Source organism: Halichoeres trimaculatus, unplaced genomic scaffold, assembly GCF_033239565.1.
Source record: "Halichoeres trimaculatus isolate MK-OKI-2021-1 unplaced genomic scaffold, fHalTri1.1 fHalTri1_scaffold_28, whole genome shotgun sequence".
NCBI classification, from domain to species: Eukaryota; Metazoa; Chordata; class Actinopteri; order Labriformes; family Labridae; genus Halichoeres; species Halichoeres trimaculatus.
This window is the reverse complement of record NW_027437206.1, coordinates 10839-82927: the sequence shown is the minus strand read 5'-3', so window position 1 is coordinate 82927 and position 72089 is coordinate 10839. Positions and strand designations below refer to the sequence as shown.

At 41.2% G+C, this 72089-nt stretch overlaps 1 protein-coding gene and 1 pseudogene across 2 annotated transcripts; one reads left to right on the top strand and one right to left on the bottom strand.

Moving 5' to 3' along the window:
- Positions 1–47156: 47156 nt before the first annotated feature.
- On the bottom strand, positions 47157–66248 carry LOC141786434 (uromodulin-like). 2 transcript variants are annotated; one of them, XM_074665078.1, is made up of 10 exons: positions 66097–66248; positions 65872–65926; positions 65693–65800; positions 64760–64968; positions 64513–64670; positions 61246–61360; positions 61012–61139; positions 60386–60569; positions 59813–59918; positions 47157–47322 (listed from the first exon to the last, which is right to left on the bottom strand). In XM_074665078.1, the coding sequence occupies exons 1-10, from the start codon at positions 66109–66111 to the stop codon at positions 47186–47188; spliced, it is 1215 nt and encodes a 404-aa protein (XP_074521179.1). In that variant the 5' UTR covers positions 66112–66248; the 3' UTR covers positions 47157–47185. The 2 variants fall into 2 exon arrangements, with proteins under 2 accessions (XP_074521179.1, XP_074521181.1); XM_074665080.1 differs by having other exon boundaries at positions 65872–65923.
- Positions 66249–67460: 1212 nt separating this feature from the next.
- Positions 67461–69266, top strand: LOC141786430 (uncharacterized; annotated as a pseudogene).
- The last annotated feature ends 2823 nt before the right edge of the window (positions 69267–72089 follow it).

Below are 72089 nucleotides of genomic sequence, written 5' to 3'. Positions count from 1 at the left end.
TTGAATAATTGCCTTGTGATAATGTGCATTCTGGGTAATGTTTGAATTTCGTTGATTTCAATTCTGCTCATTGGATTAGAAGATAATTTATTTCCCAAATTTGATTCTTACATGGTAAAAAGTATTTAGTTTTTTCTTTTAAATGTTGAAGTTGATCTTTGTTATTTCATCAAAATAAGTCACTGTCTTTTTAATTATGCATTCTAATTTTGTGTGGTCTTGCTTAAAATAGTATGTCCCTCTCCCTTGATGACTTTTTTTTGACCTGTACAGTTTTGTTACACTGACACATTTGAAATGTAATGGGTCTGGGCAGTATATCAAGAGTATTTTATATAAGACTTGACATCAACGTTTGAAAGCTCAAATAGTGCCAGTTTAGTGCACATTTGATAAGCAATTAATCGCAGACAGATCGATACTTGATTGATCCCACTGGGAAAATTACATTTCCCCTTGCAAAAATTTACAGTGACGATGCACTGAAATTTAAATGCAAAGTACTTCCTAAAAGTTAAGTTTTGGGATGCTGGTGCTATACTTTGATATGGGGACTAAATCTTTATTTCCCCACTCCAAGCTTTGTTTTTATTGTATGATACCCCCTACATATTAAGGTTTAACCCTCAGTAGTTGTCAAGGACTTTTTTTTGTCCTTTCAGAAAATTTTCTGCTCATCTTTTGGCCATAATTCTTGTTGTGTTACTCCATATGGATTGTTTTTTTTTTTTGTAGAAAGGGTTATTTCATTAAAACTCTTAAAGTTCAAATGTTGATTTTTTTTTTTCAAAGGTCTACTGGGGACATATTTGAGGTCATCGGAGGTCATTAAAGTCCTCGTCCAAAAATGGCTATAAAAACATAACAGATTAATATTTTTGGTTCTTCTTTTGCTCAGAACTTATAGTTGACTTCAGTCCTAATCAAAAATACCAAATATTTAGTCATTTATTTTAATTGCCAATTTTATTGCCATTTTTATTATATGATTTCACTGTTTTTATTAAAAATAAAACATTAAAACATGATTTTTTATAATATATAAATTTTTTTAACCACTTAAATGTCAATTCAATTGCATGCTGTCAATGTATTGATAAAAATCTTGTAAAATGAGATATTTTCCACATAATAAATGTTAGAGGGCTTAGGATTTTTTTTTAGTTCCTGTCTTAAATGTGCACAAGATCAGTGTAAAAATTAATTTTATTTATTGTTATTTTCTTAGCAATTTCACATTCTTCCTTTTTGCAGATGCATGTAAGGTATAGGGCTACGTGCATGCATAGACCCACAATGCTAAAATCATTTACTTTGGTATTGGGCTCTCCATCCCTTCTTTGTATTTTCTGTGTCTTCTAATGTTCAGTTTTATTCTGAGTGATGATTGTGGTTTACAAAACAGTTGTAAATGGAGGATAAATGTCCATATTGATAAATCAAACGCTGATTTAAAAATTATTTAAAGGAAAGTGGAAATCTCATAAACAGTACAAATGACAAATTTTATTATTTTTCTCCAAAATTAAACCCTGAATGAGTGATCGCATGAGTATATAGTGTAAAAACTGTGCCATTACAATGTTGTTTTAATGGGACTCAATGTGCATTTTTGTCCCATTACCTAAAATTGCAGTAAACATGAAATTGCAAAGAAATAACAATGCATAAACTTAATTTGACACTCATCTTGTAAATATTTAAGCCTGAACTAAAAAAATCAGGCTTCCAACATTTATTATACGCAAAATATCTTATTTCCTGTATGGTTTTTTGTACTTAAGTGACAACATGTAATCAAATTTGCTTTAAAAGGTTCAAAATAAAATAAAATATTAAATAATTGGTATTTTTGATCAGGACTGAAGTTGATTGTGAATTTGAACAAGATTAATAAATATTAATCTGTAATGTTTTTTTTTTTTTAGCAGTTTTTAGGCACGGACTTTTTTGTCATCTGATGACCTCAAAGGGTCATAAATCATGAATATGACGGTGAAATAAAATAATGATTCATTTCAATTAATTTTGTGTCTAATCTTATGTTTATTTAAGCCACATCTTTTTTTTAAATCCCAGCCCTCCAACATTAATTATGTAGAAAAGAACTCATTTTCATGTTTTATTTTAATAAAAACAATGACATGTAATAACACTGGCATTTAAAGGGTTAATATGAATTATTGAATATTAGAGGTCGACCGATATGGGTTTTTTGGGGGCTGATGCCGATGCCGATGCTTTCCAAATTTGGGCAGCCGATGCTGATATGCATAGCCGATTTTTCCAATTTGATATTCAGGCCGATTGTTAAATAAATATATATTTATCACATTTTTGTGAAACGCAGCAATTTCTGAGCAACCAAAAGAAATTCATTACAACAAGTCGTGTCCAGTCCTCTAAACATTTATTCAGCTTTCAAAACAATGAAATATTTTGTCTGAGTAAACACACAATGTAAGAAGCAGTAGTAAACATTCACACTCTTCTTAAAATGTCAACAAAGAAATTTAAACTTATTAATATAATTTGAACAAACGTATGTAATGTATCCAAGTGGTTCCACAAGTTTGAGGTGCTCATCTTTTTTGTGCCTGATCAAAAATTGCGTCATTTTATACAACGGATCAAAAATCGGCTTTTTAAAAGAAAATACGGCCGATGGCCGATAGAGACAAATGTCCAAATATCGGCCCGATATATCGGTCTACCTCTATTGAATATATAGTTTTTGGGCAAGAACTTTAATGCCCTCTGACAATCTCAATGGGTTGTAAATAAAAGCAACCAACAAGGGTTAATCATCTTCCTGAAAAATGTTTAACCGACCCATTCTTTTCTAGCTTTTTTGATCATTGTCCTGATTGTTCCTAGCTGCATTAAGGTACTATTTGGATAAAATGATACAACATATCCTCCTAAACCCAAGTTTGTCTTGCAGAGGCTCTTATGAAGAATGCAATGACATCAAAGGTCAACCTACAAGAAGCTGAGAGGGCTCTGTCGAAATGGTTTACCAGGGCAAGGGACAGAGGTGGACAGAGGGCATCTAGAAGGTCTGGCATGTCTGACTCTACAGAGTAAGGTAGAGAGCAGCAGGGGTCTGGCTTTACCTTTTTCTTTTTCCCATTTCTATTTGTTTTCATTTTTGTTATTTCATGGACACAAAAAATGTTTTGATTGTTGGACTTGTGACTTGGAGTCCTGTTATTTCTGTAAAAATGTTTTCCATTTACAATTACGAAACATAATACTAAGTCAGTACTTTTTACTTTTTTTGTTTACTGAATAGAAGATGATGCCCATTCTGGTTCTTGAGAAAATTCTACCAGCAGACTTTGTTACAATAATTTCTTAAAGTGTTTGTGTGTTTAATCTGGTTATATATAATAATTAAAATAAAAAGAAGTATCCAGTTAATGTTTTTCATTGTGAGATTTGTATGGACTAATGAAGTTGTATGCATGTGTTACTTGCATATGTGACTCAGTTGTGCTCGAGCTAACAAGAAGTGTTACCCCACTTAAAACCACTATGGGACTCGGGTACAGTCGCATCTATAACCCATCTTTTAACCCATGTAGCCCCCATGTTGTATCCACGTAGAACTTTAAGCTGGTACTGAAGTGGGTCTTATATATGTTGCCTAGATGGGCAACATAAATGCTGTACTACACAAGCAAAACCATGTGTAGTACGGCATGAAACCCATATTGGCAATTGGCATGGGGCCAATATTCAACGTTCTGTTGCTAGGCGCTACCCAAGTAGCTGCCTGTCTGCCAGCTCTCTCGTCTTTGTCCGTTTCTTGTAATTCTTTCGTCTCTTTTTCGTAATCTTTGTATTTGGAGTGGATCATCACTTTGTGTGGTTCATTGTCGGTCACGGACACCAAACTTTTTGTGGCTTCGGCGATATTTTGTACTACTTTTCTCCTGTGTTTGTCTGGAGATCCTACATGTAACCATGGCTGCATTGTTTACATGCGAAATTAGCTGTTAGCAGCCTGTAGCATGTCAATGCTAACTAGTGTAGGGCTTGATGATTTCCCTCGAGCTGAGGAGGAGGTGGTGAGGACGACGTGCTGGTTCTCGGATGTGAGCTGGGAGGTGACGACGTGGACCTGTCCTTCCATCCATCGTTGTTGGGAACGTGGGATCTCGCTCCATGGGGGATGGATGAGCTAGCTGTGCTAATCCAGCGGCATCGCGCTGTTCACGGACGTGGCTGACGGAGCAGACATCGGACGCCGCGACACATCGGAGGAGCTTCGCCTGCTGTGAGCAGACAGGATCCAGGAGACAGAGACTGAACAGACTGCTGAGGAGGCTCAGTCCTGGACCCTGTGGAGGTGGAGACTGGCTGGGCTGGAGAGTGGTGGACGAGTGGTGGACGGGATGTCGTCATCTAATTTCTTATGGACATTTTTTCACTTTCTATACCCTTTCTTACTTTTGTTTTCTTAAATGCTGCGGTGACTCCTGAATTTCCCCTCGGGGATAAATAAAGTATTTTCTATTCTATTCTATTCTATATGGGACCCAGGTTTAACCAATCTTCTAATCCATGTAGCTCCCATGTTGTAACCATGTAGAACTTTAGGCTGGGACTGAGATGGGTCTTGTAGAAGTTGCCCAGCTAGGCCCTGCCCAACACCCAGTGCAATCCTGTATGAAACCCATGAGGGTAGTTGGCATGGGGCCAATATGGGACCCACTTTTTTTTCGAATGATGCGCTTCTAGCGGTAGCAGCAAAGTTTGGCAGTTCTCTGTTATTACTCTGCTTTTTTAGCTATTTTTTTTTTATCTTTAATTGTTTCTTTTGCTTATTTTTGCTCAATACTGGACTTTTTTGACAACAACTCATGGATATGTCTGCTGGAAGGAGAGTTTATTCAAGAGAGGAGCTTCTTGCATTACGATGGAGCAAATCTGGAGGATATCACCCTTTTCCTGCTGAGATAAAGATGCTTTTCCAAGGATGTCATGCTGGTGCAAAGTTAAAGGCCAGGAGATGGAGATACAAGCCCTTTCTTCCATCAGTCATCATGGGGAATGTCAACTCTCTGCCCAACAAAAAGGATGAACTAGAGATACTGGTGAAGACACTGAATGTATACCGTGAGTGCAGCCTCATGTGCTTTACTGAGACCTGGTTGAATCAAAACATCTCTGATTCCTGTGTGGATATCTCTGGCTTCACGCTGATACGTCTGGACAGAGACACCAAAGCTAGTGGCAAGTCAAAAGGAGGAGGACTGGTTTTATACATCAATCAGAGATGGTGTAATCCTGATCATACTACAGTCAAAGTGAAGATGTGTTGTCCGGACATGAGGCCATATTACCTTCCCAGAGAATTCAGTCATATAATAACAATCCTCGTGTACATTCCACCCAAAGCAAATGCTGAAGTTCCATGTGATGTTATCCAAGAAACTGATGCCAGGCTACAGACTCAACATCCTGAGGCTCTCATAATAATATCTGGAGACTTTAACCATGTTAGCCTCTCCTCTTATCTCACTGGATTTAAACAGTTTGTTAATTGCCCAACCAGAGTGAATAGAACACTTGATCATCTATAAGCCAACGTCAAAGATGCATACAGTGCCACTGCATTACCACCACTGGGCAGGTCGGGTCACAATCTGGTTTTACTTCAGTCTTGTTACAGACCCTGCGTATTGAGGCAGCATGCAACTACTGTAACAGTTAGAAAATGGACACCTGAGGCCAGTGAGGCTCTGAGAGACTGCTTTGAGTGCACAGACTGGAATGTATTGTTAGAAACAGATGAGAACAGTATGGATATTGATAAACAGGTTGACTGTTTTACTGAATACATCAACTTCTGTAAAGACAATATCATACCATCAAAGACTGTACTCCGTTTCCCCAATAACAAACCCTGGATCACAAGTGACATCAAGGATATCCTCAATCAGAAAAAGGAAGCCTTTAGAGATGGCGACAAAGAACGGCTCAAACTGGTGCAAAAAGTGCTGAAGAGGAGATTAAGGGAGGCTAAGGTGAAATATAAAAAGAACATTGAGAGAAAACTACAAAATAATAACATGCGGGAGGTGTGGAGAGGAATCAACAACATCTCTGGTTATAACACAAAGACAAGGCAGCCAATTGTGGGTGATGTTGAACGTGCTAATGAATTCAACCAGTTCTTCAACAAGTTTGACACAGCGACCACTTCCTCTTCTACTGCTGCTCCTTCTACACATCTATGTCTCTCCACCACTCCTGCTACATCCCCTCTTACACCTGTGCCTCTTCCACCGTCACCGTCTGTCACAGCTTTAGGAGTGAGGTTAGAGTTAGGAAGACTGTGCTCAGGGAAGGCTGCTGGTCCAGATGGTGAGTGTCCAAGACTGCTTAAGGACTGTGCTGCCCAATTGTGTGAACCCCTTCAGAGGATCTTCAACCTGAGTCTACAGTTGGGTCAGGTCCCGGCTCTGTGGAAAACATCTTGTATTGTGCCGGTACCAAAACTCAAATGCCCAGCAGAACTTAACGACTACAGACCAGTTGCCCTCACCTCACATGTTATGAAAACCTTTGAGAGGCTGCTTTTACGTCTGTTGAGACTTGAGGTCAAAGACACACTAGAACCTCTGCAGTTTGCATATAGAAATCATATTGGAGTGGATGATGCAGTTACATACATGCTCCACCGTGCCCTGTGCTATCTAGAAGAACCTGGCACCTATGTAAGAATTATGTTCTTTGATTTTTCAAGTGCATTTAACACCATCCAGCCCATAATACTGAGAGATAAGCTCAAAGACATAGGAGTGAACCTATCCTTTGTCTCCTGGATCACAAACTATCTCACAGATAGGCCACAGTTTGTCAGGTTGGGAAACTGCGTCTCTGGGACGGTCATGAGCAGCACGGGGGCTCTGCAAGGAACTGTTCTGGCTCCATTCCTATTCACACTTTATACTGCAGACTTCAAATACAACTCTGAGTCCTGTCACATCCAAAAATACTCCGATGACACTGCTATTGTGGCGTGTATCCAAAATGGACAGGAATCTGAATACAGGGATCTGATAAAAGCTTTCTGTGACTGGAGTCATAGAAATTGTCTCCTACTGAACACCTCAAAAACAAAGGAAATGATTGTGGATTTCCGAAAGTCTGGGCTCTGCCATCAGCCAGTTAACATCCATGGGGTGGACGTGGAGGTGGTGCCATCCTACAGATATCTTGGTGTACATCTGGACAACAAGTTGGACTGGTCCCTTAATACAGATGCACTCTTTAAGAAGGGGCAGAGCCGTCTCTTTTTCTTAAGGAAGCTCAGATCAATTGACGCCTGTGGAAAGCTGCTGCAGATGTTTTATCAGTCTGTGGTAGCCAGTGCTTTGTTTTATGGTGCAGTCTGCTGGGGAAATAGTTTAAAGCAGAAGGACAAGAGGCGACTGGAAAAACTGGTGAAGAGAGCTAGCTCCGTGGTTGGATCCAGTTTGGACTCACTGGAGGCTGTGGTGGAAAGTTATACACAGAAGACAGTGGAGGCCATCATCCGTCACTCTGATCACCCACTTCACACCATCATAGTCCGGAGAAAAAGCAGCAGGGGACGTCTTACCTCTGTGCGCTGCAGGACCGAGAGATACCGAAGATCGTTCCTCCCTGCAGCCATCAGAGTGTACAATTCTTTGCTTGGAAGAGAGCCCAACAACATGAATTTCCCTTCGGGGATCAATAAAGTATATTTTATCTTATCTTATCTTTATGTATAACCCATCTTTTAACCCATGAGGCCCCCATGTTGTATCCACGTAGAAAGTTAAGCTGGGACTGAGATGGGTCTTCTAGATGTTGCCCAGCTAGGCCCCGCCCAACACCCAGTGAAATCCTGTATGAAACCCATGAGGGCAGTTGGCATGGGGCCAACATGGAACCCGCGGCCAATCCCACAGAAGACCCATTTTGGATTCCCATGTGGGACCCACTTTTTAGCCCATTTGTGCCCCACATGGGCCCCAGATACAAATGTTGTCTGGGAATGTCCATTACCAATCTTATATTGTTGTGAATTGATCTTCCCTTTAGAAATCCAGATTGCGATTCTGCAACAATATTTGAGATCCAGACTGAAGACGCGTTTTGAAAATGTAAGCTTGTAATTTATGATCTTCATTTCTTAGAGTGATTGGTCTTCTATTTTCAATGACTCTATGGTCTTTGTTTGCCTTTGGGATAGAAATAATGACTCCTTGGCGCATTGTGGGAGGAAGACTGTATGATTCAAAAATATCTAAAAAAAAAAACATTATAAAGTAGTTCCTTTATTTCATCCCAGAAATGATATAATAAAAATTCACTGTAAGTCCGTCTGGACCAGGAGCCTTGTTCAAAGATAAACACTTTAGAGCTTTATCTAACTCTGCTCTTGTTATATTGTCCTCACAAGTTTTTTTAAATGTATCATCAATTTTAGGAATATGTGTTTTACTACTGTTGCTTTTCTGAGAAGTTTGAAGAATACAAGTTACTGTAAAATTCAAAAATTTCCGTTGAAATTGATTTTTCATCTGTGGTTTCAATATTGTTTGTAAGTAGGGATTGTATAGCATTTCGTCGCTGTCTTCTTTTCTCCAAATTACAAAAATATGCACTATTTTTTTCTCTCCTTCCACAATCCATTTAGCCCTTGACCTCACAAAGGCTCCTTTTTTGTTCATCTTCATCAGTAGGATTAGGTTTGTTGCAGTAAAAAATCAGCTGTTGTGCAAGATCAAGTTCCTTCTCTTGAAGTGCTTTGAGGGATTTTTTGATGAAGAAAATAGAAAATAGTCAAACTTTATATTTAAAAAATTCCCATTTCCTGACTGGTGTATCTAGTTCTACGAGACCTCAGAAAGAATTGCTCTTATATTTTCACAGTAACTGTCATTATTTAAAAGATTGGAATTAAATTTCCAATATTTACTTGTTCCCTGTTTTTGGTTATGTGGTTTTAAATGTAAAAGAATAAGGCTATGATCAGTTAGAGGCGCAACAGAAATATCAGAACTGATGTCATAGGTTAATAAATCATTTGCTACAAGCCAATGATCAATTCTAGATTTATAATTTGAGCTGAACCAAGTGAATTGTATTGTTTCTGGGTTAGGTTGATGCCATACATCCACTAAATTTTGTTCATTACAGAAGTTATTAAAAACAGTATTTGGATGATTTGATGAATATTTGGAGGGCCATTCATCCAAAAATTCATCTTGAACCATGTTAATGTCGCCTCCAATTATAACATTGTTGGTAGAGTATTTTAATTTTAGACTGTCAAGCCAAAGGGCTTTTTCTTCAAGCAGTAATTTGTTTTGGTTTGTAATATCATATCCGTATATATTTGTCAAAATAAGCGTAAAATTGTCTATGTCAAGAATCAAAATTAACCAGTGACCATGTTCATCTTTATGTTGAGAGACGACCTTCCCCTTAAAGTTTTTAAGTAAAACAGCAACCCCTGCTGACCTTGGGGTATTGCACAAAACCAGGATAATGGAATAAGCTGGCAAACATTGGTTATCCTGGATGAAGTTGGCCTCAAGTCGGTTGAACAAAAACTGGTCTAGTTTATCCCAGACTAGTTACCATGGTGATTTATTCTCTGCAGCTAGCCTGCTCCAGACCAGGCTAACTACCAGGATAAGATTAATCCTGCACTGGCTCTGCTCTGTGTAATGTAAGAAATGAGCGTGGTTTACATGCTTTTTCTCCACATTACATCATTTAATCGCCCTGCACCCAAATCTTACAACTGTAGTCATTGCATTTGCTGGTCTTTAGTATTGTTTATTTGCACAGATTATATGAAGACAAAAATAACCTTAAACACAGACAGTTGAGAATCCTTTCTTTATTAATACAAGTCCTACAATAAAAGAATTAAAATTATTGTAAATAAAATGGAAAAAAAAACAGGCCTTACTGAAATTGGTACTTAACCAAACTGATGTAGGGGCCTAAAAAATGAATAAGATTTATTTCTTATTCATTTTTTAGGCCACAACCATAAACCTACAGAATGAGAAAGAGGAGAAACAAAAGAAAAATAAATATATCACACCACTGAAATGGACTACAATATAACAGACAGAATATAAATTTGTCATAACTGTCTCCTGAAAATAGGAAAATCGTCCTATTTTAGGACTCCAGCTTCAGAAGTGAAAGGGTCCCACATCATTCTGACTCCACTTTTTAACTTAAACAATCTTTCTATTCATTCATTTAGTCTCGTTGTCAGCCCTGCTGTTGTATTCCCCTCGGACACTGGCCTCCCTTTATTTAAGTTGGGTGCCAGCTCCTCTACTGGGGTCAGGTCCTGGCTTGGTGGGCCACCCCCTGGGCCACCTCCTGTGCTGGTTTGACGTGTCTTTTTTTTTTTCTAAAATCGTACAGAAATTCATTCTCAGCAGACAATAAATTTATCACTTCATTTGATAATTGCTCTTTGGGCTACGCATAAGTAACGTACCAGACAGAATATTTTTATATTTAGTTTTCACCTGCTGCCAGTTTCTTTTCTGGCCAGACAGGTTTGTTCCTCATGACAGATGAGGGATGAAACAGAACACAACATAAGAACATTGGATTCAATAGATTTTTCTTTGAACTTAATTACGCTATACTTCAAATAACCTGAGTAACATGCACTTCCATGGGCCACATTAAAGAAAAAAAAAAGTATTGATAAGCGGACTTGAGAAGACATCAGCTCCACATCCTTAAACTGGAATTATGACAGTGTGTGGAGTACAGTTTCTTAATTGTACATGTTCGCGCTACTTACGCATTAAGCCGGTCCATTATTAACTGCCAGGCTTTTTCCCTCTCCTTTTTTACCACACTCGTGTTGCCTTTCTTGTGGATTATACGTTTTACTTTTTCATACAGTTGAAGAGGCATTGCGTGTTTGTCCCGCGTGAAGAAAGATGCACGTCCTTGTTTCATTTTCAGTCTGTGATTCTGTGATCGATCTCGTGGTCTTCTTAAAAAGGTTGTGAACGCCCCTTATCCAAATGATCCACACCTGGCTTGACTAAGCCGTGTCTTTTCATCCTGGCTCGGCAAACGTGCAACCAATTAATCCGAGAAAGCGCCGACTAGGCTTATTCAAGCTGCGCCTGGTCATTTATCCTGGTTGTATTTATCCTACTTTTGTGCAATACCCCTCTTGAAGTGCCATGACATGAATACATCTCATCTCCCCATTGTTTGCACCAAAAATCACAATCTTCTGGCTTTGAATGAGTTTCTTGTAACAGTATTATATTTGCATTTTTTCCTTTATAAAATAAGAAAAAACTTTTCCTCTTAGTTATGTCTCTTAAACCCCTTGCATTGATAGATATTAAAGATAAATAGTTTTTTAAACAGAACATATAAGAATAGTGAACAATAAAAAAAATAAAACAAGTAGAAGTGTTTCCTTAAAGAAGAATGCAGGGAGAGTATCTCGGGGTCTTGTTCACAAGTGAGGCAAGGATGGAACAAGAGGTCGACAGGCGGATCGGTGCGGCGTCTGCAGTAATGCGGACTCTGCACGGGTCTGTCGTGGTGAAGAGGGAGCTGAGCCGGAAGGCAAAGCTCTCTGTTTACCAGTCGATCTTTGTTCCCACCCTCACCTATGGTCATGAGCTTGGGTAGTGACCGAAAGAACAAGCTTGCGGGTACAAGCGGCCGAAATGAGCTTCCTCTTTAGGGTGGCCGGGCTCTCCCTTAGAGATAGAGTGAGAAGCTCGGCTATCCGGGAAGAGCTGGGAGTAGAGCCGCTGCTCCTCCGCGTTGAGAGAAGCCAGATGAGGTGGCTCGGGCATCTGATGAGGATGCCTCCTGGACGCCTCCCTGGTGAGGTGTTCAAGGCACATCCCACCGGGAGGAGACCCCGGGGCAGACCCAGGACACGCTGGGGAGATTACATCTCTCGGCTGGCCTGGGAACGTCTCGGGGATCCCCCCGGGAAGAGCTGGACGAAGTGGCGAGGGAGGGGGAAGTCTGGGCTTCCCTGCTTAGGCTGCTGCCCCCGCAACCCGACCCCGGATAAGAAAATGGATAGATGGAGAACATAGGGAGTAGCAGAACCCTGAGTGCAACATTAACTTTTAACTCACATTTTCAAAACCGACAACAAGTGCTAAGGAAGTAGCTAAGGAATTACTTTCTGTCCAAAACTGCATTATGATCTGTCTGGGACGGCTGTTGACGGTGGTACCAAGGCGATGCACGGTGTCCAAGATTAAATCCATCTTCTCATACCAGTATGGCAAAATCTTGATGATGTCGGCAATCTTTTTCTGTGTGTCTTCATTTTTATCTTCTTTTAGCCCGTTAAGGCGCAGGTTCCATCTTCGTTTATACGCCTCCAAATCTTCTGCTTTTTTTCCCAGAAAGTTTTTCCCTGAAATCAGTGTTATCAGCTTTCAGAAGTTTAATTTCCTCGGCCATGTCTTTGTTCTTCCCTTTCAGATCTTTGATTTCACCACTGTTACAGTCAACTGTTTTAACAAGGTTGGCGATGGCAAGTGTTTTTTGCTTTAGCTCACCCCTGAAATCTTCAAACGACAAAGCAGCCAAAATGACATTTGTCTCTGCACTGATGGCGGGCTCCTCTCCTTTTGACTTTTTGAGTGGCACGGGAACGTTACAAGCCGATGTTAAAATTTTTTTAGTTCCTTTGATATTGGTCTTCATGGCTTCTTGACCGGTGTAGTCGTGGGTTAGCAAAGCTTTAGCAGCTTTGCCGTTAGCTTTTACGTTAGCCATTGGAAAGTTATCCGATGGTTTAGCTGACCCATACATTTTGTTTGTTTCACAGCAGTCACAGAGTTTTTTGATTGTTGTTGGATGTCGGGTATACAAAAAATGTGAGTCATTTAATTTTAATCTTTTCTTTTCTGGGTCCGCTACTCAGAACTCTTCACAGTATGACCGCCTGCTCCGCCATCTTGCCCTTAAGCCCACATCCGGTTGCTAAGTGAGGTCCCCTTGCAGCAGCGATGTGATGTTCAAGATCCGAGACCGAATCTTTTGAACAACTTATTTACATGAACGGTGGGATCTGAAATGCGATTTGTTGGGAGCCGTTTGCTTTTTCTTTCCCCCTGAGTTCACCCTTATGGTTCACAGTACACAGACACTCACACAAGCTCATCCACACTGAGTTAGATGAAGGACAGTTCATTAATCCATTGTAGAGTTTGTACCAGTAGTATTAGTTGGCTGTATTCACATTTTTTTGCTAATTTATTAAGATAAGATAAGATAAGATAAGATATACTTTATTGATCCCCAGAGGGAAATTCATGTCGTTTGGGCTCTCTTCCAAGCAAAGAATTGTACACTCTGATGGCTGCAGGGAGGAACGATCTTCGGTACCTCTCGGTCCTGCAGCGCACAGAGGTAAGACGTCCCCTGCTGCTGATTCTCTGGACTATGATGGTGTGAAGTGGGTGATCAGAGTGACGGATGATGGCCTTCACTTTCTTCTGTGTATACCTTTCCACCACAGCCTCCAGTGAGTCCAAACTGGATCCAACCACGGAGCTAGCTCTCTTCACCAGTTTTTCCAGTCGCCTCTTGTCCTTCTGCTTTAAACTATTTCCCCAGCAGACTGCACCATAAAACAAAACACTCGCTACCACAGACTGATAAAACATCTGCAGCAGCTTTCCACAGGCGTCAATTGATCTGAGCTTCCTTAAGAAGAAGAGACGGCTCTGCCCCTTCTTAAAGAGTGCATCTGTATTAAGGGACCAGTCCAACTTGTTGTCCAGATGTACACCAAGATATTTGTAGGATGGCACCACCTCCACGTCCACCCCATGGATGTTAACTGGCTGATGGCAGAGCCCAGACTTTCGGAAATCCACAATCATTTCCTTTGTTTTTGAGGTGTTCAGTAGGAGACAATTTCTATGACTCCAGTCACAGAAAGCTTTTTTCAGATCCCTGTATTCAGATTCCTGTCCATTTTGGATACACGCCACAATAGCAGTGTCATCGGAGTATTTTTGGATGTGGCAGGACTCAGAGTTGTATTTGAGGTCTGCAGTATAAAGTGTGAATAGGAATGGAGCCAGAACAGTTCCTTGCGGAGCCCCCGTGCTGCTCATGACCGTCCCAGAGACGCAGTTTCCCAACCTGACAAACTGTGGCCTATCTGTGAGATAGTCTGTGATCCAGGAGACAAAGGATGGGTTCACTCCTATGTCTTTGAGCTTATCTCTCAGTATCATGGGCTGGATGGTATTAAATGCACTTGAAAAATCAAAGAACATAATTCTTACAAAGGTGCCAGGTTCTTCTAGATAGCACAGGGCACGGTGGAGCATGTATGTAACTGCATCATCCACTCCAATATGATTTCTATATGCAAACTGCAGAGGTTCTAGTGTGTCTTTGACCTCAAGTCTCAACAGATGTAAAAGCAGCCTCTCAAAGGTTTTCATAACATGTGAGGTGAGGGCAACTGGTCTGTAGTCGTTAAGTTCAGCTGGGCATTTGAGTTTTGGTACCGGCACAATACAAGATGTTTTCCACAGAGCCGGGACCTGACCCAACTGTAGACTCAGGTTCAAGATCCTCTGAAGGGGTTCACACAATTGGGCAGCACAGTCCTTAAGCAGTCTTGGACACACACCATCTGGACCAGCAGCCTTCCCTGAGCACAGTCTTCCTAACTCTAACCTCACTCCTAAAGCTGTGACAGACGGACGGTGGAAGAGGCACAGGTGTAAGAGGGGATGTAGCAGGAGTGGTGGAGAGACACAGATGTGTAGAAGGAGCAGCAGTAGAAGAGGGAGTGGTCGCTGTGTCAATCTTGTTGAAGAACTGGTTGAATTCATTAGCACGTTCAACATCACCCACAATTGGCTGCCTTGTCTTTGTGTTATAACCAGAGATGTTGTTGATTCCTCTCCACACCTCCCGCATGTTATTATTTTGTAATTTTCTCTCAATGTTCTTTTTATATTTCACCTTAGCCTCCCTTAATCTCCTCTTCAGCACTTTTTGCACCAGTTTGAGCCGTTCTTTGTCGCCATCTCTAAAGGCTTCCTTTTTCTGATTGAGGATATCCTTGATGTCACTTGTGATCCTGGGTTTGTTATTGGGGAAGCGGAGTACAGTCTTTGATGGTATGATATTGTCTTTACAGAAGTAGATGTATGCAGTAAAACAGTCAACCTGTTTATCAATATCTATACTATTTTCATCTGTTTCTAACAATACATTCCAGTCTGTGCACTCAAAGCAGTCTCTCAGAGCCTCACTGGCCTCAGGTGTCCATTTTCTAACTGTTACAGTAGTTGCATGCTGCCTCAATACGCAGGGTCTGTAACAAGACTGAAGTAAAACCAGGTTGTGATCCGACCTGCCCAGTGGTGGTAATGCAGTGGCACTGTATGCATCTTTGACGTTGGCATATAGAAGATCAAGTGTTCTGTTCACTCTGGTTGGGCAATTAACAAACTGTTTAAAACCAGTGAGATAAGAGGAGAGGCTAACATGGTTAAAGTCTCCAGATATTATTATGAGAGCCTCAGGATGTTGAGTCTGTAGCCTGGCAACAGTTTCTTGGATAACATCACATGGAACTTCAGCAGTTGCTTTGGGTGGAATGTACACGAGGATTGTTATTATAAGACTGAATTCTCTGGGAAGGTAATATGGCCTCATCCCAACTGCCAACAGTTCAATGTCCGGACAACACATCTTCACTTTGACTGTAGTATGATCAGGATTACACCATCTCTGATTGATGTATAAAACCAGTCCTCCTCCTTTTGACTTGCCACTAACTTTGGTGTCTCTGTCCAGACGTATCAGCGTGAAGCCAGAGATATCCACACAGGAATCAGAGATGTTTTGATTCAACCAGGTCTCAGTAAAGCACATGAGGCTGCACTCACGGTATACATTCTGTGTCTTCACCAGTATCTCTAGTTCATCCTTTTTGTTGGGCAGAGAGTTGACATTCCCCATGATGACTGAAGGAAGAAAGGGCTTGTATCTCCATCTCCTGGCCTTTAACTTTGCACCAGCACGACATCCTCGGAAAGGCTTCTTTATCTCAGCATGAATAGAATAGAATAGAATAGAAAATACTTTATTTATCCCCGAAATTCAGGAGTCACCGCAGCATTTAAGAAAACAAAAGTAAGAAAGAGTATAGAAAGTGCAAAAAAAGTCCATAAGAAATTAGATGACGACACCCCGTCCACCACTCGTCCACCACTCTCCAGCCCAGCCAGTCTCCACCTCCACAGGGTCCAGGACCGAGCCTCCCCAGAAGTCTGTTCAGTCTCTGTCTCCTGGATCCTGTCTGCTCACAGCAGGTGAAGCTCCTCCAATGTGGGGTCGGCGTCCGATGTCAGCTCCGTCAGCCACGTCGCTGGGTTAGCACAGCTGGCTCGTCCATCCCCCCGGGGCTAGATCCCACGTTCCCAACAACGATGGATGGAAGGACAGGTCCACCTCGTCACCTCCCAGCTCACATCCGAGAACCAGCACGTCGTCCTCACCTCCTCCTTCTCAGCTCGAGGGAAATCATCAAGCCCTACACTAGTTAGCATTGACATGCTACAGGCTGCTAACAGCTAATTTTGCATGTAAACAATGCAGCCATGGTTACATGTAGGATCTCCAGACAAACACAGGAGAAAAGTAGTTAAAAATATCGCCGAAGCCACAAAAAGTTTGGTGTCCGTGACCAACAATGAACCATACAAAGTGATGATCCACTCCAAATACAAAGATTACGAAAAAGAGAAAAAAAAAATTACAAGAAACGGACAAAGACGAGAGAGCTGCTGCAACAGGCAGCTACTTGGGTAGCGCCTAGCAACGGAATAAAGGAATGAATGAATGGAATGAATAGGGTGATAACCTCCAGATTTGCTCCATCGTAATGCAAGAAGCTCCTCTCTTGAATAAACTCTCCTTCCAGCAGACATATCCATGAGTTGTTGTCAAAAAAGTCCAGTATTGAGCAAAAATAAGCAAAAGAAACAATTAAAGATAAAAATATAGCTAAAAAAGCAGAGTAATAACAGAGAGCTGCCAAACTTTGCTGCTACCGCTAGAAGCGCATCATTCGAAAAAATTATTTAATTATTAATTAATTAATTAATTATTAATTATTGTAGTTTTATCTATTTTTCTGATACTTTAAGTTTTGATTTTGAGTATTCTATCAAAATATTCTTGTGTGAAACGTTTTTCTCTAAAAAGTGCACCAAAACATGACATGGTGGTACTTAACAATAACTTTGTCGGAAAGTATTTCAGGTTTCTTTAATTTTATTGTGAGAGGTGTCGTCAGGTGACGTCACTTCCCTTTCTGTTTGTGTATCGAGAGCACTTGTCATCGGGGGTTTCATAGGGTGCGTCTCAAAGCTCCAAAGTTCCATCCTTCCTTCCTCCACTTGCGTCGTTCTCTTGCGTCTTAGTCCCTCCCACCAGAGATGCATGGGAGAGACGCGAGGAAATAAAGAGAGGAGAGAGGAACGGAGGTGATTGGGTTTTTGAGCAATGGGACATCCTTTTCTTCGGGGCGTCACATGAAGCGACATGTTCCAGTGATGACGGCATCAGCTGATCACCTCTGGATCATCTGTCAGTCAGCTCTAACAGCTGTTTGTGCGTCTGGGCACGTGCGCTGTAATAACTCTGATCAAACAGAAACAGTAACAGAGCTTTGTCTGTTCCTTTAAAGTGGACATGAAACACTGACACAAGTTGATATTATTTTAAAGAAAGCTTCTAAACGTAACAAATTATATCATTCATGACTTTTAAAATGTTATACAATTGTAAAAAACTGTGACTAAAGTTCTACTTTAGCACCACTGCGGGGAGCCGTAAAGCAGTTCCACCTCGTATGACGTCACTGGTTGTGTAGACGGCGTTATTACCATTTGTCAATTAGAATACTCGATCTTATTAAGTTATAAAAATGGAAAACCAAGAGAAAAAATCAAGCTCACGTGTCAGAGGAGGTGTTTTTTGTTTCGCCCCAGGATGCGCGAATCAATATTATAATATAAAAGACAAAAAAAAGGTACATTTTCACCATTTGCCGCTCAAAAGGCCGCCGATTCTCCGACGTTGGCTTGCTGCTATGAAGCGTCGGGATCCACCGGTTAGCATGTACGCTAGGGTGTGCAGCGAGCACTTTACCCCGGGAGATTACCTGGTGGAGAGGTATTTTGATGTCACAGGAACACTGGCAACTCGCCTCACGAACAGACTGGACCCCGAAGCTGTCCCCTCTCTATTTGACTTTTCTCACTATAGTGCCGGGTCGACGGATCGGCCCTCCCGGTCCACACGTCCCGAGCCAATTGTGCGCCGTAGGGAAAGAGCACACCGGCGTGCCCAGCAGAGAGAGGTAACTACTCTGAGGAAAGATGGTCATCAGTTCAACTATGACAGGATACAAACTCATTATTATCCCCTGTATGTCCCTGCAATAGTCATCCGATCGCCTCCCCCCTGACATAAGGGTGCAGCAGCAGTTCAGTGTTGCAATGGTTGGCAGTTACACAAGCATGAACATACACCTCACAACTTCCCAGTCGTTCCCATATGTATTCAGCCCATCTCCAGTCGTCAAATCAGTTAATTGAATTAATTGTTTTTTTTTTTTTTTTAATCTCTCACCTTACATTATTGGACAAACTGATGGATTCAGCTGTTTGGTGCTGTAGCACAATCTAGATTCATTATGCCAATTATGACATTTTTTCCTTTTATCACTTGTCAAACTGAGTATACAATACTGTTTACTGTAATACAATACTGAAGCCTATACAAAGATAGAAACAGTGTACTTGCAGAAATCCTTAAGTTCATTTCATGTACATTTTTCATGCTTAATTTATGACCCCATTACCACTTCAAACTGTCACCAGTAACACATGTGGCATCTTAAATAGCCTCTATATGAATAACAAATAACTCTTTACATTGTTATTGGATTCAACTTTATTTCACAAACAAATATACATAAATAAATAAGACAAATGTATAACTCCAAAATTGATTAACGCCAAATCAGGCTGGAGATGGTGATCCAGTCTATTAATTTGCTTTGTGATAGCTGATCTTCAGGTCCACTCAGCATGTTGCATTACATCTACATGAGGGAGAGGAGAGGGGAGTGACACAGTAAAGGCAATGCTCAGAAATTGTATCTTCATTTTAATAGGCCAGGGAAATGGTCGCACAGCTTCGAAGCAGCAGCATGACAGAAAGGGAGAGCGAGGTGATCAGTGCCGAGGAGGAAGAGCAGCAACCAGATGCTGTGAATGGAAGGGTCAGTGTGAGCACTCAGACAGATGAAATGGTACCTACCACTAAGTACTGCAACACAGGTACAGTGACTGATGACATCTTCTATAAAAAGATCATCACACATGATCATCAATACAGCAGACCAGTGTCAGTCAGACTGCCATCATCAACTGAGGTTCTGTTGGGTGATGAAGAGCAGGAGGGATCTGAGTGGGACAACATGGAGGAGACATTAGAAGACTGTTTAGAAGATGAAGACTTCAGACTGAGTGATGGAGAAAGCACAAGTGATGAGAGTGTGAGTGATGTGGAAGACCAAGTCTCACCTGAGGAAATGAGCATTATGTCTCACAGAGAGGTTTTAAAGCTCTTCCATGTGTGTCACTTTGAGGGTTGTGGCAAGTGTCTTGTTCAGTCACCAAGTTTAAAAAAACATGGATTTGGCTTGCAGATCAAAACTGAGTGCATTGATGGCCACAGCTACACCTTCAACTCTCAGGGTCTGGTCAGAGGAGTGATGGAGTGTAACCTCTCCATACCAGCAGCTACCTTTGCCACTGGAAATGAGGGCACCTCATTTCTGGATATATGCAAAGCTTTCCATCTTCAAACAGTGACAAAAAGGGAATGGTTCAACATTCAAAGGGCTTATGTCATTCCTGCAATCAATGACATGTGGACCACTCACAATGAGGCTGTGCTGGCTGCAGCATGTGACGAGCCACTTGTGGTGTCTGGAGACTGCCGGTACGACAGCCCTGGCCACAGCGCAACATTTGGCACCTACTCCCTTCTGGACACAAAATCTGACCTAGTGGTGGCACAGGAGACAGTCAAGGTGACAGAGGTCAAAAACAGTTACTGGCTGGAGGTCGAAGGTCTGCAGAGGTGTCTCAAGAAGATGGAAGAGTATGGCGTACAGATCTCTGCCATCGTTACAGACTGCCACCCATCTGTCCAGAAAGTCCTGCGAGAAGAATACAAGCAAACCCATCATGAGTTTGACCTGTGGCACATTGTCAAAAATCTGAAAAAAAGAATACTTTTAACACACAAAGAGGAGCTACATGAGTGGAGCAAGATGATAACCAACCATCTGTGGTATTGCTCAAGTACCTGTGGAGGGGATGCAGCCAGGTTGAAGGAGAAGTGGACATCCATCCTCAACCACATCACTAATGTCCACAGTTGGACGTGTGGAGAGACAATGACCCGATGTGAGCATCGTCCTTACACTCCTGAAGAGGAGAGTCTGCGACCCTGGCTCCAGCCCAGCTCTGCTGCCTTTGAGGAGCTGCAGAAAATAGTTTTAGATAAGGGACTTTTGAAAAAGCTGGAGAAAACTACAAAAGGCATTCATACAGGTAGGAATAAAACATGACCAGTTCTTAGGGAATATTTTTAAATCATGCAAAATGACAATTTTGTGAACAATTATCCTGAAATATCATTTTCATACCATTTCATCTGTCTGAGCAGGGCAGCTTGAGAGTGTACACTCCCTGTACACAAAATATGCCACCAAGCGGAAGAAGTTCCACAGGGAGAGTTTTGAGGCCAGGCTGAGGGTAGCTGCACTGGATCATAACCTCAATGTAAAAAGAGCTGGAGCTAAAACAAAAGAGGGCAAACATCAGTTCAAACACCAGTTCTCCAAAAGTGCAGGAGGCTACGTGGTGACACCAAGAAGGGTGGAAAAGGACTTCACCTTTCGACAGGACATTGTGCAGAGTGTTTTGAGTAGGGCTGAGGCTGTGTCCATCCGTGCAGCACTCCTCCAGCACAACACTGAGAAATCGCCCACTCTGGCCGAGCACAAAGGTGTAGCGAGACCTGAAAAGGCTCAGTCTGTGGCCAAACAGCTGAGTCGCTTTTAGGCCATGGGCCAGATATCCTAGACACAACAGAAACACAAGAGCGACAAGTTGAACATAATTACTGTAAATAGTTTTTCACTTTTTTCCTTAATTTCATTTGTTGAAGAAAAATATGTTTGCAGCATTACTGGCCACAGTTACATGTTTGTCTTCCAGTCGTAGTGCTGCCTCCGTTTGCTGTTCCAGTGAAATAAATAAGAAACACCTACCATCTAATGCCATGAGAATGTACAAATGTATTCAAATTTCCAAACAACCCATAAAAGTACTTTTTGAACATTTTGAGCACACCGCAACAATACCGTGATAATAATGATAACTGTGATAATTCTGGTCACAATAACCGTGATACAAAATTTTCATATCGTTACATCCCTAGTGAAGACTTACTTAGTAATGGTCGTCTTCCCAGTATTCAAAGCCGTGGTACTCTGGGGAGGGGAACTCAGCCCTGATGGAGGTGACCACACAGGCAGGAATGGGGACTCTGTTCCTCCGCCCAAGGTAGCCTCTGGCCCAAAGGCTAAACTGCCTGTAAGCAGTTAACCTGAACAGTCTGAGAAAAAAAATAAAAAAACAATTGTTCACCATATTGATATCTTAGACAAGTTACCTTATAAGTTATGAAATGTCACAAACACACGTGTCTTAACTTTACAGCATAGCCCTTATTAGAAAATGCACTCAGGTAAGAATATCAAGTCAATATGCAGCACTTTAGTTTGACTTGAAACTACAAAAAATATGTTTCACTTACAACACATGACATAGCCCTCCAGTCAAAGCCTTGCACATGTTCAAATTAAATACTTTTCCTTCAAACAGTCTTAAACTGGATGTTGCATATACATACAGTCAATACATTTCTCAACTACGAAAATCTGCAGACAGGGAGGAGGAAGGCCGCAGTAACACAAGCAGAAAGCTTACCTGCTGTCAATAGGTCGTACCAGTGTCTCCGCCCGGACTTCACGGAGGGAGAGCATTGCTACCTCCAACACGTCCCTCTCACGGCAAACCATGCGGTAAGTCTGGGACAGAGTCACGCACTCAAAACCGCCGACCACGTTGTCGATGTTAGCCTCACGGCAACAAACTGACTCCATGGCGGACGGCATTGGAGAGCAGCGACCGCAGAGGCACCAGGCCGTATTTCCTGCCCTGTCCTCGCCGGTCGCATGCTCTCCGGGTGCTGCCTCTTCCGCTGGAAAAGCTTTTAAAGGCTTCTTTCTCACCGGCTCAAAGGCATAAGCCATTGGGTTGGTAGGATAAACCTCCACCACGTCGATATCAAACTCGTCCTCCGACATCTTCGCTCTCAAGTGGTCTGGATCGCAAGCGTCGCGAACTATTCCTGCACAACCGGTGACGTCATAACTGTCGTAAAATCAAGATGGCGCTGTGCGTGTGTCGTAAATACATTATTAAACTCGAGTTTTCTATTAAACGGCTGATTTTTTTCAGCGTTTTTTTATTTTAGACTCTCTACTAATTAATTTTCAGCTATGTGTGCATGCAAGTATGGTGTGTTTCATGTCCACTTTAACCAGTTAAACACACACGTAACCATGAAGAAAACCTGCTCTCTGTTTATTCTGTGTGCTGTTTAGAAGCTCACGGATCACTTTTCCGATAAAATGCGTAATTGTGAGATTAGGCTATTTATGAATTATTTAGCCTTTATCTAGAGCCCATCTGATCGTGAACTCTGAAACTTCAGAGTTCACGATCAAATAAGGTGGGTTGTATTAATATAGTAATAAAACCCACCTTGTGTCTCAGGAAGATATTATTGATCAGTCAGTTTTCTGTATTAATCCTCTGTTATATTGATTTGATGATGGTTTTGTTCAGTTTTTTGTGCTTTAAACTCACAGCAAACACTTTATTACCAGATTTATGATCAGTTTCTGAACGATCCTCTGTGCCTGTTTTCAGCTCGTCTTTTCTCTCATTAAACTCTGTTGCGTTTGTTAAGTTTCATGTGAAGTCTGAGCCGCTGCAGCGTCCAATCAGAGAGTGATATTCCATATGGGGGGCATGTCTGTCAGTGAAAACACTTCCGCAAAGCCGGCTCACATGTCTCCTCGATCATAGCTCCTCCGATCAGTCTCCTCTCTCCTCTCTCCTCTCTCCTCTGAGCGCAATTATCGCTTTGGGACAGTCTTCAAAATGGCGACTGGGAAAGTACTTCCGGTGTCTTGGAGGAGAGAGGACGGAGGAAGCACGAAGTTAACGCATTGAGACGCACCCATAGTGTGCGTGCATGACTAAAAGTAAGTGATGATTGCTGTAAATGCCGTGATGATTGCTGTGAATGCCTAGATATTTTTTATGAATGCTTAGACATCGTTTTGGTTCAAACCCCTTTTTCTTATCCTGTTTTACATGCTCGTTCGGGTAGTTCGGAGCGTTGTTTATAAGTTAATTAGACACACGTGACAGTGTCATAAACTATTGTGTGAATGTAAACCTGGATGCTGTATTTACACTTTGTTTCTGGATGCTAGGTGGTGTGGGGTTATCTGTTTTACATCGTTTTATGTAGCTTGGTCTTCTCTGCGTGCCGTGTATGCTTGCGATTGTTGTTCACCCATGCGTGCTTCACGTGATCAGCCAGATTACCTGTAGTTGCAGTCTGCGCCCGCTAGATGGAGACACCACCAAATGTATCTCAAATCCTTTATATTCACACATTTGCTGTGGTTGTTACTTTCTAGGTTATTTGACCACATTCTCACATATTTCAGCGATAAATGACAATGTTGAGTATTGTATAATATAATTTATTTGTTTTACAATGTTTAATATTTCTCTGTATTTCTGTTTTCTTTTGTAGACCACACACCCACACATGTACACACAGGCATCATCTTGTGCACCTGCTGTGTTTCTCCTGTATCCCATCCATCCAAACTTCAACATTAAAGTTCCTGTAAATTCTCTCCGTGCCCTTCTCTCTGACCGGAGCTCTGTCGGAAGAGGCTATTAGACCAGGCAATCCTTCAGAGTGTCCACTATCACAAACTTCTTATTTTTACAGCACCTTTTATCTTTATTATAAGCCTTTATCATATAATTTTAAAATCCACAAATCTGCCACGTCAGACTGTGGCTTGATGCAGATTGGTTTGTGATGAATGTGACTGGCAGACTGATCGTCCAATCACCAGCTCCTGGATTTTTATTTTTTAATGTCCCACCTCTGAAATCAAACTTTAGCGGTCCTCATTTCATGTCACATTCCACATTTTTCCCGGTCTTGCAGCATATTTACCATACTTTGCAGTGACTGCTTCCTGATTTGTATCCTGCAATGTTGCACATTATATTATTAATTTAGAATGAGCCTAGTGGAAATGTGAGACACATTTTCTTGTTGCCATTGCTCATTGCACCATTACTTTTTAAATAATAAAGTGTATGTTTAATCAAAATGAATCTGATCATTAATTCTTTTCTTTTCTTTTCATGTCTTTACCAGCCGAGGTTATGAAGCTGTTCAGCCCATACACTCCTGCACAAGGCGTGTGAAGACATTCTGCTCCCTCAGTCAACCAGACCAAAAAAATAAAAAAACATGTACACACACACACACACACACACACACACACACACACACACACACACACACACACACACACACACACACACACACACACACCTTTTTCTGCTTTGCTAAAAGAAAGTCATGTGAGGTTCCATGTGCAGCAGAAAAAAAAGAACTAGAAAGGGTTGGTAAAGGGGTAAAGAGAATTACATTTCCAGGTAGGTGTGATTGTTTTAGGTAATAAGACTCATACCTCAGCACAGAGCCACCCTCTCAAATCCAATTAAAATGAACACTGCTCCCTAGAGTGATTGACACTGTACTATAGATGGTCCAAATTATTTTTAAAATCTTTGTACTATATGTACATGTTGGTCTTGTGATGGTAGATTAGTTGCAGAATATGAGAGCACATCTTAACAACTTTGAACTCTTCACATTTTTCAATCTATGGCATTAACATGATTTTACTTTCATTTGGATTTTTTATACAGGTAAACATTTTTTAAGATAAGTTTACTTTTTTCCTTCAAATTCTCACATCACAGTTTACATCTCACGTAAAAGGTAAATGGACCAGTACTTATACAGCACTTTTCTGGTCTTACCAGATGTCATGATGTATGAGCTCTCCTACTTTTCAACAACACCTATCTTCATAGTAGCACTATTTCTGTTTTTTATAAGTAGCTACACAACTAAAAGAGTGGAAGAATAAAGTTTGGCTAAGAGATCAATGTTTTTTCATGGGCAAACAAAGGCAAGCAAAGCTCATTGTTCATATGGTATATATGGTTTTAACTTCAAGTCGGTCTTGACTGCCTTGTTTTTATTTTCCCTCAGACAAATTCTGCACAGCATCAGATTTTGTGGATCAAATCCATTTAGACTTTCCGCTGCTCCAGCAGTGCGGAGATTTTCAACTTTTGAGAAGCACAGGTTCCACACGATCAAAGGTCTTGGACCTTATCCTCTGCCCACAAAATGGCTATACTCCAGAGTACCTGTCAAGTAAATAACTTGGAGTGGGGCAAGCTATGGTTTATATAAATCCACTGCAAAAAGACATTTCTCTGGAGGTAAAATTAAGTTTAAAGTCCAGTATTATGTCTGATTACTCCATCAGACATACAGGAGTTTTGACTGTTAAACATATCTCCACAACTTCTAGTATGTCTAAACAGATTTCACTAAGCTGATTTGTGCATTTAAGCTAAGTGCTTCGTTACTGTGTGTAATTGTTATTTGATTTCGCAAAGGGTCTTCCCAGTGAGAATGTCATTTCTCAACCAAGTGGACCCTAGATTGAATGCGTTTACTGTAAGGACACATATTGGTTTTCTGACATTGAGGAGCACATTGACAGCTGTGAGAAGTAAGTTATTCATCAACAGTTATATAAGCATGGAACTGATCTATAAACACCAAGTGGGTACAATTTCACTCATTGTTTAATTTTGCAGTATTAATGACACTTATGACAACAGATCTATTTTAAGATGCTATAGCTTATGTTGGTATATTTGCTATTTTCTAATGATACTATTCTTCTTCTTTTTTTAATTTCCAAAGAAAACAGCAAACGCTGAGGGATCAGCAGGATCTCAGACAAGTACCTTAGAGGAACAGCCACCAAAAACTTCAGAGGAAGCCCCACCAGCAACCTCAGTGGCTGCCAGTTCATCAAGCAGCCAAACGTTACTTGAAGAAAACAGCAGCAGCAGCTTTGAAGGTGTCGCTATCCTCTTGTTTAAAACTATCAACACTTTCTGAAAAATATTTATCATAAAAATTAGAAGATAAATTAAGTTATTGCTTCTGATCTGGGAATAATAAAATTAATGTACTTGAAAGAAATTCTGGTCACTAATTTTAATCCTAAAATGACAAGTCATTCAAATTTCCTATCCTCAATTCTGATCCAATCAGAGGGGTACTCTTCTCCTTGTGCACCTGAAGTTTTCTCAAACCTATTAAACGCCACAGAAGAGGGTACTCTTCAAAATCACTCATCACACTAAACAATAATTATTTACCTTATTACCAGTCCCTCTGTACTCGTTTATCTGAGAAGAGATGACCAAAATGCATCCAAGTTCTCAATTAACTCAGATTTATTAATTACAATGAATTAAGAATGTGCGCTAGAGCTCTGGGTTCAAACTATGCATCCCTGGCAAACAACATATGCTGGGTCATTCCACAAAGTCTGAACCCCGTCTATCTCTCCCTGAACCCATTTTAAAGGCTGGCACAGGAATTCTAAGGATAGGATGGGCCTCTTCAGGATCCTGTCTTCTTCATTGGTTGTCCAGATCACTCGGTCCTCCTTCTTTGTCTCCAGACAAGTTCCTTGTTGGGTCACCTACAGGTTTCACTATCTGTAATGAAACTGCTAAGAACACACAGTCTGCCTCCGCAATACACCCATAAAACTCACCATAGAAACCTTTTTTTTTTTCCCTTCTTTTCTTTCCCCTTGTCTGCATTATCTTTTCTGCTGAGCACTGTGTCATATGACAGTGTTGAAAAGACCAATGCATTTTTTTTCTAGCAGTCCGAGATGTGAATATGATTAACTGCTATAACTGTGTGTCATTCCTTAACTACAACATGCAAGAGTAGTTAAACTAGAACAGGCATGCAGACATATAATGAAAAGTTGTTCTTTACTTAGGAATTAAGCTTTACATTTAAACCAATCACTCCTCATTCAACCAACTGAAAACTCACAAACACGCCACATCCTGACCAGACTCCCATAAACAGAGGATAAAGTGAGGTCAGTGAAAAGTTAGTAATTTCAGTGTTGAACATAAACCTTCATGTCAATGATGGCATTACTCAAGTGGGGGTCTGCTGTCTCCCAAGAGCTTAAAACCTTAAAAAGTACACACATTTACACATGACCACAATAAGCACATATAATCTTAGCATCTGTTTCATTCATTCACTATCATACATTACCTTGTTTTTTTATTTTTTTTGATGACTTGATTTTCACAGGGTGGATGTTGGAGCCTGACATAACCATTGCAGCAGACATGCATCGACAAAAACTGCTTAATGAGAACACAAGCCAATACTAGTTGCAAGGCTTGACTTCAGGAGCAGTTAAGAAGATGAGGAAAGGGAAATCTTAACATTTTACAAGAGGCTAGGAATTGACTGGGCAAGCCCGATTTCTGTGGTACTGACAGGTACGTATCTCTCAGCAACTGATAGTCTTTTTAAAATCCAGCCTTTCTTATCACACTATAAGGAGTAAAATGTATTGAGCCCAGAGATACTGAATACATATTGTCATGAGGCTAGAATATTTGGGAAGTGAATCCCCAAATATATACTTACAACTTCTTTTGTTTCAGGGGATAAAGCTGTGGGGGAGGAAGTGAAGCAGCATTTCTTTGCAATGACGATGGATAAAATCCAGTTTGGATTTGAGCTTAACCTTGATAAGACTTTAAATTGTATTTTGTGAAATGGCAGGTTACTCTGTAGCCCTGGTGAGAGCTCTGCAGATCAATCAATCAATCAATCAATCAATCTTTATTTATATAGTGCCAAATCATAACAAATGTTATTTCAAGACACTTTACAAAAACATTTACAGGTCTAGACCCGTAAATGTTAATAAAATTTTATTAGCAGAAACCCAACATCAAGACAAGATAAGGAGTCTTATCTTATCTTAATCCACCATGAGTACAGGACTTTGCAGCATTTAGCAAGTTACAATGGCAAGGAAAAACTTCCCTTTAATGGGCAGAAACCTCGGACAGAACCAGACTCATGTTAGACAGACATCTGTCTTGACTGTGTTGGGGTTAGAGAGAGGCAGATAGAGGAGAGAGAGTGGGAGAGAGAATGGGGGGGGGGATACACACACACGCACACAGACACAGACACAGACACACACACAGACACACACACACACACACACAGAAAGGGAGAGAGAGAGAAACAGACGCAGTCTGAAGTTTGGCGCTGTGGCGACAGTTAAGGTGAAACCAGCAGGCCAAATCCAAAGCTGTAGTAGCTGGTGTCGGACAGGAGCACAGCAGCAGGCCGTCTTCTTCACCGATCCCCAGGAACCTACAAGACAAACTCAGACCCTCCCAGAGAGGTGTATGGTCAGTAACTATAACAGGACAGTAAGACTAGAAGTTAGACTGACAGAAAAAGAGGGAAACAGGAGCCCTGTGTGTCAGTTCCCCCCAGCAGTCTAAACCTATAGCAGCATGACTAAGAGCTGGTTCAGACCTGATCCAGCTCTAACTGTACGCTTTATCAAAAAGGAAAGTTTTAAGTCTACTCTTAAAGGTTGAGACCGTGTCTGCTCCCCGGACCTCAACCGGTAAGTTATTCCAAAGAAGAGGAGCCTGATAACTAAAGGCTCGACCTCCCATACTACTTTTAGAGACCCTAGGTACAACGAGCAGACCTGCATGTTGAGAACGCAAAGACCTAGACGGATTATACGGAACAATTAAGTCTTTAAGATACAATGGCCCGATGCCATTAAGCGCTTTGTAAGTCAAAAGAAGAATTTTAAACTCTATCCTAGATTTTATAGGTAACCAGTGTAGAGACGCAAACACTGGAGAGATGTGCTCTCTCCTCCCAGTCCAAGTCAGTACCCGAGCGGCAGCATTCTGAACCAGCTGAAGAGTCCTAATAGACTTATTAGGACAGCCGGATAAAAGAGAGTTACAGTAGTCCAGCCTAGAAGAAACGAAAGCATGGACCAGTTTCTCAGCGTCGCTCCGAGACAAGATGTGTCTAATTCTCTTGATATTGCGAAGATGAAAAAATGCCGTCCTTGAGACCTGTTGGATGTGAGAGTTAAAGGACAGGTCCTGATCCAAAAGAAGTCCCAGGTTCCCGACAGTGGTGCTGGAAGCCAAGCTGATGTCGTCAGAGGCGGCAATGTTGTTCAAGAAAGCTTCTCTGAGATGCTTAGGTCCAAGAACAATGACTTCAGTCTTCTCTGAGTTCAGCAGTAAGAAGTTTCTGCTCATCCAGGACCTTACGTCTTTGAGGCATGCTTCAAGTTTAGATAAGCGGTTGGTTTCTTCAGGCTTCATTGACAAGTAAAGCTGAGTGTCATCTGCATAGCAGTGAAAGTTTATGGAGTGTTTCCTCAATATAGTGCCGAGAGGAAGCATATACAAGATGAAAAGAATCGGTCCGAGCACTGAACCTTGAGGAACTCCATATTGCACCCTGGTGTGCGAAGAAGAGACGTTGTTCACATGAACAAACTGATGTCGATCCGAAAGATACGATCGAAGCCAGGCTAAAGCGGTTCCTGAGATACCAAGAAGACTCTCTAATCTCCGCAGAAGAATGCAATGATCAATAGTGTCGAAAGCGGCACTAAGATCAAGCAAGACAAGCACAGAAAGAAGACCACTGTCTGAAGCAAAAAGGAGATCGTTGGTTACTTTCAGCAGCGCAGTCTCAGTGCTGTGGTGAGCTCTGAACCCAGACTGAAAGACCTCAAAGAGACTGTTGCTATGAAGAAAATCACAGAGCTGACTCGCAACAACTTTCTCCAAGATCTTAGAAACGAAAGAGAGGTTAGATATCGGTCTGTAGTTGACAAAAGAGCCTGAATCAAGTGTAGGCTTTTTAAGAAGAAGCTTAATTACAGCAACTTTAAAAAGTTGGGGCACGTAGCCCGACAGTAAGGACGCATTAATCATCCTTAGTAAAGAAGATCCGACCAAGGGAAAGACTTCCTTTAACAGCCAAGCTGGGATGGGATCCAGAAGACAAGTTGATGGTTTGGCTGAAGAGACAGTTGAATCCAGCTCTGACAGGTCCACAGGCGAGAAGCAGTCCAGGAGTATATTAGCTCTAAGCGACGTTTCCGCAAATTCGCCATCGATCGAAGGTTCTATCACGGTTGCATGTAACACAACATGATGATACTGTCAAAATTCTCTTTTTCTTCCTCACACTTTTTCCAGCTTTGTTTCACTGCTTTTAGCATTTTCATTTCACATTGTCACTTCTTGAGCTTCAGCATTTGCTGCGAGGACATGTGACTTTCCTAGTTTTAAATGTTTTATTCTTATAAATTTTTTTTTTTTTTTTCATGCAAACTATTTTTTACGAGACTGATATAAGTGACCCTGAACCTAAGTTGAAATAAAACTAAGTTAACTAAGTACAACTGTCATCAAATAATTACTACAACTATAATTTTACATTTTTTTCCCCATCATCTTAGAGAACACAGGCAGAACTCTTCTGTTTAATGGAGCAGAAGACCACAAAGTCCCGTCCACCTGGAGGTGGACGGGACCCTGGTCCTGGTTGAAGGTGACCTCTTCAGGGTAGCAGGGCGTGCTATGGGACATTCATTTACTGATGGAGGTCCCAAATTTAACGGACTAAGTCCAGTGATGCAGCAGCTTGTCATTGGTAACAAAGAGGAGTGTCCTGCTCTGGGGCTCCTTGACTGCCCTGATCTGGATGTAGTCGACATGGTGTCTGTTGTAAGTTTTACCAGGAGTATTAGATTAAATTAGAAAATACTTTATACATCCCCGAAGGGAAATTCATGAAATTCATTCTTTACTTATATTTGCTCAAGCATGCCACTACTGCGATTTGTGATTTATAAGTCATTTATAGTTTATTTTAATGTTAACTATGTACAGTGGTACATAGTGTAAAACAACAAAACATACAACAGAATTATGCTTTGCTCTCCTGTACATTGCAGCTCGAAAGTCAGTGGGACCTGACACAGCAGGAGAAAGCAGAAGTCAACAATTTGGCAATAAGTTGGGATCTGCCACAAGTCACTGCTGACAACAGAAGGTGGTTGGCAGAGAGGCTTCTCCACCATACGGTAATTTAAAAGGGAAAAAAATAGAGACTGTTTACTTTTTTATTTTAATGTACAGAGCAAAATGTAAAATAAAGTAACTGTTATGAACTAGACCTCTTTAAATATGCTTAGCCTGCAAACCACTAAAATTATGTAACCCCTTTCCTTCAAATTTTTATTTGTTAAAAATGTTATTGTAATTGTAAACTCTTCATTGTACTCATTGTAGGTTGTTGAACGACGCAAAACACAAATAAAACAGCTGCGCAAGGGACTGAAGGACACTGGTGTTCTTGATATGATTAAGGGACGTCCAGCCTTGGGTGATGTCTTTTTTCCTAGAGCTGCAGCACAGGCGATAGATTCACATGTAATTAACATTCAGCTTGAGGCTTATGTCTGCTTACTAGATAACACTGTATTACAATATTTTTAGGGTCCTCACCCTAAGGCTGCTCCGTTTCTTTCTTTACAGTATTCCTTGCCTCTTTGATCCCTAATTTGATCCCCTAAAGGTGCTCCAAAACTCACCAAAATCTGCACACACCTCACAGCCGGCAAAAAATTCGAAAAAGTAAAATAATATATTTTTTTAACTTTTCCTCATCTAATTTCTTATGGACCTTTTTGCACTTTCTATACTCTTTCTTACTTTTGTTTTCTTAAATGCTGCGGTGACTCCTGAATTTCCCCTCGGGGATAAATAAAGTATTTTCTATTTCTATTTCTATAATTAACAGCTGACATCCCATAATAAGCTCTCTTGCACCACCTTGGCACACTTAAATGACTCTCACGGCCTGTAGGAATGGCATTGAGAGATGGTATAGGCTTGAAAGTTGCTTTAGATGACAGGAGACTGTGCTGATCAAAAGTTGCCAAAACCTTTTATTTCTTAAACGGTTTTCGAATGGCCAGCCCTCAAAGTCGGGGAGCCCCTCAGCTCTTATCAATAAAAGTCTATGGAGAGAGCACTTTTCCAAAGACATGCTGCATTTCTATAACCTGACACGCCAGACGGACAGTTTCATATATCCCCCACGGAATTATTTCACAAGTCCATCTAGGTAGCAGCTCTTCCAATTTGTTTTCAGAGGCGGGACTTTAAAAAAAAAAATCTGCAGCTGGTGATTGGACGACCGTTCTGATTAACACACTCACCACGGACCAATCCACATCAAGCCACAGTATGACGTAGCTTATGTGAGCCGATGCTTCTAATAAACAATGGATGAACAACTACTGAATCACGAGAAACAGCTGTGAAAAAGGCGTCAGACGACAGCTTCCGTTTTTATAAATTTAACTTAAGAATCAATGGAACGCTGACAAGTACGAAAGTCTGCTGAAGTCACGTCTGCTCCCACAGCTCCTGCCTCTCTTCCCTGATTGGGCCGGTCAGAATTTAGCCGAGTGAAATCGTTGGTCATTGGAGCCTGGCAAGATGGACCTGCAGGAGGTCAGGAAACTGAATCAAAAAAGTAAAAGTCTGAAAGCTTTGTAGATATCATGGATGGATTCCTGACACATTTTACTTCAAAAATATTTATTTGCACAAAGGTTTGGACAAAATTGTTTTAACTTTTGAGAGCGGTTTCAGAAAAAAAGTTATTTCAAAATCAGGAGCAGTAGGTGATGATGTCATCCACTGATTGAGGGTTCCGTATGGCTGGTCATGTGACTCTCCAGTACTAGTAGCATAATCTCAGCTGTGAGAGCTCAGAGAGGGTCAGAAAGGAATGCAAGCTTTGCAGTGGGGGAAAAATGAGGCATGAGGGGCAGGCGAGAGTGTGAGGACCTGACCAACGCTGCTTGCAGCTTTAATTAGATTTGATGTAGTACTTTTTTTTTCCTAATTTGGGATGCCACTTTCAAAATAGGCTTAAATCATTAGTCTATTTTTACTCATTTCACTTATGTATTGTGTCACAACCTTTTGTTTTCTAGATGATCCTGAAAAGGGTCATTTGGCCAACACCTGACAGTGAAGATGAGGATGACCAGAGCATTGTGGAGGGGACCTGCTTGGTCACAGGGTTTTTATGAGAGTACATTGAAAATGGTCAGATCAGTGTATATGTATATATCAGAAATATAGTTACCATTTTGATCCTCAAGGGGCACATGATGAGTTCTCACTTGATAATAGTTTAAATTGATATCGAGGCTATCGTGAGTCAGTTACTGCTTATGAGTTCTCACTTGAGAATGGCTGTAACGGACTCACAATAGCCTCTATATCAATTTAAAGTCTATAAAAATTTTTAGAAAAATCTATATTTCAAGCCATGTTTATAATTTGTTACTTTAGAAAGTCTAGATTTTTAAGGTCCATTCCTAAAATTCCCTTTAAGACATCTCAATGTAATTAACAAATGTAAAACTTTAAAATTTATTTTAATTATAACCATGTCTCTTTAGGTTCATCTGAGGAACTACTCATGCTCCTTTGCTTTTGGACAGGTTGGGGTGTCCCCCCTGAGAACTTGCTTGTTAAGTTTCCCCAGATGTGACCATGCCTGTAGCATCAACCTGTCTCACAACCCTGTCTCTAAATTGCAAGACGTACAAGACCTTCAGGGACAACTTGAGTGCTTCTGTGAAAAGTTCAGAGTTTGTTTTTGGGTTGGTGTGAATGACCTGAATGACTGATTGTTTTACCCCCAGTCACAGTTTTGTTTAAAATTGTTCATGATCTCCATGTTATTTTGAATTGGAATTGGCGTTCACAAAAAAAAAAAAAAAAAACGCTAAATAAGGCTCTAGTTCTCATCGTGTCTCTTCTTCCTGGCAGACTACCTGCGTTTGTTTATATCTGGCACACCGTGCGCACGGACTGATACACCAAGCGTCGAGCGTCTCGTAGCCAGCTGTGGCTCTGCAGCAGAGGTAGTGCAATTTTACAACACGATGAGAACTAGAGCCTTATTTAGCGGTGTTTTTGTGTGAAAGTAACGCACTGAAAATTCTCTGAGTAAAGCATGAATGCAAACCAATTTCAGATTTTTTCTGTGGGAGTCCGATTATTTGTGTTTTTGGTCAAGTAAAAATTGGCCCCGTCTGACTGCATAGGAAACAGGCAGAGGTGCGGGGGGGGGGGGGGGGGGTTTGGTGGGAGCGCCCTGGGCTTCTGCTGCACAAACACACTGCTGTAGGGGTAATTTCTGCCCTAAACCTTGTGATAGGACCCAACTTGTTCCATCCCAGAGTATAACTTTAAGGAATGGACGATTTATTTTATGCAAGTGACACACTTTTGCAGGTTATCAACTAGGTTTTGCAGTTTGCACTAATTGTTTTGAGAAATGCACTAACAGTTGTGAGAAATGAACCAAAGTGACTGAGAAAAACTATAAGAAAATAGTTAACACTATAACATCAAATAAGGAAAGAGAAGATAGACACAGTTCTGTCAGGTTCAAATATAATTCACCTGATCCGATGGCAGACGGCCAACGAGGGCTTGTTTAGTGGTCGGTAAAATGCTGCCATCTAAGAATTTGAGTAAGTTCTCCTAACGTGTCTCGCCATTGGTGTACAGTAAGTGGTATTATGCAATAACATCTCAGTATGTAGTCATGTTCTCATGTGCACAGTGAATTGTCATTCATTGTTTTTAATAGGGTGTTTTTGAAGGACTACAGCTTGGAGGGTAGGGTGGAGCCAGGAAAGAGGAAGTGGGAAAATTTGAAGCAGAAATACAAAGTAAGAATGAAAAAGCTCCTGTCTCCAGGGTTTGTCGACCTCCAAAAATACCTGATAATCTAATAAATAACTCATGACGATTGTGTGTGTGCCATTCAGGAACTTAAGGCTCCTAGGACAGGGATCAGCACAGAGGGAGGAGAAGCCACTGCTGCATCCTGGAGATGGTTCAACCTAATGGATAAGGCCTTGGGCCGGGGGCCGAGTATTTCCCCTCCGGTTACCATTGACTCCTCCAACCAGGATGAAGTGGTGGCTTCCCCTCACTCTCCGGAGGTAAGAACACCATCCAGAAAGAGGAGGCCAGAATGGGTGGATGTGTTGCCCCAGGTGTCGGAGAGGGACCAGAAGAGAGAGACGCTATGTTTGGAGAGAGGAGAAAGGAGAGAGAGAGAGGCCCTGGACAGAAGAGGAAAGAGAAGGAGCAGCTAGAATGAGAGGAGAAAATGCACCGAGAGCAGCTTGAGCGAGAGGAGAAGAGGGAGAGGGAGAGGTTGGAAAGAGAAGATAAGAGAGAAAGAGAGCAACTGGACAGAGAAGAGAAGAGGAAGAGAGAGTGGAGGGTGTGGTTGGAGAGGAGAGAGCAGGAGATTGCTGCAAGGGAGGAGATGAGACAATAAGATTTGATGGCAACGATTGAAAAATTGATCAACGATTTCTGTTGTTACTGTTGTAGATATTTGCACCAGACAACCACCATCGAGTTTGCAAAGAATTAAAAAACGGCTAATTAAATAAAAATAGAGGACACTGGATTGTAGTGGCAGCTTGTCAAATTCAAACAGGAAAAGAACAAAGAGGAACAAAGAACAGTTAATAAAAACTACTGAGGAATGTAGAACCTGAACCCAAAACATCATTAGGCTATTTACGATACATCAGAGAATCGTTATATCTACAGGGAAATTTAAAAAAGAATGCTTATTGGTAATGAAAATATGTACATGTATAACTGGATATCGATGATCAATTTAACCTGATAATATAAATTTCATATATATATTATACGTATGTGTGTTTGTATACAATTTCTTAGAAGGCCTAATAATCGTGATCATGCAAAGCAGGAATTGCAGCCCCAGGAGCAGAAATTTGGGCTGCCAGCTTCTCCCTCAAGTTGTCCCCTGGCTCTTGGTCTTCCTGCTGTACATCTTCATCTCCTGGGTTGGCCCCCTCCTCTATCTCTGGCTCCACCAAATCTCCATTGTGGATGGAGAAGTTATGGAGGAAAGCACAGGAGGACACCACCAATAGTATGAAGGTGGGCTTGACCCAAAGAAAAAAACAACAACTTAGCCCTTTGAATTAATGATCAATCAATCAATCTTTATTTGTATAGCGCCAAATCATAACAAACGTTATCTCAAGACACTTTACAAAAAAAAATTACAGGTCTAGACCCGTAAATGTTAATACAATTTTATTAGCAGAAACCCAACATCAAGACAAGATAAGGAGTCTTATCTTATCTTAATCCACCATGAGTACAGGACTTTGCAGCATTTAGCAAGTTACAATGGCAAGGAAAAACTTCCCTTTAATGGGCAGAAACCTCGGACAGAACCAGACTCATGTTAGACAGACATCTGTCTTGACTGTGTTGGGGTTAGGGAGAGACAGATAGAGGAGAGAGTGTGGGAGAGAGAAGTAAGGGTGTGTGTGTGTGTGTGTGTGTGTGTGTGTGTGTGTGTGTGTGTGTGTGTGTGGATGTGTGTGTGTGTGTGTGTGTGTGTGTGTGTGTGTGTGTGTGTGTGTGTGTGTGTGTGTGTGAGTGAGTGTGAGTGTGACAGAGAGAGGGGGGTACACGTGCGCGCGCACACACACACACACACACACACACACACACACACACACACACACACACACACACACACAGAAAGGGAGAGACAGACAGACAGACACAGTCTGAAGTTTGGCGCTGTGGTGTCAGTTAAGGTGAAACCAGCAGGCCATTCCCGGCAACAATCCAAAGCCGTAGCAGCTGGAGTCTGAAAGGAGCACAGCAGCAGGCCGTCTACTTCACCAATCCCCAGGAACCTACAAGACAAACTCAGAGCCTCCCAGAGGGGTGTATGGTCAGTAACTATAACAGGACATTAAGACTAGGGGGGGGGGGGTAAAGTTTGTGGACATAAATATTGCTCCACCTCAGGACCCTGGCATCATGTACAGAGCCAGGGAGTCCTGCGAAAAAAGGTGATATTAATCGAACATGGTATAAAAATAGATTCTGTGTATGATAACACTCAAACATATTTGATAATTAATGATAACTGTCTATACTAATAATTACACTGATTAGAGTTATAAGGTAGGTACAAATTCCTCATTTACTAATACAAGTCAAAGTCAAAAAGATCCCCCCTCCAACAAAATAAAAATATGAAGTAGAGATTGAAGAATATACTTAAAAGCACATCAGGTGTTGAGTTCTGTTGAAATTTTGGATGAGCCACATTTTACTCTTACTTTGTATTTCCTGTTGTATCACCTTGCATTTGTGTTCTTAACATTGTTTGCTTCAATTTCTTTTCAGTAGTACCTGAAACACCTTTTCCTGGGTAATTCCAGTGGACTACAAAACTTAATCTGTCCTATATTCTGTATGCAAATAAGTAAATAGTTAACTTTATTTAATATTGTACTTTATAAATACCTGTAAATATATTTAGGAAGCGGCCCTTGTGATCACAGACCACCTGCAGCTGAATGGAATGGAAAAACTTCCTATTGCAAAACAAAAAATGCCGTCATCAGCAGTTGTAAATACAGATAGAATTAAAATGTCATTGTTTCTATATTATACATTTACATTTTGTATACAGGTTACCTGTTAGGATAATCTTCCTTGTTTGCAGCAGGTGGCTTGATTCTAATATATTTCCCGTCAATGCTCCCAGCCATCTTGTTGAAGGCACGAGAGCCAGCAGGGTGGGCAAAGCCTTCCCCTATGGCCTCCAGCTCAGCAGCAGACGGGAAGTAAATCCCCCTCTTCAATATTCCCATGATGCTGCCTGACACCCGGTGTACCACATCATGTACTGTCGTGATGGGGACATTGAAGGCCTCTGACGTCACCTGATATGAGGTGGTGCTGGCCAGCCAGTAGAGAAAGATTCCTACCTCCAGGTCCTTTCCCCAGCCGTGGCTCTTTCTATACTCCAGACACTGAACCAAGGCATTTACTGTCTGTCTAGAAAAACGAAAATCTTTTTTAAAATCCCCCTCTCCTATGTAGAGCCGGAAAACAGGACTGTGGGCATTGAGTCGAAGGTACTGTCCACGAAGCCTATACTGTGAATATAAGGACAATGTTAATGCAGTTGTGTAATGTTGTCAAAATGTATGATCAGTAGATTTGACATTTTTCTGAGATTTTTTTTTAGGTTACCGTTTACTGTTCATTGGTTTTGTACAAAGCTGGACCAACATTTGAATAAAATGTTTTAAATAAGCATATTTGCTTGCAGTATTGGTGTTATGACAGTATTTTTCTGTATATTTAATCATTAGTTTACTTCTGCTTCCTGTCTTAACCCCTCGCTAACCCTTAAAACAGGGTGTACAGAAAACTTGCCTTTAATGCAATTTACTGGTATTAATCTCTGATTTCATTGGTCTGGCCTGCCTCATATCAAATTAGGTTGTATGTGGCCCGAAACTGAAAGCAGTTCGACGACCCCTGGTGTAAAACATATAAATGAGGAACTTACGTGACCCTCATTTTGTAAGAGGGCTTCCAAAAGATTCCTCCTTCTGGCAGCCTGTCTTCCTCTTTTCTTCTTGTCTTCTTCGTAAACCATTGACAAGTATGACATTTTCTGATTTGTACTGTATTTCTCTGTATTTCAACTAGGGATGGGTACTTTTCACATTTGAAACAATACTCTACCGATTCCTGGTACCTGGCAATCGGTATCGGTACTCTACGGTACCAATTTTTGGTACTTTTGTGTTGAAAAAATATCAGTATGTTCAATAATAAAATGTTAATTCTTTTCTATTTAACATATCTATTCTTTAATATGTAACCTTGCAATTCAGCACAGAAAATCACCTATTCCTCCACTCCCTCACTGTCACAAGGATGCATTTAGGTACCTAAACATGGTACCTTTTGATTTTACGTGAATCGGTACCTGGTACTTTTGACAGAATTCGGTCGGTACCAATAAAAGTACCTAATTCGGTACCCATCCCTAATTTCAACCACCTCAAATTTTCCTGCTTCTCCTCATTCTTTATACTGTACTGTGCGCGTGATGTTTATTGTTGATGTTTTTTTTTTTCTTAAGTGGCTGAGATACGCCGTCACAAAAAATACACAAAAGAAATCCTCATCATCTCCACCACTTAAAGTTAATATAAAATGCTCTCTCTGGCAATATATTTGCAGATAAGTTACTCATGGTTTGTTTATTTTGTACATTTTCAATTAAGTTTTTTTGGGGAAAAAAGTCAGCCTTAGCCAACTTCCAAAAACCAGCGTAGCATACTACAAAACTAACCCAACTGAACAGTCATACTACATACAGCTTATGAAAGTAGTATGTAGTAGGCAGTGCATACTACATAGTACTTCCATAAGCAGTATCTAGTAGGCGAATTTGAAAACGGCCCTCCACCCCCTTTTGTGTGTCTCGATGAGACAAACGTTTTGGCATTGGTTTCATCTCTCTGCGACATTCCTAGCCCGAGCTGAGAGGTTTTTTGGCTCTAGAGAGATTATTATGGGATGTCAGGGGTCATGTTTGGTATTTTATCAAATTTTTCCGGGATTGTGAGGTGCGTGCCAATTTTGGTGAGTTTTTTAGCACGTTTAGTAGGTCAAATTAGCGTTCGTTGACGGGCTGAATAATAAGAAAAAGAAACGCAGCAGGAACAAAAGTGCCAAGGGCCTCAGCTCAGGCCTCGGACCCTAAAAATATGACATATAGGTTCTGCTATAAAGTCTGCAGCTGACTATAAGAAGAAAGGCTCGAGATTGTCAAGTCCAGCAGATTTACTTAAATCCAACTGCTGTAAAGCTCTATGGACCTCCACTACATCAAAAGGACTCAGATCAAATTTTGGGGCCATAGCATTGATAGATGATGACTGAGGGCAAACCACTTGCACATTTGATTAATCTGGATGCAAGGACTCAAATAGAGATGTAGAGGAAACAAAATGTTTGTTAAAATAATTAAGAATGTTAGCTAGAAAATGTGCATCCCCGAATGAGGTTTGACCACTTTCCAAAATTTTTTAGGATTGTTAAGACTACGAGTGTTTTTTTCAACATAAAATGTCAGACTTAGCCTTTTTAACAACGGAAGTGAAGCAATTTCTCAGCTGCTTGAACAGCTGCCAATCACCCTGGGATTTAGATTTTCTGGCCTTAGCCCAGGCATCATCCCTTACTTTGAGGAGACTAGACAGTTCTGGGGAGAACCAAGGATTATTTCTTCCCTTCACTCTAAATTTGCGAAGAGGGGCATGTTTATTGAAAATAATACTAAGCGCATCGTGAAAGTAATCCCAGGCCAGCTCTACATCGTTAAAAAGTGAGATCTTGGACTTATCATAGTGCCATAAACCATGATGGAAACCCTGCTCACAGAAATGCTTGTAATCATGTTTAAGAATAGTATGTGGTTTTGATTTGGGGAGCTTAGCTCTTCTGACAATGGCTATAACACAGTGATCACTCAAACCATTAGCAAAAATATCAGTACCTGAATATTTATAAGGAGAATTAATTAAAAATAAATCAAGAAGAGATGATTTCTCTGGATATTTAAGGTTTGGGTGTGAACTAAAACTGTTAGAAACAGGAGATAACCAATCCCAGTTCAGATCACCCGTGAGAAGAATCTCGTTAAAGGTTAAAGCCAAAAGCTGTTTATTCAGTGTTGATAGAGCCTCACTACTAGCAGAGGGCAGTCTATAGCAACCTACAATGGTGAGAAAGTGGCCAGCTTCTGAGCAAGAAATTCAAATTGACTGCTGAGCAAAAGAGATGATTGAACAGTAACATGAAATTTCTGTTTGACATATATTGCTATGCTACCACCTTTTCTAGGCCGGTCACAATGGTAAACATTGTAACCTTTAATAGCAATATCTTTGTCTGTGATGATTTTCTTGAGCCAAGTTTCAGATAAGACAAGAATGTCAGTATCAGTTGATTTAGCCCAGATTTTTATCTTGGTCAAGTTTTGGCTATAGACTTCTAACTTTTAGGTGTATAACACCAAGCCCTTTTCTAGATCTAAAATCAACTGGAGTACTCAGATAGTTTATATCAGGCCCAGGGTCGAGTTCAATGTTACCAGACAGTAAAAGTAGGAGAAAAATAAAACATTTCTTCCTCACTGAGTAATTAGTTTCAGGCTGATCAGAACTATGCCTGCACCTTGGACGACCAGGGCAAGAGTAATAAGTATAAATTGATATCAACCAGTCATATGCTCTGAATAATAAAACTGAATGGGTCAAAACAACATCAACAGAAAAAGTCAAGGTCCTAATGGGACAGAACTTGTTGAAAATGGTATCCAAGTCGGTGCTTTTTCTGGGAAACAAATTATTAGAAGGGACAGCATAATCATCTCCACATTCCATAGTACACATTCCAGCCACTTCAAGTTCACTGATTGTAGGCAGAGAACAAAGAGCCAGAAGAGCAAGCACTATGATGAAGCTCAATGGCTGAAGGCAACTAGTTGCAACAGAACTGATGGATTCTAGGTGCTGCAGAGCTAGTGGTACCTAGCAGCTGCAGGGCAGGCCAAGGCTAAATCCTGGAGACTAGATGCTGGAGGGATGGGCTGGCTACAAGTGTGAGCAGGCTTAATGGGAGGACTTGAGTGGTAACCCTGTTGTGTCAAGATTGGAATTTTCGTTATTAGTGAATGGGTTATGTGGATTTGTGGAGAATGCATGTAGATAGTCTTAAGCTGTGCTGAGCTTAGCTGGATTTGAGCTGTAAAGGCCTGTATGAGATACTCCTGTTTTCATTGACTTTACTGGAGCCATGAGTGAGGCTGTCAGGTTAGTGTAACCGGGGGTCCATTTTAAGGAATGTAACATAGCTGTGGTTTCAGCATATGAGTGGGAGATCTTGTCTATTCGCTATTCGCAGAGCCCCCTCAAGGGATAGGGTATCCCTTGAGGGGGCTCTGTCCATTGTGGGATCTTTGGAGTGTTAGCTGCTCTTTTCAGCATCTGAGGAGCCTCATTAAAGGGATAGTTCAGTTTTTTTGAAGTGGGGTTGTATGAGCTCTATGTGACCACTAAGGACATTAGATACAGTAGAAAGTTGTCTCCTCTCCCTCAGTAAGACACAAACTGTAATGGATAGTGACGAGGAAATAGACGCTAACAGGGAGAGACGGTACCAAATTCAAAAGCTATTATCTGCCTACAAGAACTAAAATCAAAAAGTAATACCACAGTTTAAGAGTACGCTACATAAAATATTTTTTAAGTGCATCAAGTCTTTGGAAATATAAACATTTATCTGGACCTAACTAACTGGTCATGTGTCCTTCCGCACAGCGCTAGTGCGCTACGTCCCCCCTCCTCCTTTCAGCTGTAAGGAATGTAAACAAGCTATGCTTCGCACGCCGGTTGTAGCCTTGTGTAAGTTTGATCAAGTATCGTAATTCTTTTGTTTGTACTCTAAGGATTGTGAGGCAGCGTAGGAAATTCAAAATGAGTGACCATGACAGCGACGATGAAGTTCCATTCACTTTGGAACCAAAAAGGATACCTGTATGAGCCGGAGTAGCTACACAGAAGAGGAGCTGCTACAGATGGCGACTGAAAGGAATACAGAGGAAACATCAGCAGACACTGGACATCGAGATAGAGTCGGAAATACTCAGTGGTGTCAATGTCTGAGCTGTGACTCAATGCCCACAGATGCTGAGTGTTACTGCTGTCACGAGTGGAACTTGGTTACAGACACTCTTCAGGATTTATCTGAGTTAGAGGACACTGCTGGCTCTCAAGCCAGTATAACTCATCACACAGATTTCACTGCTCTTCTAAATTCTGGAGTGTCCTGTAACAGCAACAACAACAACAACAACAACAACAGTCGTGGCAGCAGTAACACTCAGCATCTTGATGTCCAGTGTCCGTGGATGTCTCCTCTGTAGTCCTTTCAGTCGCCATCTGTAGCAGCTCCTCTTCTGTGTAGCTACCCCGGTTCATACTGGCAGTGGCGTCGTTAGGCCTAATTTGAGGGGCTGAAGCCCCCCTAAAGTATCACCAAGCCCCCCTAAATGATTTGAGGTGATTTCAACATACTACTCACACCCGCTGTGGTTTTCGCTGGTGATGTGAAATCGCGAACGAGTTGAGTCTTTTGTATAGCTTTTTCAAATGAACGGTGAGAACCGATTGACAGTCGTGAGTGAGCTGTTGGTTCTGAAACGTGCAGGCAATTTGTATTCAGTAATGGCCTGCAAACAAAGGGCTGACAGAGCAGCGAATCAGTTATTTTTGTTCACTGAAAAGCGCTGTTCGAAAGAGTCGACTCGTTCGAGAACGTCCCATCTCTCGCGAAAACCATCCCGGTACTAGTACAACTGAAGTTACGGAACAAAGGCTCTTTTTAGTAGTGGAAGGAGATAACACTTTGATAGTAGAAGCTAGCTTAACTAATGAGGTAAAAAACGACTCACAAAGGGCACTCAAGACCGTTTGGAGGGCTGAAGAGTTTATCTGATGAGGCAGAGACAGGTTAAACTTTCATATTGACTCCCAACGTTTGAGCTAAGCTAGGAGCGGTGGGCAGGCTTTATCTGTCTCTTCTTCCTTGTTACTGGACGGACAGTCAAAAGGATGGAGGCTATCTTCTTGTCATGGACTTAGGAGTAAAGCAAGACACAAGAAGTCTTTATTTAAGCCATCAATGTAGAATGGATATCAGGAAGTTTTTCCAAAAAAGTAAGAATTTATCACTGATGGTAGTTAACAATTGACTCCAGCCCCCTGCTAACAGAGTTTATGATTATTATTATCATCATATTATTGTGATGAATACAACAATAATAATACATTAACAATAATCACTCCGCCATCCCTATTGATCTGTAGGAGTCAGGGCAGAGGAGCACAGGGAATGAGAGGGGAGAGACCTCCACTGGAAAGGTGAGTCTAAAGACAGAGTAATTTGTCTGTAGGACACTGAAAATAAATAAAATAAAATTTGAATAAGTAATATGGTAAAAATGAGATAGCCTAACTCGGTGGGTAATAAAAACAGCTAAAGCAGAGCAGGTCATAAAATTAGAAGTGATAGATCTGGTCTAAAAAGGAGAAATAAAACAGGTTAAGAGGATTTAGATAAATAAAATAATAACAATAAATTTTACTAAATACAATCAGCTGAAAGCCAGACTAAAAAGGTGGGTTTTGAGTTTACTTTTAAAAATATGAACAGTTGGAGCTACCCCCATGTCTTGAGGTAGGCTGTTCCACAGATGGGGGACGCTCATGTGCGCCTGTACTGCGCCTCTCTTGGCAATGCAGGAAACTTGCAAAGTGCGCCGGTCACGCCCTGTGCGCACAGCGAAGGCCGGCGCAGGGCAGGTGCGCCTGCGCCTGCGCCTGCACCTGCACCTGCGCCTGCGCCTGCGCCTGCGAAATTAGAGCCCATTAACTTTATGTGTTGTTTTTTTGTTTGTTACATATTTGATCATTTGCAGCTCCTGGGGCTGAAGCCCCCCCTGTCCCTAAATCCTAGTGACGCCCCTGCATACTGGTATCCTTTTGGTTCCAAAGTGAATGAAACTTCTTGGTCGCTGTCATAGTCACTCATTTTAAATTTCCTACGCTGCCTCACAATCCTTAGAGTACAGACAAAAGAATTACGATACTTGATCAAACTTACATGAGGCTACAACCGGCATCCGAAGCATAGCTTGTTTACATTCCCTACAGCTGAAAGGAGGAAGGGGGACGGAGCGCACTAGCGCTGCGCGGAAGGACACATGAAATGTTTATATTTCTGAAGACTTGATGCACTTAAAAATATTTTATGTAGCGTACTCTTAAAGGCAGGGTTGGCAGTCCTGAAAAGCTAGTATGAATTTGAATGTAGCATCTCATCAGGACTCCTCCTAGCCCCTCCTCCCCCTCCCCTTGGAGCTCCCTCAAAGCAACGCCCCCGCTCACATGCACAGGCGCCGCTGATTCGCGACTCTGATCGTGAATGACTGAAAGACGGACTCAGCACATCATTTTATGTTTTGCACTATGTCCAGTCATGTCTCATTTAGAGGTAAGGAAACACCAAAACGTTAAAACGTAAAGCTAAAGAAAAACAATAAACAAATGTGGCTTTTGTCAGTGCTCGTGACTGTCATGTTAGAATCGTCCACTTTTACCTGTGACATGATATCAGGAGTAAAGCTATAATACAAATAGTACATGTACATTTTCTCTAGTACTTACCAAATATCACTTCTTTTTTTTTGCTTGTCAGAGCCCCTGTGGTGAGAGTTTATTAGACTCTGATCCGAACTACAGCCCAGAGCCAAGTACCTCATCGGGTCAGAGGGGACATGCCCGAGGTCGAGCGAGAAGGGCAGTACTTGGAGGCAGGGGAACAGAGCAAGAAACGAAAGCCTCCGTGTTTCTTGTCTTGCTCTGTTTAGCTGGAGGAGCAGCAACGGGCAATCGAGGTATAGGTAGCTTTTCCGCCATTCTGCAGTGCTGCTCCTTCCTTCTCAGCTCGGCCACGCGCACTGAATCATGTGCACACCAGTGAAATGTACGCACAGGAGGCGGGCAGAACGGCGACGGGTTTTGATTGGTTTACAAAAAAGGTGTCCCTGGAAGATGATTGGTTGGTGTTTTCCCTTTTTAACTCCTGCTGTAGATAGCGGATATTTTCTGCTCTACTAACACATCATGTATTTCTTGCTATCGGTACATATAGATCATTTTAACCAGCATAACAAAAAGTGTATCTAAATCAAACTACCAATTTTACCTTTAAACTGTGGTATTACTTTTTGATTTGAGTTCTTGTAGGCAGAGAAAATAGCCTTTGAATTTGGTACCATATCTCCCTGTTAGCGTCTATTTCCTCGTCACCATCGATTACAGTCTGTGTCTTACTGAGGGAGAGGAGACAACTTTCTACTGTATCTAATGTCCTTGGTGGTCACATAGAGCTCATGCAACCCCACTTCAAAAAAACTGAATTATCCCTTTAAGGTTCAAATATGCAAAATGGATATTCTAACAATTTTTCAACTGGTCTTAAGACTTTGATCAGGTCTGTATTTTCATGTCATCTAGAAATTTAAACCATCTAATGATCCATGATAAATTGACACAGGTTGCATCTTACTTCTCTAAGATATGAAATTCAGAGACAGCCTGTATTGCGAAATTGGCCCAGACAAAACAGTTGGGACTTTAATACATAAGGTTTGGCAGTCCCTGAGTTTAACAGGTTTTTGGACACTAGTTCTATGACCTTATCTTACATACTTGGTAGACTGGTTCCTCATTAACAGTGTCTGCTGTTGCTAAAAAATAATCGATCACAAAAAAAAATAGCAAAGCTTAAGTGATATTTTTAAATTTTAATGAAACTATTTTGTTACGTGACATTTCTACTAAGGTAGGGATAAAATGGCTTTCTCATCTTCACCAACCCCAAGCAAAAATGGTCGCTCAGGGTTGAAAGGGAAAACTTGCCTCTGTAACAAACTTAACAGCACAAACTTGTGGCAGAAACCTCAATCTGATTTTGTGCTATTTTTACTCTCCATAACATACTTCACCCTGGCTGTGCTGTGATATAGGATCATATCTGAGAAAGAATAAAACCAGAATTAAACATATTTAAAAGTTTTATTAGAGCTGCTTTTAGTAGCTATCCGTCAGTTGGCTCGCCTTCAGTGCAAGTCTCTTGTTGCCTGCTTTTGCCACCATGATGAGGATGATGACGAAAACGCCCACAGTCCACACACCAGCTACTGGTAGAACCACAGCCATCACAGTGCCTGAAACAAAGTTAATTTATTTTGGTTGGCAATAATGTTATATATTAAACAAAGGGAAAGGTAAACCCTGTAGAAAAAAAAGAAAATGGCTGCACTAATCTCTTAAAAACATTTAAATCTTTCTTTCAGTTAAAACAATAATTTAAAAGTCAAGCACTTCAGTCTTAGTAATTAGTAAAACTAAATTAAGCACCAAACATTAGGCAATTTGTTTGGGATCTAATTTCTTAATGGCAAAATAAACTGTTTGGCATTAGCAGAGAAAATTTGGCAATTTTTAAAGGTTGCAATGCATATACTCTGTCAAAAAAAAAAGTCCCAAAAAACTCAACAATGAAAAATCTCTGGAAGCCCAATTCAGGTGGGTGGAGGGGCAAGGCCAGAGGGACCACAGAACACAAAAAGTCAGGGGCGTCCTGGTGGCGGGCCACACAACAGGCATAGTTCAGGAGGCCGGCCTGGTGGCTGGCCACACGAGAGAGAATGTTTAGGAGGCTGGCCCGGTGGCTGGCCACCTAAGGGACCTGGTGTCGGCCTGGGAGCCGAGTGAGGTGCTGATGTCTGCCCGGGGATGTCTGAACAAGACGTTGGGGTTGGCCTGGGGACAGTCAACCAAGGCTGGGGTCGGCCTGAGGACGGCTGAGCCTGGCACCAGGGTCAGCCTGGAACCTGGGCGAGGCACTAGTGCTGGCTTGGTGAGGGCCAAGCAGGGAGCAGGGGTTGGCCTGGGAGCCGAGAAGGTTGCTAGATATGGTCTGGGTCCCGAGAGGTTCACTGGGGACGGCCTGGGTCCAGAGAGGGTTACTTTAGATGGACTGTGAGACGTGAGAGTCACTGAAAATGGCCTGTTAGCCCAGAGAGGCACTTGGGATGGCCTGGGGACGGCTTGGGAGCCGAGAGAGTCACTGGGGACAGCCTGGGAGCTGAGAGAGTCACTGGGGACAGCCTGGGAGCAGGAGCCCTGGGCAAGGAACGGTGCTCCGCCAGTCCTCTAGGCGAGGAACAGTGCTCAGCAGGGCCTCTGGGCGAAAAGCTGTGCGCGGCAGGGCCCCCAGGGGAGACAGCAGGGCTTGGTTGGACCCCAGAGCTAAAAGCTATGCTCGGCAGGTCCTCTGAAACAGGAGCAGGGAGTGGGGGGTGCCCTGCTGGTTCAGGGGTGGGGCTGTTGGTCCTGGCTGAAGGACCCCCCAGTCTCTTGCGCCGGCCTCCCTGGGTGCCTGGAAAGATGGACAGTCTGGTTCCCCTTCAGGGAGACCAGTCCTGACCCTCCCCAGTCCATTCAGGGTCAGGAAAAAATGATTGAAAATAAGAAACTCTTGAAAAAAATCTAAAGAATCCGAAAAATCTGCTGGGTCCATTTGGGGTTGGGTCATTCTGTCATGAGAACCCCAGGAAAACAAAGGAGGAGAACCCAATCGCAGATGAAACAAAATCCTTTTTTTTAACTAAACTCAAAATCCCAAAAACTCAAATCAAAGAAACAAAATCAAAAATACCAAGAATCTCACAAGGAAAAAACAAGAGGCACAGGAAACACGGAACATGATGCGGGATAGCCAGAGTGACAGCAAACAATGACCCAAAAGTGATCAAAAAAACACAGAGACTTTATACACAGGGGAGTGATTAACACAGGTGTGAAACAAGACACAGGTGAAACTCATGAGGAGCAATCAACAAGGAGGGAAACACAAGGAGAACCAAACCAAACACAGGGAAACTCAGACAGAGACCAAATACATAAAAGACACCAAAACACCAAAGACAACCACAAAAAGACATACACATGACAAGAACCAAATCAAAACCACAAGGGACACAAACCAAGGACAAAAACTGGAAACACAGAACACTCAAAATAACTAAGATTAACACAGGTGACACAGAAACACAGAAAAAGCACAGAATTACAAAGAAACACAAGAAGACAAACACAAGAAAACCCAGAAATATACAAACCAAAAACCCAAACCATGACATACTCAGCACTGCTGTTCATCCCACAAGTGGATGTTTCTTATAAATGTGGCTCCATTTAAAAGGGAAATAAAGAGACTTTCATATGGGATATGAAATTCATATGAAATGAGATGTACTATAGAAAAGCATTGTTTCAACAAAGAAATAATCCAGAGGCACCCTTAACTGTAGAAAATTTGAAAAAACAGTTGAACAATGGAAAAAGGCAGCTGTTCCTGTTTGGATAGAATACCTCCAGGTTTTTTTTTTTCCAGTTTTGGCCTCAGCTTTCCCATTGTTGTTGGATATGATTCATGTTTTGTTTTACTCTTAAAGGCTCTTTTCCTCCAATGGACAAATTCCTTACCAAAAGTGCTTTTTATAGATTCTTGGGTCTTCTAAATTCTAAATTAAGCTTCTTGCTAAGGTCTTGGCAACCCAAAGGGATCTCCAAATCCAAAAAGGAAGTAAACAGACTTTCAAATTCTACAATTCCAGTTTCATTTAACAGACATCCAAATATGTTGTACAAAACAAGCAAAAATTTATAAAGAAGAGAAAACCTTAGTGCGAAAAAGTGCTACAAGTTATTTGGCTGCAGGTGCTGCCATCAAGTGCAAGATTTTTTTGTTTCCCATGTTGAATAATGCAGCCATAACTAACCGCAATAAATACATATATATACTTATATATGTATATAAAATATATATAAAAAACATATATATATATAAAACAATATATAACAATATAACAATATACTTCAGCGTTCAACAACATTCAATAATCAGTGCTAAATATTAACTAAGAGCTGGGTCTGAGACCTTCTGACTCATTCTACCCCTGAGATCAAAGAGGAGAAAGGTCAGGTTAAGGGCTCAAGTGTTCCCTGAACAGATGAGTCTTCAGATATGTCATTAAAGGTCCTCTGTGGATTGTATAGAGTTAGGTAATTCATTCTATCATTTGGGAACAACAGAGAAGAGGAGTCTGGCTAGAGATTTAGAGCCATGCTGGACTAGGGGCACCAGCTATCCTTTTCTCAAGCAGAGCGTAGTGGGCGAGAAGGAGTGCAGACCTGGATGAGGTCTACAAGCCAGAGGAAGTCACAAGAAGAGCTTTGAATTTGATTGGAACATTGGAAGCCAGTGAGGAGATATTAACAGTGGGTATGGCGTGCTGTTTTGGGCTGGTTAAAGCCCAGACAAGCTGCTGCATTCTAGGTATTCTGCAGGGGTTTAAATAGACACGCAGAGAGGCCTGCTACAAGAGAGCTGCAGGAGTCGATGCATGAAATCACAAGAGCCTGTACCAGAAGATGTATGGCCTGGTGTGTCAGGTAGGGTCTGATTCTCCTGATATTATAGAGGACACATCCACAAGATCAAATCATCACCCCATTGAAATAATGGTGGAAGTCTTTTTTTTTTTTTTTTTTTTAACTTTACCAAATACAGGGCATGTTATATTTATTAATAATTTCACTAAATAAAAGGCCTTCACAGAACATTGTGTGTCAATCATGAAAGATTGAAGAATAAAGTGACTTAGGTCAATTTTTCTAACATTCTAGTGCGACTTTGGCAACTTTAAACCTGGCTCAAACAGGTTCATTCCATAGTGCAAACTCAAAACTGGAATTACCTTGAGTTAAATTAAACAAATGTCAGGTAAATCAAGTTGGTCAGGAGGCAGTCCTTCCTCACTTCTCCAGGTCTTCTTTGTTGGGTTTATATTGAACTTAACCCATGTCCAACGTCCAGTTTTGACATCTTTTTGAAAACGAACATTTAACCGTCCTTTAATTCCATAAAGCAAACTCAAAACATAAATAACTTTAACCTTAATCGAACAAATCTCAGGTCAATCATACTGACCTGAGGCATACTCATACATCTCCTACCAAAAAAGCAAAAACATTTCTTTAACTTTAAAACTGCACAGCACGTCACCCTACTGTTAATCTTTCTTCACTGGCTTCCAGTGGTGGCTACAATCAAATTCAAAGCTCTTCTCCTGGTTTACAAAACATAGACAAGAATGGCCAGGTCTACACTCCTTCTTGCCCACTACGCTCTGCCTGTGAAAGACACCTGGGGCTTCAAGCCCAGCGCGGCTCTAAATCTCTAGCCAGACTCTTCTCCTCTGTTGTGCCCAAATTATCATTGAATGAATAACCTAACTCTATGCGATCAGCATAGAGTTAGTCCTTTTCTACTTTAAGAAATGTCAGAGGACTCATTTGTTCAGGGAACACTGAGGCCTTAAGCTGAGCCTTCTCTTCTTTGTCCTCAGGGGGTAGAATGAGTCAGAAGGTCCAAGACAGAGCTCTAAGTAAATTTTCAGCACTAGTTGTTGAAGGTTGAAGTATATTGTTGCAGCAACTAATTGTGGTTAGTTGGCTATATTATTCTACATTAAAAATATAAATAAATTAATAATTAAAAAAAATCTTTTTGCACTTCATGGCAGCACCTGCAGCCAAATAGCTTGTAGCTCTTCGTCACACTAGTTGGTTTTACCTTCTGTCTACTAAATTCTTGCTTGTGTTGTATGTTGCTTTGGACAAGAGGGCTTGCTGAATGAAACTGTAGAACTGTAGGAAATTTTGAGGGGTATGTGCTCATTTATGTTTGGTAACAGAAATAAGTGGGCTCGCCAGGAATAGGTAGCTAGCTAGAAGTAGCTAAGTTCTAGTTAAACTATAACTTGTGAAATTCAGACTAGATTACTACACAACATTGTACCCTAGCCTTTATGATAGTGAACCTAATTCCTCACCAGTTGAGACTGATTCAAGAATCATGTTTACAGCTGCTTCTGCACAAAAGATTATGTTTCTTCTTGAAGCAGCCGCCATCATGAAAGCTTGTTAAATTGCCCAAGTCACACATTTTATCCTAAATAATGCAAAATTTTGACTATGATCCTTTTAGCTGAAGATTTAAGTGATTTTACCAGAGGTGGCTAGTATCATCAACAGATGATGTAAGCCAAAAACTCATTTTCGTCAAAAACAAGTTTGGCCATTATTTTAATTGGGTGATGGAATATTTATTATCAAGACGCATTTTGACAACAAAAATTATCTACTTGACACAAATAAGTCTTACTTTTTGTGCTTGTTTATGATTGCCACTCTCCAGTAATGATGTGTCTGTTTCATTTAAGCAAGCTCTTGTAGGAGAAAGACTCGACTCCACCCATACACAACAGAATAAAGCAACTATCTTCTCTCTTCACCACTTTGCCACAAGCACAACAAACACAGATTAACCTCCCATGGCATGGTGTGTGGCATGGGACCAATTAATTGCAGGTAAGGGGCAATGTCAACGCTCGATATACTCTGTGAAGTTTTGTATCAGAAGAGTCTCATTTTGTCAGGCACCCTCAATTAATAATTGATATTGAATTAATAATAACTTAATATTTTTTTGGTTTGGTTTGTTTATTTCAAAGAGATGAACGTTTGAAATTTTTGTTGATTAGGGTATTTTAGCTTGATATTCAAGGTGCCTCAGTTGTCAATGATAATCTATTATTTCTTTGATCACAGTTGTTTTTCTAACCCCTCAAAGCACTTTTACTCTATATTCACCCATTCACATTCACACACTGATAGCAGAAGATCCTGTAGTAAGGGACCATCAGTATTAGCTAATATCATTCATACAGATACATGCTGCTGAACAACAAGGGGAGTAGCAATGGGTTTGGTGTCTTGCTCAAGGACACTTCAGAATGTGACTGCAAAAGCTGGAATGGAAACCCTGACCTGAAACAACAGGGAAGTGTGGGGCAGTGGAATATAGGCCTGTGTCACCAACAAATTTTGCTGGATGATAAATTGTCCCTCAAATTATTGCTGATAAATGATATTATTGTCAAACCATTTTAAAGGCCATAGACTTTTATTTCTAATGAGTATTTTTTTTTTTTTACTGTTACCATTCATAAAGATATAGAGTGAGGAACAAATGGGAACTTGCACTTATTTTTCTTACAGTCTCCCTAAAGGTAAAAACTGATACTCTTCATGGAGAAAATGAGAAGGGTCTTTAATGATCTTGTTAGCCAGTCTGATGGTTTGCTTTGAGCAGCTGCTAAGAAAGAAATTCTGAACACTCTGCTCCACCATTTTTGAACAGATATTCAGCAACCCAAGAATCCTTGTTCTTAGCTGGACTGTAAGGCCACAGAACCAGACTGTGCCTCCATACTGCAGGAAACTGTAAATGGTGGCACAGAAAAACAGGTGTAAAATCTTCCTACTGGCACCAAAAGACCGGAGCTGTCTCACAAAATAGATCTGCTGTTGGACCTTACTGCAGATATAATCCACATGCTGTGACCAAGAAAGAGCGCCATCCATGTACACTCCCAGATATTTAAAGGAGTATGACTGTTTTATTAGGCTTGTTGTGAATAATGACTGGAGCAAATGTACCGTTTGTATTACCAAAAATGACATCCTCTGTCTTCACAGGGTTTGATATGAGGTCATTCTGGTCACACTTCAGGACCACTCTTCCCACTTAAAGGGGACATATCATCCTTGTTTCTCCTTTTCACTATGCCAGACTAGGATGCCTGTAAAGCATTTCTGCCCTCAGTACAAGTCATTTTGTTCCTTCATTATCCCACAATAGCGTTCTCAATATCCTCATTTTAGGCCATTCTGAAGATCTTGTTGAAACGCTCCAGTAACCTTGCAATGTCACAGCCCTTTGTGCTCTGATTGGTCGGTTCTATCAGAGGGGCGGAGGGGGTAGAGCCAGGGGGCGGTTTTTGCAGCATGGCAGTTTTTACAAAATCGCCATACTGGATAGGGGTAACCCGGCGAGTTTGCTGTTTGCCAAAACTTCACCGTAAGGCATTGATAGCACTAATAAAATGGCAAAGTGTAGGATACGTCCTTTTGTATTGGACCCCAAGTCAGACCTGAACGGTTGTGCAGCTCAGTGGGAAGAAAATCCACCTCAACACAGATCATCTCAGTACGCTTCAGTGTGGTGAGTCAAACGGGTATTGTAACATGTATAGTTTATACGTTTATACTAGGCTCTTGGTGGGTGTATCCCTCGGTGGCGGTTGTGTCACTAACTGACTTCACAGAGGAGGAGCTGCTTTATCAGATTACTCCAATAAAAAGAGAGGATCCTTGTGTCGTCATGAAGGTCGAAATCTCGAAGCAAAATGTCAATGACCTATTTTCAGAGGCATCAAATCGCGTTCTAGGATATCCAAAAAATAAAATATCTCATTTTTTGAAAATTCAGGGGGTGTAAGGTCTTGTTTTCAACTTTATTATTTTATATGTAAGTGTTAAATCACAGATCAGCATCATATGTCCCATTTAACGGTAGTTAAGGTCTGGCTGCTCCCCTCTCTGGAATTGGAGTCTTCAAACCTTTAAAAAAAATGTTAAGCCTCTCAGCAGAGGCCAGCTCATCATTTGTTATGAAAGGCTTGCTCTTCCACTTGGCATCCCTGCCATGTTTTCCAGGTCCCACATCTTCCTGAGGGGACTAGCATCAAAAGCCCCCTCCAGGTGTCTCTTATGCATCTCTTGCCTTCCTGATCTTGTCTCTCAGCTCCTTGTTTCTTCTTTGCAGCTCCAGAGAGTTTCCTTAATTCATGATCTGTTTGATATCTTTTGTTATCTAGGTTTTGTTGTTAGGAAACACTTCAACTGTTTTTTGGGGATAATAGACCCTACACAGAAGTTTATGGAGTCCGGTGTAACTGTGCATGCAGAGTCCGAAGTGCGGCCCCGTAGCACTTCCAAGTTAGTGCAGTCAAAGCTTGCTTCTAGAGTGTCTTTGCTCTCCCTAGTCCGTATTCTTGCCTTCTTGGTTTGAGGTTTGCTACTTTTACGTTTGGTCACATAAATTGGAATCAGGTGCACGACATTATGGTCTGTTAAATATTGGTGGTTTGACTCTGGACTGATACGCATTGCTTATGTTTATTTTACATTTATCTATTGTGTAATCCTTTCTTGAAACACATTTTACAACCCGTTGAAATCCTGGAAGAGCTTTCTCCAGGCTGCAGGTGTTAAGATCTTCAAGTATAATAGTGGGGGCATCAGGGAACTGCTGCTGTCGATTACACACACACTCAGCTATTGCTGTTGATTACACACACACTCAGCTATTGAGGCTGCAGCGTGATGAGCTTTACCACGTAGACAACAAAATGCAGAATGCTGCTGAATTCCAGAGGGAGATAAAAAGATCTCAATTCAGTGCCCAAAACCTCAAAGTCACTGTTGCATGTCATGAGCTGGATTGAATCTTGACGACACGGTGGATAGGTGGATCGGTGGATCAGTGGTCTGGTGATAACCAACTTTACTATGACACAATGATATGGCACCAACTTAGCTCTTTGCCTATGGTAAACCAAACTGGTTCTCAGAAAGAACAATCAACTAAGCACTAGCACTAGCACCAGTACCTAATGAGCACTGGTGGAAAATGAGCATTAGACTTCATCAATTTTTTGGCTGCATGAAGAGCATGTGTGAAGTAGTCTTATCTTATCTTAATCCACCATGAGTACAGAGCAAGTTACAATGGCAAGGAAAAACTTCCCTTTAACGGGCAGAAACCTCGGACAGAACCAGGCTCATGTTAGACAGACATCTGTCTCGACTGTGTTAGGGGTTGGAGAGAGACAGATAAAGGATAGAGACTGGGAGAGATAAGTGTGTGTGTGTGTGTGTGTGTGTGTGTGTGGGGGGGGGGGGTGCTTTATCAAAAAGGAAAGTTTTAAGTCTATTCTTAAAGGTTGAGACCGTGTCTACTCCCCAGACCTCAACCGGTAAGTTATTCCAAAGAAGAGGAGCCTGATAGCTAAAGGCTCGACCTCCCATACTATTTTTAGAGACCCTAGGTACAACGAGCAGACCTGCATGTTGAGAACGCAAAGACCTAGACGGATTATACGGAACAATTAAGTCTTTAAGATACAATGGCCCGATGCCATTAAGCACTTTGTAAGTTAGAAGAAGAATTTTAAACTCTATCCTAGATTTTATAGATAACCAGTGTAGAGACACTAACACTGAAGAGATGTGCTCTCTCCACCCAGTCGAAGCCAGTACCCGAGCAGCAGCGTTCTGAACCAGCTGAAGAGTCCTAATAGACTTATTAGGACAGCCGGATAAAAGAGAGTTACAGTAGTCCAGCCTAGAGGAAACGAAAGCATGTACTAGTTTCTCAGCATCGCTCCGAGACAAGATGTGTCTAATTCTCTTTGATATTGTGAAGATGAAAAAATGCCGTCCTTCAGACCTGTTGGATGTGAGAGTTAAAGGACAGGTCCTGATCAAAAAGAACTCCCAGGTTCCTGACAGTGGTGCTGGAAGTCAAGCTGAAGTTATCCGAGGCAGCAATGTTGTTCAAGAAAGCGTCTCTGAGATGTTCAGGTCCAGAAACAATGACTTCAGTCTTCTCTGAGTTCAGCAGTATGAAGTTTCTGCTCATCCAGGACCTTACGTCTTTGAGGCAAGCTTCAAGTTTAGATAAGGGGTTGGTTTCTTCAGGCTTCATTGCTGAGTGTCATCTGCATAGCAGTGAAAGTTTATGGAGTGTTTCCTCAATATAGTGCCGAGAGGAAGCATATACAAGATGAAAAGAATCAGTCCGAGCACTGAACCTTGAGGAACTCCATATTGCACCCTGGTGTGCAAAGAAGAGACGTTGTTCACATGAACAAACTGATGCCGATCCGAAAGATATGATCGAAGCCAAGCTACAGCGGTTCCTGAGATACCAAGAAGACTCTCTAATCTCCACAGAAGAATGCGATGATCAACAGTGTCGAAAGCGGCACTGAGATCAAGCAAGACAAGCACAGAAAGAAGAACACTGTCCGAAGCAAAAAGTAGATCGTTGGTTACTTTCAGCAGCGCAGTCTCAGTGCTGTGGTGGGCTCTGAACCCAGACTGAAAGACCTCAAAGAGACTGTTGCTATGAAGAAACTCACAGAGCTGATTCGCGACAACTTTCTCCAAGATCTCAGAAATGAAAGAGAGGTTAGATATCGGTCTGTAGTTGACCAAAGAGCCTGAATCAAGTGTAGGTTTTTAAGAAGAGGCTTAATAACAGCAACTTTAAAAAGTTGGGGCACGTAGCCCATCAGTAAAGACACATTAATCATCCTTAGTAAAGAAGATCCGACCAAGGGAAAGACTTCCTTCAGCAGTCAAGCTGGGATGGGATCCAGAAGACAAGTCGATGGTTTGGCTGAAGAGACAGTTGAATCCAGCTCTAACAAGTCCACAGGCGAGAAGCAGTCCAAGAGTATATTAGCTCTAAGCGACGTTTCCGCAAATTCGCCTTTGGTCGAAGGTTCTATCGCGGTTACATGTAACATATCTTATCGTTAAAAAAGCTCATATAGTCCTAACTGCAAAGTGATATAGGAATGCATGACTCAGTAGAGTTATGACTGTTTGTCAGCCTGGCTACAGTGCTTAAAAGGAATCTAGGATTGTTTTTGTTCTCTTCTATAAGAGTCGAGTAGTAAGTTGCATGCGCAAGCTGCAAAGCCTTCCTATATTCATTTAGACTATTTTTCTTTCAAATTTCCTCGATTTTTGTTTGAGCTCACGAGTTTGAGCGTTGTACCACAGAGCCGAACTATGCCGTCTGAGAGTCCTCTGTCTGAGCAGAGCAAATGAATTGAGGGCAGCTTGAAGAGAACCCGTGGTATCCGCAACAAGTTGATCAAGCTGAGAGGGAGCACAAGAGCTCTCTGCAAAAGTAGAGCAAGAATTCAAGGCAGCAGGAATAGCTTCCTTGAAAATGTCTACGGCTCTGTCAGACACGTTCCTGGACAAGATGATTTTGTTCGCAGGTGAGAAATCCGACAGCAAGAATTCGAAAGTAATGAAGAAATGATCCGACAGAAGAGGATTCTGCGGTAAGACAGCCAAGTTGACGGGTTCCACGCCATAAGCAAGAACAAGATCCAAGGTGTGGTTAAAGTGATGAGTAGGATGGTTCACAGACTGTGTGAAACCGAAAGAATCCAGAAACGACATGAAGGCAATATAATGACTATCATCAACAACGTCCACATAAATATTAAAGTCACCAACAATGATGATTTTGTCCGAAAGAACAACGATGTTTGAAAGAAACTCTGAAAAATCGAAGAGAAATTGAGAGTATGCGCCAGTAGGCCGGTAGACGATAACAAACAAAAACGGTTGCATGGTTTTCACAGCTGGATGCAAGAAACTAAGAAAAAGACTTTCAAAAGAGCTAAAGCCTAGTTTAGGTCTAGTGCTAGTATTAAAACTAGAGTCAAAAATAGCTGCCACCAAACCCCCATGATACCACACACTCACGTGACCGCAGATTCCGCACAGATGGAAGACATGCAGCATTTCGTCCTCTCTGTGATTGGCATGTAGGTGTCGGGGTAAGTGACGATTCTTTTGACCAATCAACAGTCTGCAGTGTGTTGCTCCACCTTCTGAGAGCGGATGGGTTCAGACTGGCCAGAAAAGAAGGCAAAAAAGTAGGCAGTCTCGTCTTGGTTTTTAGGGATCTGTCCCGGGATAAGTCAGTGGAAAAAAATGCACTCTGTACCTCTGCAGCTTAAGACTTCTGACCAGTGTACACTTTCCACGTGTCATTCAGTGCTGCAGACGGTTTCTCTTGCTTAAAGACCTAAAGCAGGTGACTGGCAGAGTTTACAGAGCTGCAAGATCAGACAACAGTCCTCTTTGAGTACCTGCTTTATCATATCACTGGAAGCTGCAGCTGTCTCTTGGGGAAAGAAATCGACAGGCTTGGGTTGATGTAAGTAAGCCTCATCACCCAGACCATTGAAAAAGTCTCCAAAGGCACCTTGACATTTCTCAAAGTGAGTTCTTACAAGCTAATGGGAGCAGATCTTTTTGACTCTTCCTGGAGAGGATTGCCTAGATCCTTCATCACACCAAACAATATCTAAACCTTGTCAGTGAAGGACTTCTGAGACTGATTGGTCTGTTCATGATGCCTGATACCTTCATTTGCTACTTTGACCTGAAATGCCAACTCATACAGGTTGGCTCTTATCTCATCACTCCTTTAAAATGACACAAACCATAGAGCTTGACCACAACATTTGAGTGATTGATCATGGATGCTGTCTTTCAACTTGATGCAATATCTGTGATCAGACAGCTTCCACAAAACACCAGTTTGAATCATGTCATATCTGCTATCATGAAAGTGGCAATTTAATCTACTAATGATATGGATTGGCTGGAGATTGAACCAGTGACTTCCTCGGCACATGGGGTGGGTATTTAAACCACTAGGCCAAGGAACCCCTTTAGATTTCTAAATGATGTTAATTATTTAACGCCATTCTTCCAAGGTACAAGCACTTACACAAAGATTTCTAACTCATCCATTTACAAGAAAAAAAAACTTTGGGGTTTAAAACCAAAACAACTCGAGGTGTGACACAGCAAGGTCACATGAGAGGAGTTTAGCAGTAGTAGTAGAAACACAGGGCTTACTTGATGGAGGTCTGTTGGGTATTTCAACCCAGATGGGTCCATAGGACAGGAGACCCTGGGTAGGTCCTGCTCTCACAGCCTCTCTCTTACTGATGGAGCTACAGCTCTGTGAGAATAAAAACTTACTGTTTATAACTTATCATTCTTCATGTTAATACAGTATTGTTATGGGCCTGCCCTTGTGTGCATGTTTGTTTGTATGGGTGCATGTGTGTGTAGGAACTTTGTATAACACAACCCCAAGGTATTAGCATTATTGGCTAGTCACACAGACCTGCAAGGCCAGTCTGTGATGTGCCTGTTGAGAAGTTAGCCAGATTTTTATTTTCTTTTTATTGATACAAAAATATTGTTTCATAATACCAAATGCCACAGAGATCAGGTTAACTGATTCAGATCTGCATCAATGGAAATAAATGCAAGACTTATCCGTCAGTGTTTTTAATTTTTTTTTTTTTTTACTTAACTCTTTTCTCTTCATCTATTTTGTCATGTTGTACTTGATAAATCTTACAAACCTAAAACCACTCTGACATGTCTAGTAAATGTATTAAAACTGAATAAAGTGCTTACTGGTGTACAGGACTTGTGGTCGGCAGGCTCACACAGCTGAACAGTGCAGTGCAGGTAGAGTTCATAAGATTCTGTTGTGAAGCGAAACATGTCAAAGCTGAAATGGATGGTTGAACTTCCTCCGTTACGGCCTGACTGTCCCTCTGTTGTGTTCAGAAAGGAAAGAGTCCGGTCTCTCACACACCTAGGAAAAAAAGTTTCACAACAGGTCGCATTTCTATAGGCTTACCTTTTTTTGTTTCACAGGCAGAGACACAGCACAGCAGGGAGCTAATGTTAAGTGAGTGGGGGGGGGGGGGGGGGCTCTGACCATGAACAGTTCAATGCAGAGTGAGACCTCAACAATGAAGTTTTGTTTTGTTTGTGGTAAGAGATAAGTTGTTTTACCATTTGTGTTCTTATGTGTTCAGATTTTTATGCATTGCTCTTCTGAATGTTTTGGTAGTCTGTCAAAGCACTTTGTTATCCCCTGTTTTAAAATTTGCCATAGAAATAAAATTATCATTCTAACTCTTATTTAATTCTTGGTGTCAAGGTGATATCATGATAAACTATTAATGACACATAATACTATTTCAAACATGTAGGACCCCACACAGTGAATGAGTACTGGAGGGTGCTCTGACCCGTTCTGCAGTAGGGTGTGAACTGATCCCCTTGTAGTGTTTGGCTGGAAAGACTGCGTGGCCCAACACTCATCCACCAGCAGAAGGAAGAAATCAGCAGGCTCCACCACTGACACCTCCACATAGACCTAGAGACAAGGTCTGTTAAGGCCTTCACTGATGTGATAGAAATAGTTTACAGAAGATGACTTCTATTTAGTTTAAAATGGTCTATTAAGGTTATGGTTGACCTACCTTGTCTCTGAGTTCAATGGCTGGGGCACTGCTATAGGCCTTGGTGTAGGAGTGGTCTGTGTATAATATTAACTGTACTCTGGCATCAAGATCATCCACACGCATCACTGTCTCACTGTCAGAAGGGGGAAACAATTATCACTAAGAGAACGGAAAATGAAACAGCTTCAATATCATGCACATGGGCACATAAGCAGCCCGTTACAGTCACTCCTCTTTGTTCTTCTTACTAGTAATTTTCTCCATTTTTAAGTAATCATATCAGATATTTTTCTGGCGATTACTTCAAACTGTGGTAACCGCCCGTTACCTTGACAATACATCCATGCATGTGCACACACAGCAGTGTGTACAAACCTTTATTATTACAGTCTATGGTACAAACACAAGAATACAGTGAGAAGAGCAAATGTGGGTCTGAAAAGGTGACAAAAAAAAGCAAAGGAAAAGCATAACAGTCTGATGCCATCACATGTGCCAGGCTTAGGGGCCGTTTACACGACAAAAGTTCCAGGGTGAAACACAAAAGTTTTGTTGCGTTTCAGCCTCGCGTTTACACGGAAACAGTGTTTCAGCCGACCTAAAACGAAAACTTTTGAAAACAGCCTCCAGAGTGGGATTTGTATGAAATGCTGCCGACACCGTTGCTGTGTAAACAGTCAGCCAGTGTTTTCAGTGGAAACTGTCACACTCCGCTTCGTTCGAGCACATACACAACAGGACAACAGTACTGTAACCAAGGGTCTTTCCTGACGCCTATACTGTTCATAATAGAGAAAATAGAAAAACACGAGGGAACTTTCATCCAGACGTTCCAACTTTATTTCTCCGCTTCAACACTTTAACGTCACTTCCAACCACACACCAACACTTCCGTTTTTGTCCTTCAAAATAAGACACATAAAATGGCTAACAGTACCGTTGTTACGATCGTTGCAAACTACTGTGTTGTGCTTGTGCTGCTCAATGTGCTGTCTCTGCTGACTGTCTTCATACAAATTGTGCATCTGTTGCTCTACTTTTGCACTTAGGGTGTTTTCACACCTACAGTGTTAGGTCGACCCAAATTTAGATCGACCTATATTTGGTCCCGTTTGGGTTGGTGTGAAACCAAAATCGGACTCTGGTGCGCACCAAATTGGTGCGGCCAAAGGAGGTGATCTCGGTTCGGCTCTGGCCACACTCTGGTGCGCACCAGCTGTGGTGTGAAAGCAGCCACACTCTGGTGCGATGCAACTGTCAGGCGAACTCGGCGAGTTTGACATTAGAGGGCTCCCGTGGAGTTTTGTTTGTGTTGCAGGACAGCTGCGCACTCCAACATCCTTAACTACCCTTATATACTCATCTAAAAAGCAGAGCTCCCCCCTGACTCCTCACGTCAAAAACACATTGTTTTATATGGCCTATCATACAACAGGCATTAATTACCTTGTCGGTCGTCTGTATCTGCGTCTGATGAGGATCTCACGGTACATGGTAAGAATCATTATTTCTGAATTTCCCCTCGGGGATAAAAAAAAAAAAAAAAAAAGTATCGGCGTCTCCAGTGCATCTGTATGCTTTTTTCAAGCCGCAGCTGCGCTTCATTTTCTAACACTATCGTTTGCAGATGGTTATACACACAAACAATATAGAACCATATAGAAATGAATTTTAAGCACTTTCAAAACTCGGCGTAGGCCTATTTGACTCTCCATCATCTCTGATTTAAGCAAACAGTTCTCTCGGCGCTTCCAGACTCCAACTGAAAGTACGCTGCACGCACTCTAGCCGTTGTCGTCATGGGAACATGACGCTCTCAAAATACTGTGGTCCCGAGTGACAAAAAGCAGATGTGAAAGGAACCGCACTAGCTGCAAAATGGCAACAAAGTATCAATGTGACATTCCAAGCCGCACCAGGGTGCGCACTATCAGGTGTGAAAACACCCTTAGTATCCCCAAATCAACAGTTGATCAGCTCAACTCTGCTTTGGTGGAGATCTCCCAAAAGCGGCTCTGGACAAGAGAGTTATAGCACCACCTGCAGCCCTGGCATGCTTACTACAGCATATTCAGTCCCTCAGCGCTTCCATGTAAACGCAGATTTTTTTCACTGCTTTTTAGCGTTTTCAGATGAAACTTTGTCGTGTCAACGGGGCCTTGGTAACTTTGTCCATCAAGACAGGATGATAAACTTCAAATGGAGAGGATTAAACAGGTAAGGATAGATGTAAAAGAAACAATGCTGCCTTAAACCATCATACAAGTTTACGAATTGTGTATAGTAATAAAATAACATTATATAATTGAAGTCATAGTATGATGACACACCATGCAGTTTAATAGGTCTTTGTCTGTAGCCCGCAGTTACACAGGAGGAGAACTACGACCAGTTTACAAAACCTCATACATTTTATAGGACATTTACCACACAGTTAGGCTGTTTACATTATATTTTACTAAAATGCTGATATTTAGTCTACTAAAACTAGACTAAGACTGAAAGGTTTAAGACTATCTAAGACTGAAACTCTTATGGTATATAGTCGGCTAAATCTAAAAGGTTTAAGACTATAGGCTTTAGGACTAGACAAATACTAAAACTTTTATGGTATTTTGTTGACTAAAACTAGACTAAGGCTAAAAAATTTAAGACTAAAATAAGACTTCATGATATTTAGTTAACTAAAACTAAACTAAGACTAAAACATTTGATTCTGAAAGGTTTAAGACTAAAATATTTAAGACTAGACCAAGACTAAAACTTTCATGGTATTTAGTCAACTAAAACTAGACGAAGACAAAATCAGAATTTACTGTAAAAATTAACACTGGTTTACATGGTGCTCAGCAGGTAGTTCTAAAGCTGGCCAGCTCATGGCCTAAACCACTGGAGATTTCTGCAGGAGTCTGGATTATTGAGACGCATCGGGATGCAGTGCAGGACAACTCTAAGATGGGAAGAGAGCTTGTATTGAGTATTCCTTATCTATTTAACTTTCTGTTATCACTCTAATGTTCTTACATTTTTGAAAAGCAGGTAAACTCCCATTTGTTCAGACTTGCCTTTGTTTGACCTGTCTACTTTTTAATGTTTGTTTATATGTAATGTAATCTAATCTCCATTTCTCCATCCTATTTTACCATCTTATTGTGAGGCACTTTGTGACCTCTGGTCTTAAAAGCTGACATAAATAAACTTAACATACTTCATTGTGGATAAGGGCAACTGTAATCCCCCCTTCAAGATAAAGTGTTTCTGATTCTGGTCATCAGTTTTCCTTACGTGGAAAAGGGAATGATCTGGAAAGGCAGGCTCACTGTTCTGGTGTACGGATAGACACAGGTATAGTCCATCTTAATGACAGGATCTCTGATGATGTTTCCAGTTACTTGAGGCTCTGACAGGAGACTCAGAGTGTACGAGATGTGAGTGAAGTTTTTCTGGAAGAAAAGGAAAAAAAAGAGAGCAGAAGAATTTAAGTCAGAACTTTTCTAATGCTTGACTTTTATCATTTGCGATCCATCCATACCTCCAGTGGCTTTCCTCCACATTCTAAGTATTTGTCTTTAGATATCTTGGACATGTAGTAGGTTACACCATTGATCACCTCTCTCTGAACATGGCACAATTTGTTTGGCAGGTGTAAAGACTGCAGTGGCGCATTGTGATACTTGAAGTAATCCTCCAAAGCTCTGATAGTTATAAAGTCTTTTCCACAAATCACTTTGACATCAGCATCTGGAACATAAAAACACACAAAGGTCAGAATAAATATATGTACGTGGGGTCACCCAGCTCCGTCAAGACAATATCAAAAACAGTGTACAAAGGGTCTCAGTGACTTTTGTTCAGTTTCTCTTCGTCTTTACTTTACGGAAGGGCTTCATTGGTAGCCTAATTTAACTTTGTCTACTTTATCACTGATGGTTTAATAAGTCAAGTGCAAAATACAAATACAAGTATCAATACTGAATTGTACAACTGTATTATTTGACCAGTTTTCAAGCTTTACATCATTGTGTGGTGAAGTTTATACTACATTTTCTTCCCGAAATCCACCTTAAATCCTACTCCTGTTGGAAATAGGATAATCCTGTTTTTATTTTTGGATCAAAGTGGTCCAAATCCTACAGAAAAGTTCTGGACAACACAAACTGAAGCTTTGATCCAGATCAAAACTAAGATTGGATTACATGATCTAAGTGGATTTTGAAATCCTCCTCTCCCTTTTGAACAACCCATTTTCAGAATTCAATCCAATCCATGTGGATTATGTTTGAGCGACTGGCCACATATTTTTAAAAGTAAAACGAAGTATTGATATGCACTCAGAGGCAACTTTATTAGGTACACCGACCTGGTACTAGCCTATCAGTGTAAAATAATGCACATCAGTGACATTTTGCTATCAAAAAATAATCTCAAAGACAGGCAGAACAAGGATGAAAGAACATGTTCCTACTTCTGTCACACTTGTCAGCATAGTATCCACTAGCACATTTGCAGCTTCTTTGGTCTTTAGACAGAACACATCTGGTGCTGTTGGAGCAGTGGTACACACTGCAGGCCCCTGTGCACACAGAGACTATTAGGGACTGACTGGTCAATGAAAACCATTCAATAGAAAGGAGACATGTTTACCCTCAACGCTGTGGTGAGTGAGTCCGAGGAGTAGCATGAGAAGCACGCCCAGCTGCTTCAAGAAAAAACAACAACAACAACAACAAAAACGTTTACACTTTGTCGGCTGCTAATTCAGAATTTAAACCCGCGGCTTCCTTGTGGAGAGAAACTAATCATTGAGCAACACAAAGACGTCATTTCGCTCAACTCTCCTTGTTCAGGACTTTAATTAAGCCTACCCACCTTTAAACAGAACATGGCCACTTTGTTTAGTTTTTTTTCCCAACCAGTCTTGTTCTTCAAACGCGAGACTGTCCGTCAAACGGGATGTTTGCCTCCGTGGTTGACGATTTCAAGCCCCACTGCTCTCCAATCAAGAACACCTGTCAGGGTTTATCTGTGCGCGTGCTCTGCATTTCAGGCAATCATTTCCTCTTTCCCCATGCAATGGAAAGGCATTGGTGTATTAAAACAGCTTCTTTGGACGACAACCTTGAATTTTAAAAAGTTATTTAAATAAAAAGTTATGAAAGAAGGATGGAAATCTCTGATAGGCTAGTATTTATTTGTTGTTTTTATCGATCCAGTAGGCCTATACCTAGGACTTCACTAGGCCTACCATTAGTATGCTGTTTTTCACCCTGCTCCGCATGCATAGATAAAAACTATGATGTTAAAAGCAAAATAAATGAAACTTATTACACCATATGAAAAGGTGTGGTAAACAGATGATGAGTGATTAGTCAGCTAGACTATAGTAGGTCTCAGCATTCCCCATCAGGTGTCACTATTGTGCACAATAGGGCACAAAGCATAGGAACAATCCAATAGTTTTGGAGGTTAACCCCATTACCTTTAAAACTTTTTGAGAAAACTCCTGAGTGGGTGATCCATTCTGTTCAGAATAATTATATAAAGGTATTTCGAGCGCATAGTGTTTGAGCACCTGTAACATCGAATTTGCAGTTGAGCACATTGAATTTGTATGTGTATCAGTAAATCTGATTTTCCACACTCTTATGAGTTGTGTACTTGTAAAATAATTTCTTGTGCGTGTCTATTGTTTTTCTTACCACAAATACAACACAAAAATACACATTCTCAAAATCGTAGTTCCAGGTGCACAAATCACATTTACAGGTGCTCAAATCATATTCACAGGTGCACAAATCATTTTCTACAGGTCGCATATTTCAACACGGACACGCTCACATTTTGCACCTATAGTTGCAAAACATACTTGTGCACCTGTATCGTGTGAAGTGAAGGGGTGGTGAGAATTTGAATAAGTGCAAATCTTGTGCAATAAGTATGTGAAATAATTTAGCTTGAAAATAGCTGTGTCCTCTAACACATGAACACAAATTGCTCCTTACAACCATAGTCTATACAACAATTGGAATCCTCCCCACGAGTCACACATCCTCTGTTTTCTACAAGTACAAATCATCAAATCATCAAATTAGATATCTGGTGCAAAACTACAAAACGATCTGTCCTGCTATAAGATTGACAGACTTTCCGGCCAGTCAGAGAGAAGCGGCCCAGCCATTCAGAGGTTTTTATTCAATCCGAGGTTGGTTGTTTTTCTCCCACAGCCAATGAGGATGGCTAGTGGCTACGTCGTCGTGACCCATTACGTCACTTCTGTGTCCAAACCAAGCCGCAATATAATAGTGCAGTGCCGTATCCCTTGTTGTAAGAAGAGAAATTATGTCAATAAAACAACTCCCTTCTACCGGTTTCCTCTGGATGAAAATGAGAAGAAGAGATGGCCTAAGCTGATACGGTAAGTTGGATCTCAAATCATGAAAAACACAATTAAATGGAGGCTAGCGCTAGCAGCTAACGTCAGCTAGCCTAGTATTAGCGCTAAACGTTAGCCTGGAGAAGGTAACCTGTTAATGTTATGGAGTGTGTGGACAAAAAAAAATCACAGATGTAGAGATTAAAGTAATTTTTTACAAGAGGAAAGTCAAACTAACTGAGATGAATTAATTATTTCCGAGAATTAAGTCTTTAATCACGAGTTTGAAGTCATATATGACATTAAGTCGTATTTTACAAGATTAAATTTAGTACGATATTCCAGATTTTGGATCCAGATCCTCTGTTGTATCTCCTGTACCAACATAAATGGATTGCAGCATCTGTGCTGCATGTGACATCATTATACTATGATGGGGGATGCAAAAACCAGCACTCCAGTTTGTCTGTATTCAGCAAAATTTGTTTTATGTTATTTCCTTTTTTTTCCCAGGCGTTAAGATTCCACCCCCAACCACAACTCAAGGGTCTGTGGGTGGAATTTTCCGCATGGCAAAGCAGCTGGGCCGTCGCAGTTTGCCTGGAATGAGGGAAAGACAATGACTAAATGCAAATGTAAAAAGGAAAGGCTCCCTGCAACTGTAGAGGACAGAGGAAGATCTGAACCAAGCCCAAGTCACGTCAACACTGCTCAACAGACCCCGAGTGCTTCTGATGTTTTGGTGCTCCAAATTGAGAATGACATGCTCAGAAAAGAAAATGAAAAACTGAAGCAAGAACTGGGAAAACAAACATTTTCATTTAGTCAAAACTCCTCCCACCCCGACAGCGTCAACTATTACATTGGTTTGCCAGATGCTGCCACAGTCCTCTTTTTAGAGGCCCTTCTTTCCAAATTTGATCTCCAGTATCACTTTGATTGGAATGTCCAAAAAATGCCCTTAATTGATCAGTTGCGCTTGACTTTAATGAAGCTTTGATTAAATGGTGGTGTCCCAGACCTTTGTAGAAGGTTTAATTGCTGCCACAGTCACCAACATCTACATCACCATCTCCAGTGCCCTGCATGACATTTTGTATGTTGGCATGATGGCAAACAAAATCCCCTCCAGATTCAAGAACCAAACCTCCCTGCCAGAATGCTTCCAGCCATTTCCAAACTGCCAGATTGTGCTGGACTGTAGTGAAGTGGCTGTCTCCCACATAGAACGTTTGGACACCCAGAGTACAGTCATTACAAAGGATGTACCATGCTGAAGGCTCTGATTGGTGTGGGACCTTTTGCAAGTGACCTATATGGTGGAAGCACATTGGACAAAGCAATAACAACAGACTGCAGAGTACTTCAACAGCAAGAAGCAGGTGACATGGTGATGGCTTCACTATTCGTGACATTTTGCCTGCTAGTGTATCATTAAACATCCAATCATTCCTTGTCAACGGACAGTTCACAATGGAGGAAGTTAACCGCAACAGACTTATTGCCAGTGCAAAAGTGCACATGGAGCGTTCCATTCAGCGCCTGAAAACATTTCACATTTTGTCCTACATCCCATACCAGTACAAAAAGCATGCCAACGAGACACTTAAAGTTTTGCTTTTGTCTCACAAATTTACAGACATCCATTCTTCGTGAAAAAGCATGAACTGCCTCTGCCTCTGTCTGCCACATCAGCCATGAAATTTCTTTGGATAGCCAGCCACTTCACACATCACCTGCAACTGCACCCAGACCTACAACCTGCAGCTAAAGCCCACTCTCAGGAAGAATTAGTTCCTATTAGGGCTGTCATATTGTATCGATATCGAGAAATGAATTTTTGTCCGCATCGTTAAGCCCTAGTTTCCATGTGTTCGTATCGTTCTCTCCTCCAAGTCTGTTTTATTGTCCACATGAATTTTGATATATGAAATGTACTAAAATGGTTGTTTTGTTTCTAATCAATTTTTCCAAACTGAAATTTTAAGAATAAATCTAAGATTCTCTTTTCAAGGTCTATGTTTGTCTGTTACAACATTACATTCTCAAGACAATTTAATTTTTTCCACTATCAGCTGAATGGATAAACGGGAGAAGTATTTGGATTTTCATTTGACATTTGGTGCAAGGGATGCTGAACTTAAAAACAAAAAAAAATCTCACTGGTTATGTTGCTCCCACTCAATTTATTTTGACAGCATTTACTGGTTATATTTCAAATAATAACACAACACAACATAAAACAACAGTTAAACTGGTACAAATGCTCAAATGTTGATATAACTTATAAACAAGTAAACTTTGGGGAGGCTTCAAAAGTCAGAATGACAAACTAGAACAGGTCAGAAATGCAGGGTCATTACATTATTTAACGTTTAGCATCTAACAGAATGTGGGGCAGGAGACAAGTTTCCTAAAATAGTAATGTTGTTTGCCCATGCTGGGCAATGAACATAAATGAACATGATTTCAAGATCCAGAGGAGTCCATACCCCCAGATGACTGGTGCCAGCTCCTGTCAGATACAGGTTGCCCCGAATCTGATGCCAGTGGTTGTGGGTCTGCTTCAGTGTCAGTAACCCAGTGACTTCATCCAGTTTGAGAGAAAAGTCCTTTGCTTCTGCTGCCTGAAGTACGGTCTTCTTTCTGGCTGCATAGGGACATTTTATCGAAATGATTCAGTCATCGGATACCATCCCCAACCAAGCAGCCCGCTGTCAGAAAGGAACACTCCGCTCTCCTGGATCGTCACGCCATGACGTGTACATGTATTCCTCTTTGGCCTTTTGCTCATGAACAATTCCCCGATCAATACCCAAAGCCTGGGGTTAAGAAAAGAATTTAATACTCAATGTGTAGGGATTATTACAATCTTTTATTATTATAAAACATCATTTTAAGAGAGTTAAAACATTTTGGTGAGAAAATTTGATTCTACATATTACTACACTACACTATCTCAGTGCATGTTTGGCCTCTGGGAGCAGCGGGCCACATCTGCATGATCACACCTTGGCATGATCACCTGACCTAAATCAAACCCAATATTCTGTACTGCCACCTGTAGCCCTATATGTGTAGGTGAGTATATGCTTCTGTGTATATTCCTATACACGTATATGTACCTTTTTATAATTGTTGTTGTTGTGCTCACTGCTACTCATAATTTCTCCAGTTCATCTCTCCACAGGTGCTTCTTGTGATTATGATGTCAAAGACCTCAGGACACTGTCTCTTTTTGGGCTCAGTAGCTGGTTGTTTGTTTCTCCTGTCTGTAGTCATTTGTTCAGTTGTTGTGGTTGCTCTCTACTGTTGTTTTGTTGTCTCTCTCTCCCCCTCTGTCTAGTCTCTTCTCTACACTCTTTCCCTTTATCACTGTTTCTTTCCTGATATCACCTTGTTCTGGTTAAGCAGTACTCTTCAAACTTGGCAATATACGGGAGGGAAACTGTATGGATACATGTATGTGTATGTACATATATGTGCATATATACGTATGTGTGTGTGTATGTATATATATGTATGTGTATTTATGTATAAAATATATATCAAAAAACACAAATAAAGAGTACAATTTTAACACTCAAGGGGAGCCTTATACACTAACGGCTCCCTTTGGAAAAGCAAATGTGTTCCGCACAATACGGCAGCCAGACCATAATTCTGTTGTCGTGACGCTGAACAGGACAAGGGGAAAAAGAGAGAAAAGAAAGAAAGAAAGAAAGAAAGAAAGAAAAAAGCTTGGGGTTAAGAAAAGAATTTAATACTCAATGTGTAGGGATTATTACAATCTTTTATTATTACAAAACATCATTTTAAGAGAGTTAAAACATTTTTGGTGAGGGAATTTGATTCTACATACATTTCAAACATTTTTATAGATCAAAAATTCACTGTTGGCAAATATACAATCCTTTTGTCCTGTTCTGACTGTTCACAAAATTTTGCCCCTCTGAAACATGCCAGATGATTATTTTTTCAAACCTTTTTCACCCCCTAAAGGTGGGTACACACCACAGGATAATAGGACTTATTTTTCTCCCGATCTCCCCCTTACAATCAAAGTCAGCAAAGTCTGGATTGTCTGAGGACATCATGTGTGATTTTCTTGTGGTGTGGGGTGTGTTAAGAGTGATTTATTCTGGTCAGAGCCACTTGGAAGGCCTCCAATTCAGAGATAATAGATAATGAATGTTCAATATTTGCTACTAAAAATCTTGCAGTGTGTGGGGCGCTCCGAGGGGAGTCGTGCAGGTACAGCGTGTAATGTCACGTGCACCGGAGCAAAGCCTATCAAGACGCAAGCTGACTCACCCTACTGACCAAAGAGGAGGTAAGAAATCCACCTGTGATATGTACTTTACTCACCAACAACTTGCATTGTTATTCATACAGCCCATATCCCTGCCGTCTCCACAACTTTTTCCTGAATCCCTTTTCTTTTGTGCGTTTTTTTCTAAATTCAAGAGTCCAAAAACAAAACATCTTT

Bases quoted from the DNA above. Each gene is read 5' to 3' on its own strand.
- LOC141786434 (XM_074665078.1), bottom strand. The intron at 64,969-65,692 runs GTAGGAACATGT...TTTATGTTCCAG, and splicing joins TGCTGACAAGTGTGACAGAA to ATGCTGATGTCAAAGTGATT. The intron at 59,919-60,385 runs GTAAGCACTTTA...TTATTCTCACAG, and splicing joins ACCACAAGTCCTGTACACCA to AGCTGTAGCTCCATCAGTAA.